At 34.2% G+C, this 60948-nt stretch overlaps 1 protein-coding gene and 1 non-coding gene across 3 annotated transcripts; one reads left to right on the top strand and one right to left on the bottom strand.

The window, feature by feature from the left end:
- Positions 1–16369: 16369 nt before the first annotated feature.
- LOC100265216 (uncharacterized) lies at positions 16370–36518 on the top strand. Of its 2 annotated transcripts, XM_019216867.2 has the most exons (7): positions 16370–16624; positions 17135–17611; positions 17694–17861; positions 26743–26859; positions 35058–35105; positions 35192–35607; positions 35697–36518. In XM_019216867.2, the coding sequence occupies exons 1-7, from the start codon at positions 16537–16539 to the stop codon at positions 36309–36311; spliced, it is 1929 nt and encodes a 642-aa protein (XP_019072412.1). In that variant the 5' UTR covers positions 16370–16536; the 3' UTR covers positions 36312–36518. The 2 variants fall into 2 exon arrangements, with proteins under 2 accessions (XP_019072412.1, XP_059591432.1); XM_059735449.1 differs by lacking the exon at positions 26743–26859.
- Positions 36519–46486: 9968 nt separating this feature from the next.
- LOC132253492 (small nucleolar RNA R71) lies at positions 46487–46593 on the bottom strand. The gene has a single exon (XR_009465341.1). It is a non-coding gene; the product is annotated as a small nucleolar RNA R71 (small nucleolar RNA).
- Positions 46594–60948: the final 14355 nt, after the last annotated feature.

Here is a 60948-nt window from a genome sequence, read left to right as displayed (position 1 = left end):
GGCAAAGCTCCTACAAGTACGTTGATCTATATTTAAGACCATAGGCCTCCCAAAAATTTACTTGTGAGGATCATTGGTGAACTTTGAAAACAAAGGATGAAATACAAAACTGAGTAGCCCTTGGGAAAGAAATCCTAAATTTTTATGATAAAGGGCTAAAGGTATAGTGGATGAATTCAAAATTCCTTTATTTTTGAATTTGAAATCTCAAATGGAGATGACACTTTTGAAGACCAGTAATGGGTGATTTCAATATTATGATCCTTTCGAATTCAAATTTTTTGTCTTGGAATTGCAATTTTAAATATATAGAAAGTGAATTTGAATTGAGATTGATTTTGAAATCACTAGTAAATGTTGAAATAGGTGTTTTGAACTCACAAAAAACAAGTTTGAAATACAATGAATTTTGAATTTCGAAATGAGCAATTTTGATGCTTTAAGATGGACTTCAACACCCATAGTGGGTTATTTCGAAATGACGTCAAATTTGAAATAAAAAAGATTGCTATTTCGAAATAGAAGTTGGAATCAACAGTGAGCCATTTTGAAATGAAGCTATTTTCGAAATCATTAGTGGAATTTTGAAACAGGTTTTTTACACTGTATTGAGGCTACATTTAGCAAATTTGAAATGGTGGGCTTTTCAAAATTGAAACTTTTGCTTTAGAATTGAGATTTTTTAAGTTCAGAAGGTGAATTCGAAATTTGCCCAATTTAGAAATGATTTTTTTTTTTTCATTTCGAAATGAGGTGTTTGAAATGTTTTTGTATATAGTGAGCCATTTGGAAATAGGATAGTGTTCGAATCCAATGGTTACATTTTAAAATGGGCATTTTTTTACCATTAATTAACGAATTCAAAATAAGGTTATTTTTGAATTCAATAGTTAAATTTCAAAATGACTTTTCTTAACCAAAGTTCCAATTCAAAATACTTAATTTCTATTTCGAGTTCACTCCGAAATCAACCAAACTCCTTTACAAAAGGCCATTTCCACTTCTAGACCACTTTATCTCCTCTTCCCCTTGTTTATTCTTCCCTTGTTCATTGTCCTAGCTTCCATTGAAGGTGATTTAAGGGTTCATTATGGGTTTGTCACATTCCAGGTACGCATTACACTCATACTCATTTCTTGTTTATTTTTCATGGATTTTCCTTGATCTTTATGGTTTCATTGTGTGGTGTTGCTCCATATAAAATGCAGTGTGACCAAACTCTCAATAACATTGTTTAGGGTTTCTATTGTTTCTGTTGGGTAGATAAAAAAAAATAATAAATATAATGAAAAAACAATTCTAGAGGGTGCTGCCCCCCGACCCCCACAAGCTTAGCGGGGAGCTCGACCCCCGAAAATTTGAACGTAACTCAACAAGATTGATTTTGATTACACAACGTTCATTTGTTTTGCTTGGAAATTCAAGGTGTTAGAATTTTTGGTTTATACTTGGAGAAAAATTTTGAAATTTTTTCTACATGATTCTTAGGGCTTGTTGAACATCTTAGAATACTTTGAGAGCAAAGTTCTTATTTTTCCATGAGTTTTGCATAATTGTTGCCTAATTTATGTTTTATATGCTCTAGAACATTTTAAACTCTCTAGTAGATTTTTCTATTTGTTCTACACATTCTCCTAAGCTAACCAATCACTTTGATTTCCTTGTCACATGATATTTGAACTTAGGTATTGTTTGGATTATATCTAAGGCTTCAAAGACTCATGTTTTCATCATTGTTGGACACCTTGAATGTTCTCCCGCATTTTAGGAATGGTCTACCACCGTTTCATATGAATCCATAAATTTCATGAGCATCCAATTTTTTTTTTTAGATTGTTTTCTTAACCCTTATGAGTTTTTGTATTTATTTCTATTTATTTATTTCCCTTTTTTAAGTTTAGTTTATTTTTTGACATTTATTTCAGATGGCTTAATATAAAAGGAAAGTTGTTATTCAAAGTGACAATGAGACTAAGCATTCTCCAAGGCAAAAACATGCCCGACCTCTTGTCCAAAGTCGAAGTGGTGGAATGATTATTGAGCCTACTGAGAGGCATGTCACTCGTCAAGCCAAGCATGTCAAAGCCAAGACAAAGGCTCATTTTGATCACTCAACCACTCTTAAGACCACCAAGCTTACTACCACTCCTCCACATCCATGGGCAGCTCCTCCTACTCTGAGCCCAACACGTCCTCCATCTCTAATAGTTTGTGATGATGCCCCTAGGGTGGACCTATCTTAACTGAAGTTTGATCAAGAGTTCTCTTATGAAATAAAGGCATTTAGTACTTACTAGCCCACTACATAGTCCATGCATCTCCTTGACCGATATTATTTTCTCTTATTGATGGATCCTCCGCCATATTTTTATGTCGCTAGTGTAAGAGAGTTCTTCTCTACTCTCGAGGATTGGAGAGGGAGATACCGAGAGCTCCATATTTCTATCAATAGATGAATTGATATTATTTCCACTGAGACCATTGTTGCAACCTTTGGTTTACCATCATCTGCTCCTCTTGAAGCCCAATTTTCACCTCAATCACAACCAGCTTTTTCGAGGATTGCACATATATTAGCACCTCGGGATACTTGTTATCGTTCAGCCATCACTCACCTTGAGATGCCATAGATCTTATGGTTTGTGGATCAGGTCATTAAGACCAACATTTTCCATTTGGACACTCTATAAAGTGTTCTGGTTTAGTCTTATAGGGGTTATATCACATGTACACAGGCAAGTGGTGGAGTCCACCTCAACTCATCATGGATACCATCTTTTATTTTTTTCAAAAGGTTAAGGAGAAACAATTATCTTTAGCTCAAAGTTATCTTATTCCTTTGCCTCAGTTGCTCTCATACTACTTGCTCCGTCATGGATGCCAGTTACCTAAGTCTGATCATCGCATGACTTCTCACACTTATGTTATCAATCAGTGGGTCAAACAATTCATTCAGGGTCATAGTTGATTACCTATGGCGCTAAGAGAAAGAGAGCTTTGCATGTTGTTCCACTTCCATCTACTATAGAGAGCCCGCTTCCACCTACTCCTACTTTTGACACGAGCTTACCAGTGCTTCCTATTCCTCTTCCACCACCTCTTTCATGTGTCTTAGAGCCTGCTATATATTCCTATTTCTACACTAGCATTACCAACCTTTGATCTTCTTAAACCTTCACTGCCTCAGGTTGTTGATGCTACCCTGAGTACCTTATCAATCATGGCTCGTCTAGACACACTTCAAAAGTTATTTGTGTCCATGGACTCTCGCATTGATGCTCGCTTAAGTAAGATGGAGACTTAGATGGATGACCTCACTTTTTGTGTACAATAGGTCACTTCTTTGATTATTCCATCTAGACAGAGGGGAGATTTTATTACACCAATTGATACCAACTTAGAGGTTGATGGCAACACTACAGAGGTGATTGATTCTGGCTCTAACACTAGAGCACCGACAGTAGCCCATGAGACCATGCCTATTTTACAAACATCAAGTGATGCCGCAACTAAGATTTTTACCTCAACTATTGATATTCCAGATTCTGCAGGATAGGTCGATGGTGAGATCTTCATTCATACTACTGACACTAGTGTGGACATCATTATTAAGGATGACCCCCCTATGGTACAGGTTGTTGGCGAGGCCGTTACACCTATCGTGGAGATCACTAATTAGCTACTACACCTATATTGGAGGATATTGACTAGGTAGCCACCCATGTGTTGGAGGGGATAGATGGAGTTGTTGATCCTATCATTGGTGCTTGATGTTCATTTCTATATATACCTTATTCGATATAATTGTATACACTATGGTATTTTTGGAGCATACTGATACTCTTATACTCTCTTTTAGATCACCATTTATATTTTTCTCTATGCATACTTTTGCCACTAATCTTGTTGCTTTTGTGCAAGACTAGTTTATATGAAGTCCTCATAACAAACTTCTCACTCGATGATCTTGAGATAACATCTCCATTTTTCCTTTCTTTTGACCCAATATCCTACACATTGGGGACAATGTGTAATTTAGGTTGAGGGGGGAAGGTCTATTAGCCCTAATTTTTTTTTCAAAAGTTTGCATGTTATCTTTGGTTAGTTAATGAGATTCTTGATTTGCCTTGGTAACTCATGGTTTATTTTGCATGAGAATGCTTTAAGTAGTATTATTTCTTTAGAATTTGAGAAAAAATACAGTTAGAGCAAGAATATTAGTTCACTTACCTTATCTTTATATACCTTTAAGTACAAAAATAATTAGGTTGAATCCTTGGAATACCTTCAAAATTTTATTTTATTTTATTTTTATGGTTATTTTCTATTTAAGACTCAAAGCACACACAAAGCACATATTCCTTTATGGTATCTTGATTAAGATAATTTCTTTAGATTAAAAGGAGTTGTTCTTAACTAATAAAAGGAGGAAATGAAAAAAAAAAAAACAAATTGATGAAAAGAAAATTGAAAATGATTGATTTAAGCTTGAGAAATTATTTGAGGGGGTAATGGCCTTGTGTCTTCAAGCCCTGGTGCCCGAAACCGACTGGTTAAGAGTCATCAGTATCTTGCTTGTAACATAAGTTAAACTCAGTTTTGAAAAATAAAAATAAATAAATGTTTAGGAAATTCGACCTTGTTCTATCTAGAGCTAGGGTAATACCTGAGGAGTAAGTAGCCTATAAAGGTTCCCAATACCTGGTACCATGGGTGAAAACTTAGGAGTTGCCGGTGGATCCCTATTAAGCCATATAGAAGGAGATTTCCTAAACTAAGAAAGAAAAATCAAAATAAATTTCCCCCCCTCTTTAACTTAAAGAATGATGAAGTTTGAGTTTAAGAAAAGTCTAAAGAAAAATACTGTGAGAGGAAACCAAAATTAAGCACATGAGGTTTAGGTGGAAAAAACTAATCAGGGGAAAATCAAGAGACACTAAGGGGAATGCTAAACGTGGATGCACATTTATGTATACGAAGATAAGGTGAGAAAACTAAAAAATTGCATATCTTGTTTCATTTTGCTCAATTCTAAGAAATTTGACTACTTGGGTATCTTGTGTGTGAAATATGTTATGTTGAGTCAATATGGTTTCATGAATCTCATTACATATTTTTAATTTTTTTCTTTACTCTTTTCATTTGCTAGGGACTAGCAAAGTTTAGTTGAGGGGGATGATTGGAGCCAAAATATGTGCTCTAATGACACATATTTGATATGATTTGTGCACCAAAGAACATTCAAATCACCCAACTTGACCTAAATTAATGCTAAGGACCTAGCCAGGAGTTTTATTTGTACTTTGGAGACTTATCTCAGGTTCAAGGGAAGAAAATGGTGCAAGTTGAATCACTTTAGATTTTGAAAGATCAAGAAAGGGTTAAATGAAGAAATAGGTGAGTCATGACTCATGGACCATGAGGAAAGGCAAGACGAGGATATCATGAGTTTGGAATATGAGAAATGATCATAATGGAGTAAGAAAGAAGGCAAGAAAACATAGGAATTGAGGCATGAAGCAAGATTCAGCTACATGGAAATCTAGAACTCAAAAATCTGATGGTAATATATACTCTGACTTTGAGGATAAATTTGGAGCATTTTCTGGAGCCCATTTTATGCATACAATATATTTTTTTGAAGCTTGGGAGGTCAGGAGTCCAACACTTCAAACAGTGTGCAAATTGAAGCTGAAATGAAGAAGTTATGGTTATTTGAAGACGACTACACAAATCTAAAGGGTCATTTCGAAATGATTTCGAAATTCAACTTATGAATTCAAAATCCACATCAAAATGACACCAATTTCAAATTCACCCACTGCCACTTTGATGTTTCACCTCCTCTACCTTGGAAATTGCATCTAAGACACTCCATCACCCCTAAATGGACCCCACACACTGCTAGAAATCACCATTTTATTAATTTTTAATCATTTTTAGGTAATTATTTTTGTAATAAGTGGCCAATGAGAGTGTGGCACATGTTAGGTAATTGATGATATTATCTAAACTCTCTTAGTTCTAGGTTTTAGGGACCTTGGATTTTTTTTTTTTTTTTCTAGAGAGTTTGACATTGAAGGTGGAAGAAGATGAGAACTTTGGTTTGTTTTCTTTTTCTTCTTTATTAAATATATTATTTTAGGTTCTTTTGATTCAAATTATGGATTTTTACCCTATTATGGATTGTGAATGTGACAATAACCCCATGAGAGGTTAAGAGCTAACTTGGGGCTTAAAGCATGAAAACCTAAGGGTTAGGAAACCTATAGGGACAATGGGTAAATTATTATATCAATGAGATTAATTATTGGTTGGGTGACAATTTATCATTTTTTTATCCTATCCTTGTGAGTTAGTTTAGGGAATGATATGGTAGGTTATTACCCGATACTAGTGATTTTTGGTAATTCTTGATCATTAGTTATCCTCGTTTTCTCTATCATTATTTGCCCCAAAACAAAACTATAAGGAGTAGGAAGGGTTAAAAGTCCAAATTTTAAACTAGTAATCAATCTCATTCATTTGATGGTTTTAGGAATTTTATTTTAAAAAGGAAAAATTAGGTTTCGGATGCAATTTTATGTTATAGAACTCAACTTGATCATGAGGAGCCAAGGATCCCAAAACCCTAAGATCATATTACTTAAAAGACCCTTGTTTTCTCTAATTTCTATACCCTAGGTTGGATTGTGGAAAGCCCCAAACTTGAATCAATCAAATTTAATATCAACATCCATTTTTGTTATTAATTTATTTTTCTTTTACTTAGTTTCACATTATTCTCATAGTGTTTTTCACTTTAGGATTTAAACGAAAGCAATTCATTTATTCTAGTATTGACTATTTCCATAAGCTAGTCCTTAAGAACAATACCCGGAGTACTACAAAAGCCATAGTGTGGTCTTGCATTTTTCACATGCGCTCCCACTCAATCGATGATATTCGCTTTTATTGGTAAAAAAGAAAAATTTGGAAAAGTTGGAGTCACCACTTATTTTATTTTATTTTAAAAGGAAAAATAAAATAAGAAAGAAAACCCTAAAGAAGTGACTATAGTTTTTGGAAAAATGTGTCTTTGAAAAACCCGAGTCTAGGTTCGGGGATCAGGTTACCTATTGGGAAGTTACCTCTAAGAGGTAGCACCCCTCTAAGCCTTAAAGAGGTCTTTACTAGCTAAGTTGAGAGAATTGGGACAATTAATTGGTTGATTGAGGGTGCCTAGGTAGACTAAGGTGATTTAAACAAATATCATGCTAAACAAAAGAACCAATCACAAATCATAAAGAAGATTTAGGGTGCATACCTGGACTGCTTTTTAAGCACTATCAAAAGACATTAAAGTTAGTTCAAATAGAATATCACCCAGCATGCGCTTTATCATAAATAATTGAACAATGAAACAATATATCAAGACACCCATGCACTACCAAACATAGGCACGGTTCACAGTGATAAGCATATTCACATAATTTAGAAGGTAGGTGATAGGGGGTGTACTTGGATAGCATAGATAACTTGTAACGTGCTTCCACAAGACATGAAGGATTAGATAATAAATAATAAAATAAAGATGTTTGGGAAATACTACCCAAGGCTATGAATTCAAAATTGGTTTTACCTAAATTCAAACCAATGTTCAAACAAGAATATAGAAAAAAAAAAGATCATTTTTATAATTTATAAAGGGTTTGCAAATGATATGGAAGTGTTGATTTCTAATAAGTTTGAATAGGTAAAATGATGGATTTCAAATATAAGAGACCAAAATGTAAAACAAACAAAAGATTGAAGGTATGTATCAAGTATATTTTACCTACTATTTTTTAAAAAGGTGGTTACCCTTTTTCTTAAGAGGTATGTCAATTTATAGGATATATAAGAGCATTTTTGGGTTACTACCTTTATAGTTAGGATCATTAAAAGATATTTGTTAGCACAAATGTCAAAAAAAAATTTAAAACTGTATGATAAGGAATAAGGCAAAAAATGATATAGATTGGAGGAGAAATTAGAAAATAGTCCCATATTGCATAGGATATTGTGGATCTAGAGGGTTAAAGGCATACCATTCCTATGATTTCTAGTACACCAATGCCTCATCGTAATGGAAGTTTATATATCATAGATTATGATGAAGCATTCAACAATGTTTATACTCACTTAAGGTAATGAGCTAGGAAAAGGTAGTTAGAATCTTTGTATTCTAACATAGTTTGGGTTCCTGTAGGACACCTAAAGAGATAAAACTCATAGGTGTAAGTTGGTCTATAAGAGAAACACAGGAGTAGATGGAAAGCTTGAGTTTTATATGGCTAAGACTATAGTTAAAGGTTATAGTTTGAAACTTTGTTTCAACTATGGAAAACCTTTTCAATAGTGATCATACTCAAATCTAGTAGATTACTCTTATCTATTGCAGTGTGTTTGATTTATGAGATATAGCAACCAAACATTTTCATAGCAATAGGCCTTGTGTGTACATGAAAGCATATGGGAGTGTAGTAATGCTCTAAGATCTTGTAGGTGGATGATAATCTACTCATTGGATATGATGTAAAGATATTGTCATCTGTCAAGATCTAGTTGTTTACTTAGTTCTAGAAAAAAATTTAGAGGAATGCGCAATATATTCTTAAGGTTAAGATCTTTTAGCATTGCAGGAATAGGAAAAATTATGCCATGTCATCTACATTAATCAGCATTTGTTCAAGTATATGATGTAAAACTCCAAGAAAGGTTTGTTACTCTTTGGATTTGGAGTTATCTTTCTTAGGATCAATGTCCTTGGACATTGATTCATGCCCAATTGGTGTCTCAGCTGATTCGTGTCCAGCTGGTGCTCCTTGATTGAGGGAGTAATCAACAAAATTTATAACCTATTACACCATTTACTAGGGTAGCAAAGACAAAGCTACTATAGCATAGTGGCTCTAGGATCGTTCACTGGGATGGGTTTTCACTTCACAAATGATATTAATTCAAAGTTGAATTGGTGCCTTTTCATTTCAAGGTTAGCTTTAAAAGAAAACATAAAGATGTTTGAATGAAAAAGGTTTGGTTTTAAACTAACCAAAAATAGTAACTGATTTTACTTACAAAGAAAAATGTTTTTTGGAGTTCAGATCACTAGGCTCAGGTTCCTCATACAAAAAAGAGAGTTTCGGTCACTTGTTTCTTTTCCTCGCATTAGAGAATTAACATATAGTTAATTCTCTAACCGGTGTTGTACAGATGCTTCCCATTAATGGGTTCAAACACTAAATCCCTCTCACTGATGCACCTTGCAATGGCTCATACCTCTCACCTAGCACTTGCCATTCAAGGTGATCTTTAACCTTGGATTACCCGTCAAAAGCTCGCAAGAGATAACTAATAGATGTCTCCTTGGAGTCCAAAAGCTTACCAAGTGTTGCCTATTCTAGAAAATCCTACCTTCAAGTCACCTCCCAAAGGCTCGCAAGGGGTAAACTAGTGCATCTCCATGGACAGAGATCACTTGCCTTCCCAAGTGTTGGCCCAGGTGATTTAAAGGCGTTTTAAGTTAACTAAAAATATAAAAACCATTAACGGGTCACACTTTCTCTTCATTAAAAACTAAAACAACAAAACTTCCAATTTATGCATGTGGAAACTTAGCCGGTTTTCCTTACTCCAAGAGACAAAAAGCTTAGCCTCTCATCCTCTGAGGAAAAATCCTCAGAGTTTGGTTGGCTAGAAAGAAAACTAACGAGAAAACAAGAATATATATGAAAAACAGAGCAAGTGCTCTGTTCGTTGATTCTATATATGATATATCTATATATTGATCGATATGATGCCCTGAGAACAAGCTCCCGAGAGCTATATATAAAGAAAATTACAAAACAAAATATCTCAAGTTATTCACCCCTTTTCCCAACTTAATAACTAAGGAATCCCATAATTGGTGGCTTACTAGGAGAGAATGGAAATTTATACAAAAATATCTGAAGAAAAGATCTAAAAGAGTCGGTGCACAAATATTGGGAAGCACTAAGGACCATTTCGTAGGTGAAAACGAGGTCTGCGAGATTTCACAGATGCACAAAAAGGGCTGCGAAATCACTTCGCAGCAAAAGGTTATTCTCGCAGGGCTGCGAAGTTGGCTTTCATCTTGAGGTGCTCAGCTTCCAACTTGCGGCATATATCGGGCAACTTCAGGAGGGAATCCACAACACTAAACAAAAAGGCTGCGAAATCATTTCGCAACAAAAGGGTGATTTCGCAGCGTTGTGCAAAATTCTTCCTTCAACTTGGAGTGATCTACTTGCAATGGCTGTAACTCCTTCGTTTCAACTCCGAATTGCTCACCGTTTAAAGCATTGGATTCTTGACTTCCTAAGATTTTAAATGGTATATAGAATGTAGAAAATGGACTTCGGGAAGTGCTCTAAAAGTGCGAAAGAAGACTGCAGCTATTGTCCTCTGTTTTCTTCACTCTGTTTTTCCTCTCTCCTTTGTTCTTTCCTTGCATACTTTGAACGACTTTGGCAAAGAGCTATGGAGCTCCAAATCTTGTTCTTCATGAATTTGAGCTTTCCATTGCTTTGTCGTGGATTCCAAATAACTCTCCTCAATCTTGGATTGCTTTGGTGATCAAAAAGCTATCAAAAGACCAAAACTTAACACAATTTGATTAGAATTGATTGCAAGGGTCCTTAACATGTTAATTGGGTTAAAAGGCAATAACTACTACTCAAAAGTGTTTAAAAGAGTTAATTACAAGCTATCAAATAGCACTTTTTGAGTAGTAATCAGACATTTGTGGAGAAAGATCACATTAAGGAGGTATCCAATGCCTCTACAATGGATAGCCTTAAGCATACAATGCTATGTGCTAAACCAGATATTTGCTTTGTTGTAGGAATAATGAGTGAATATTAGTTCATTTCTTGATTAGAGCTTTGAGCGAATTTCAAACATATACTCTAGTATCCTTAGAGAATGAAGAATGATATGTTTGTGAGTCCTTGTATCGAGAAATTGGACTTTCAGTCTAATGAGGACTCTCGCAAGTCTACCTTAGGGAATGTGTACACTCTAAGTGGTTTTTGTTATTTCTATAGCAACAAAGGAAGCCTTTTAGCTTATGAGTATTTCCATTGGCTATATCGTCTAAGATATTGTTATATGGGATTGTGGCATAGTCCAAATAACTAAAGTGCCACTATAAGAGATAATATATAGAAAACAAGTGATACCTTGTTGTGGGATAGTATAGAAAGGTGACGTGACTGTAGAGTATATTTTTTCTACAGTACCCTAGTCTACTTTTGGGGTAGTAGGAGCTTGTTAGGATTAAGACCCTAAAAGCAAGACATGATGTAATAAAGTTAAACTTAACTAAGCAAGACATGATGTAACAAAGTTAGACTTAACTAAGCAAGACATGATGTAACAAAGTTAGACTTAACTGTCTCCTTGTTATCCCTCTAGTGTATTAACATTGATTTGAGCATTCAACCCATGTTTCTTACATTGTACATGATTCAGGTGCATTAGGAGTTGCACAAAAGTACAAGTCATGGATTCCTTGTAAGTAGATAAGCTGTCCACAATTGGTTCATGGATTTAGGCAATCCAGTAGAGACTATAGTGCACTACCTCCTAATTAGAGAGATGATTGGTCTTAGCCGTTGGAATGGGTTTCCTATGAAGAGTACCAGTGTATGTGATGCACACTAGACAAAACCTACGGTGAATCATGACACAAGGCTATCAATTGTTATGATTCACCAAACTAGTATACTGTATAGACTCTCAACCTTAGAGGATATTGAGTCTATGCCAAAGTTAATAGAAGACTTTAAGCTATGAGTGAAACCCTAAAGTGGCCATGTATCCCTATGAATTGGGTCACTGTTGATGGAGGCTAATGACAATAGGTATTCTCAATAGAGGCACCATGATATCTCATGGGATTGAGACGATATGTCCCCTTGGGTGATCCAAAGGACATGTGATCATGGAATAATTCCTTTAGTGGAATTTGACATATGCTCATTAGAGGTAAAGTATGTCATTTAATCACGTAATAAGTATGATCTATAACTAAAGGATTTGAGGGGTAATCTTGATAGGTGACAACACCACCTTATTAGATTACTGATAACCCGACTCTTGGTAGCTTGGCATGTAAGGGTATCAACAAAATTTATACCTAAGGTCCTTACACTAAAGTAGCAAAGCTACTATAGCATAGTGGCTCTAGGATCGAACACTGGGAAGAGTTTTTACTTTAACTGGTGAAGTTCGGAGGATGGAGTGAACTTTTCTTAATAAAAATTAGGTTAAGATGAAAACATAAAAAGATGAAGGTGTGTAAACTAAACTAACATGAAAATAGGTTAAAAGATGGAAAAAGAAGTTTCTCAAAGCTTTGGATAGCCATGCTTAACTCACTGTGAAAAAATGGAGATTTTGGGACTTTTCACCTCGAGTTGGGAAAGCAACTAAGGTGATGCTTACTTCCCGAACCGGTATGAGTTTAACAACTGAGTTTTAGTCCTTGAAAACTTACAAAAAGGGTAGTTGAACCTCATAAATGCCCTTTTAATGATATAGGGCATCTCCTCGACTTGCAATACAATGGCTCGTAGGAGATAACTAATGAACGTCAGTGGATCTAACAATAAGAATCCATTGAGACCAAAAGATTATCAAGTATTGGCCATTCAAAGCAAGTCAGAGGGATTAAAAGCTTTACTTTGAATGAAAACATTTATGACGCTCAGCTACTTACATTCATGGCTTGGAAATCTCCATCCTGACACGGGAGCTTCACATGGCATCCATTACTTCAAGAAACTAAAAGGTTTAAGCCTCTCATCCTTGGGGATTTCATCCCCCAAGGATGTTTGGCTACTAAGAAAATGAGAAAGAAAAGAGAAAAGAAGCGTATGAACAAAAGTGCTCTTATAACTTATAAAGTTACAGGTTACAAGATTTGATGATCTGAGGCTCTTCACCTCTATTTAAAGACAATAACAAGCTAAATTACAAGAGCTATTACAAAAGCAACCTATTCATTGGTTGATTACAAGGGTAAAATAGGTATTTACAAAGCTAAAAATCAAGCAAAATATCTTGGAGAACCGGCAGTGGAATAACATCAACAACGTCTCAAAACAGGGGATTCAAAGGAATTTTGCAATGTGCCTAAATCCACCTTGCGAAATTTCGCAAGGTGTTTCTTCATGGTGCGAAGTGGCAAAATTTCGCACCATGAAGAAAATCTCCTTGTGAAATTTTCGCAATGTGAAATTCACCTTGCGAAATTGGTCATTTGACATGATACAGTTGCCTTCCAAAGGCCATATCTTCCTCATTTCAACTCCAAATCATACACGGTTTGAAGCGTTGGATTCTTGACTTTCTAAGATTTCAAATGGTATATAGCATGCAAAAAATGGACTTCGGGAAGTGCTTCAAAAGTGCGAAAGAAGACTGCAGCTGTTTTCTTCACTCTGTTTTCCTCTTCTCCATTGCTTGTGCTCGTGTTTCCACTTGAAATTCAAGCCTGTAATTGTCCAAAATCCTTGCTTAACTCACCCAAATAGCTCCTCCATCAATTGGCATGCTTGAATTGGTTCACAAGCTAATAAAAACATGTAAACTTGCCACAAAATGGTTAAAACCAATTACTAAGGACCTTAATGAATTAATTGGGTTAAATGAATATGATTACTACTTAAAGGTGCTTAAAACCATTATAATTAGATCTACAAAATAGTACTTTTTGGTAGTAATCAATTACGGACACAAGTTCATGGGGAGTTTGCATGCAATAGATAGTAGATCATAAACCCAAGTACTTGGTGTCTTATTGTAATGTACATAGGGTACTAAAGTGCAGCTGACTCTCTATAGTGGGATGTTGAATCAATTTCAAAATTTGATTCTAAGGGAGCCAGTACTCCTATGGATCCCAATGGTTCCTGCTCTAAGCTCATATTCCTTAAAGACACGATTTGTAAGGGTAGATGAGTTAAAATTAAAAGATTAAAATATTCAAAAGTTGGTGAAGGTACAAAGAATGTGAGGAAGGTACAAGAAATGTGAAGAGGGGATGAGTATTTTGTTTTTTTATTTCTTATACCCTCACATTTCATGCACCCTCTTCATATTCTTTATACCCTTCTCACATTTTTTGTATCCTTTAATTTTTTTGAAAATTTTAACTTTATGTTTTTTTTTCACTTCACTTGACAATAATATTGTGTAAAAAGACTAAATACACTTGAAATTGAAACAAATAATGTTAATATATATATATATATATATATATATATATATATATATATATATTAAAATATTACAAAATTGGTGGGGTACGAAAATTTTGTTGAAACTTAAGCAAATAATATTCGAAAAAAATTTAAAATATTCAAAAATTGGTGAAAATACAAAGAATGTGAGGAGAGTACAAGAATGTGAAGAGGGTACGAGAATTATTATTATTATTTATTTCTTGTACCCTTATATTTCTCATACCCTCTTCACATTTCTCGCACACTCCTCATATTTGTTGTACCCTCTAAATTTAATTTACTTGACAATAATATATTGTAAAAAGACTAATTACACTTGAAATTGAAGCAAATAATGTTCAAAAAATTTAAAAGATTAAAATATTAAAAATTTGTAGGGGTACGAAGAATGTGAGGAGGGTATGAGATTTTTATTTTTTATTTTAAATTTCTTGTATCCTCACATTTCTCGTACCCTCGTCACATTCATCATACTATTTTCATATTTTTTTGTACCCTCTAAAATTATTTAATTATTTAATTTTAAATTTTTCTTCACATCACTTTACAATAATATTGGGTAAAAATATTAATTACACTTGAAATTGATGCAAATAATGTTAAAAAAATTGAAAAATATTTTTTTTAAAATTTATAAATTATAATAGGTATGGAGAATGTGATGAGGGTACGAGAAAAGTGAGGCTCTTCACATTCTTCGTACCCTCTTCGCATTTTTGTACCCTTTAAATTTTTTGAAAATTTTAATTTTGATTTTTTTTTTTTTTTACTTCATTTGACAATGGTATTGTGTAAAAACACTAATTACACTTGAAATTGAAGTAAATACTATTTGAAAAAAAAATTAAAAGATTAAAATATTCAAATGGGTAAGGGTATGAAGAATGTGAGGAGGGTATGAAAAATATGACGATCCTCACATTCTTCATATCCTCGTATTTTTTGCAATCTCTAAATTTTTTGAAAATTTTATTTTATTTTTATATTTTTTCCCACTTTAAATGACAATAATATTGTGTAAAGATTATCATTGTTTTTGGAATGTGGAATTTATGGAAATAATCTCCAAAAAAATTCAAAGATTGAAATACTAAAAGGTTATCATACAATTATGAATTCATAGCCTTGTATCCTTTTCTACATTTTACAAAAAAAATGTCATTTTTGTAAAATTTTATCATTTTACAAAAATATTTTTTCCTAAATTTTCTTTATTTTACAACTTGATAAAAAAATTCCAAAAAGTTAATTATATAAAATATTTCAATAGATTTTATATAATTGGTTATTGCAAACGATCATAGCAATGTGTGGTGCACAGGATTAATTCCTTCCACTTTCATGCTACAGGCACCCACATTAATCCTTAAGCTACCCCATAGAATCTGGTCCCTTTCAAGAAGGACACGTACAGATTGATAGATCAATCACCCTTCTCGCATTCAAGTTAATGGTACTTTCTCTTTTGCTGTACTGCATTCACATCAGAAAGGATTAAATGTGAAAGATGTTATAATGTGAAAGACATTAATCCTTAACCTACATCGTCCGCTCCACTTTATTTTCATTTATTGTCATAATTTAGTAAATATATAAATGTATTATATCAAATACTAAAAAATAATAACCTTTTTATATCACATATAAATTTTAAAATATAATTCATTTTTTATATATAAAAAAATAAAAAATACATCCAAACAAAACTTAAAATAGAAATAATACATCACATGGTATATATTATACACATTATTGAAGAAAAAAAATATTAATTGCATCTCTTGTGAGAAATTTTTTATATTTGATATATGTTTACTATTGTTTATCATATTTGAATATTTCGTTATCTTATAAACAATAATAAAGTATGATAGAAATAAAAGTATATAAAACATCGTTTTTTCGCAATAAAAATTATCAAAACTTTTCAACGCTATCTACTCAACTAAATAAAGTTGACTTGGAAGACTCTATCATTGCACCTCTTATGCTTCAATGGTTCCTGGCCCATTTCCTGTATCTTTTGAAGACTCTGGGAAAAAGGGCTGCAGTTAAATATAATCTTCCATATAGTTGGCAATGACTATATGCACGATAAGGAATTTGTTGTAAAGGCTTCTTCTTCTTCACTACGTCTTAGAAATGACAACAGCGCAAACAGTCCTAAAAACAGTGACATCGACATTGCTGAGCATGGTGAGGAGTTTACTGCAATGACTTCTCTTCATTTCCATCTCGGTAATCGATGACAGCCCAAACAATGGTAATCGACATTGCTGATGAATATGCTCCAGTCTCTTCCCCTTCATCTTTGCAAAGGATTAGCAGCTCCGGTAAGATGCTAAAAACCATGTTCATGTCCATTTCCGTTTGAGGTCCTCCTGCAACTTTTGGGCATAATTAGTATACAAGTAGAAGTGTTTTACAACCTGCTGTTAAAAAAAAATGAAACTAAATTAAATTTTAATTCATGTAGTTTATTGGAGGTTCAAACTATTATTGAAAGATAGAAAGATGTTGATTAGAGGTAAACAAAGAAGTCTAAGAAAATAATTAGCAAAGAAAAGATATCAAGGAAAATGATTTTCCCGTATTTGGTTTTATCGAAAAAAAAATATTTAAGAAAATCAAATGTAATTAAAATTAGTTATAAATTTATTAAATTTTAAATTATTTAAATTTTTCTTTGTATTATTTGTCAAATTTTCTAAGAACCAAACATAACTTAAATGATTTATTTTTTAAAAAATAATTTTAGTATTAGGATTTTGTGAACGTTGAAGTAATATAGATATCAGGGAAATCTAGGCTGACCTATACATCTTTTGGTTTTGTGACTGCAGAATTCTATTACTTGGAACTGTACAAAGCTGTGCTCAATGGTGACTGGGAAAGTGCTCCAAAATTATTGAAGGATGATCCACGATCATTCTCTGCCCCGATCGGAACAGATGATTCCCGAATGCTTCACATAGCAGTTGAGTTAGGAGAGGCCAGAATGGGTTTCGTGGAGAAGTTGGTTGAGTTTATGCCAAGTGAGGCACTGGCTCTGCGGGATTCTGATGGCGCCACTGCCCTTTTCAACGCTGCAAGGGCTGGCAATATAAAAGCAGTCAAGTTGTTAGTGAACAAAAACCCAAGCTTGCCCAATATCTGCCAACGCGACAATTTTGCGCCTCTTCACAGCGCTGTTAGGTATGGTCATAAAGAGCTGACTTTATATTTATTAAGCGTCACCAGAGATGATGAACCTCCATATCCTTTCTCAAATTCGCCTGGATTCGAACTTCTGCGCAGAGCACTAATGGTGGGGTTTCATGGTGAGCTATATTTACCATCCCCTATCTATTTTCTTGATATGAATTACCGTCGGGTTCCCATGTACAATTTTATAATATGCAGATGTAGCACTGCATCTGGTTGAACGTTATCCTGACCTTGCCACATGCAATTTCGGTGATGCTAAAGATTCTGATGATGATAAAGCCCCTTTGACGGTATTGGCTAAAAGGCCTTGGGCTTTCCGAAGTGGAAGTCGCTTCAACTTATGGCAACTCATAATATATCACTGTTAGTTTCTTTACTCGCTTGCCCCTTTTAAATTGCTTTGTGTTTGCCATTGCATCTCCCTTGCTTTTGTTTATAAGTCAAGTTATTTTCTTTTATGCTAATCCTGTTTAATTAATTTTCTGTCTTTGGATAATAATTAATTTGGTTGGCTACCCACACCTCAATTGATATGATGGTGGGGTGGACAAAAGTCTCTAAGCAATTATGGTTTTATTTGGGAAGGCATTTTTAGTATGGATGGCGTGCTTATGGTGTGTAATTTAAGCTGGGCAATATCAATGGTTGCTTAAAGGTGTGCAGTTTTTAGTTGCGCTCCTTTGGATGCACCGTTTAAATTAATCTCTTAGGGTGTGGAGTTTCAGTCATGCTTTCAAAGTGTACAATTTGAGATACGCAATTTAAGTCATCATACAAGTTGGGTTAGCAAACCTCAAAAGTGCGCAATTCCTATATGTCCAACACTTTCCTGGTGCTAACAATTTACACCTACTCTGAAGCATGATAAAACCAATAGAGTATAGAGAAATTTATACTTAGAGTTCTTATGATGGTACTCCTACACACTAAATTGGCCAAAGCAATATAAACAAAAATAATAAAGAAAATAAAAAATGAAAGCTATTTACAAGTTTTTGGCTAGCTTCTAGCTAGCCAATGGCTCTTCACTTTTTCTTTACTTCCCACAGGTAGATTGGAAGCATCCATTTTGATAAATTTTTCTTCATGGTTTCCTAAAATTTTTGGGATGCCCTCCCCTCTAGTTAAGAGCCACTTTCAGTCAAGAAATTTTTTTCAGTAGAAGAGATATTGAGAAGCCCTCTGATGATGCCTTGAAGATCAACATTTTATCACTTAAGTGTTAGAAATGTTAGAAACGCTTCATAGAATCACTCTCAAACTCACTCTTAGTACCCTTCTTTTAAAATCATTTCCCTAATACATCATATCACTTTAAAGAAAATGTTTGAAATGTTGGATTTAACAACTAAAAATGAAAACTGAGAATAAAAAGAAAATCCAAAGAAAACAAATTAAGTAAAAAAAGAAAAAAATCCAACTAAAAGATAGGTGGGGAATGGGTGAAATATACTTGTTAAGCTTCTAAAACAACAAGCATATACACAAAAATACCTATAGAGTCATCAATGTTGAAAGTTCCCTAGTGACGACACTAATTTTTGGTTTGTCATTCTCTAATTCATTCCTTTTATCAAAACTTGGAAATATATTTAACAGTTAAGTTTTACAAAGAGAAATTAAACTAGATCATTCATTGAAACTCTCAACTCCTTAACCAAAAAATAAAAAAATAAAAAAATTAATAGTGGTATAGTTGTTAGGTTGCCTCCACAAGGAACTTTAAATTGTTAGCAACTAAGGTAATAGCTTTAGGAGTGTGAATGGCAGCTAAAAGATTAGAAAAATGATTTTATAAATAAAAAGGACATACACACACAAAGTTTAAAAGATAGAAAATTAAAGGAAAGAAAACCTCAAACCTAGAGATTCACTAGGATCACCACTTTCATATACAACTCACCAACAAGGCTTTGAACTTATGCTTTCAGATTTAGGCTCAAAGCAAGGATTTATACAAAAAAGGTTTCCTGCTTCAAATGAACAAGAACCACCTTAATAAGGTTCATCTCTCTCTAATTGCTCTTTATATATATATATATATATATCCTTACAACCAAATGATTTAGATAAGATTATTTTCATGGCAATAGGCCTATACTTAGTTGAAAGAATCATTAAAACAATGCCTAAGTATGCTTCCAAATTTGCTTGACGTACAATGCTCACAACCAATGCAACATAGACTTTTTCCCCATGGTTACTTGTTTTGGTCATTATAACTACTGATAGAGATCATATTGTTTGTAACTAATGCACAAATAAACCAATAGATAGCTAAACTAAGATATGGGAGACTTGAGCTCCTCTCACCCCTTAGAGTGTTAAAGGTTATCTAAGCATGTTAAAAATTAAGTAAAGAATTAAAAATGCAAATTTGTAAGTTGAAATTGAAAAACTGAAATGTAAGAATAATTAAAAAGACTAGAAAATTCATTAAACTAGAAATTAAGGAAAGTTTATAATGAAAAGAAAAGATTACAATGGAAACCTAAAAACTTAAATTACATTAAGTTACTCTTATTCCTACTTTTGTTCCTATAAGAAGAAAAACTTATCTACAATTTCACTTTCTATAATTTTCTTCCACTTGTATATTCACAATCCTCCATTTATATACAAAACAATGTCCCCCCTCCCTCCCCGGTCATTCCAACTACTCGGACACCACTCCTCTAGACTTGTCTCTTCTTATACTAAGGGTCACGTCCTTTGTCATTGCAATCAACCACCTTCATTCTTGATTAGTTAGCTTATGGTCAGTAGTTGCACCTTTTTCTCTATGTAATTTGGTTAGGGTACGTTTTGGTAGTACAATTGAAGACTTTGAGGTATGAACAACATACTACTTTGGTGGGTGAGCCAATCATTAGAAGAATTATTAAGTACTTAGCTATTGTAGAGGTAAGAATGGTTTGTAATTTAGATGACATCAAGGGGTTGCACTACTACACATCCTGTTGACTCAAGTGAGGGGGTGCACAACATCTTGGCTTAAAGCACTTAAGAGGTTTGCAGATCGAGTTGCTTGAATAGGGTATAAAATTTGGTCCAAAGCATTAGAGAGGTCTTGTGTGTTTGGTCTTTAAGGTATACATGGGAGGTGTACTATGTGGCTTTACAAAAAGAAAGAAGTGCATGATTGAGTCTTGCACACCTTTTGGGTGTGCAATTTGTATTTCCTCCTTACTTGGGCATTTTTGTCTCTATGAGTTCCTAACAAGGTTCTATTGCACTAAAAATGATGGGAAAAACCTGAATCTCTCTCTGTTTCCCTAGTCTGAATCAGGTTAGGAACATGCATAACTATCTTAGGTTTTTTCTAAATCCTATGCACAACAGAAAAATAACATTTTTATACTTTAAAAGGATTCAAAAAGTGCTAACAAAAACTATACATTAGATTTGGGTGTTCTCGAATCAAATCTACATGGTGAAGATGAAAATTGAAATCCCAGAAGTCTCGTAAACTCGAAGTCTTCCGCCCGATGACTCGAACCTTGATCTTGGCACACTTCCAATGAGGAGGAAAAGATGGTGAAGGCTATGACTTTCTATCTCTTTGGATGATGGAAGACAAAAGTTATGGAAACCCTAACCCATAGGGGGTATTTATAGGGTTTCTAAGTAGGCTTAAGTGACTTGAGCCCACATGGGTTGGGTAACTTAATCCAGCCCAAAATGGGTTCTAATTGATTAATCAATTAGCCTAATCTAGAGGCCTTGTTCATTTACTCCTATATAACCTTACATAATTACCAAAATACCCTTATGCACAAAAGTGAACCTAGAGTCAATCCAACCCTCATTACCCATTCCAACAAGGTATATAAGCTCATAGCAGGGACCATTGGGACCTATAGGAATACCATGGATCCCTCATAGTCCAATTTTAAAGTTGATTCAACATTGCACTACATAGAATCAACTAAACTCCGGTATCCTATGTAACTAACAACGAAGACACTAAGTGCTCGGGTCCGTGACCTACTGTCCATTATGTTTAGTCTCCCCATGAATTGGTGTTCGTAGTCTAACAAGGTGAAAGCCATTAGCTTTTCAAGACTACTTCTACCATCCTTGAGCTACAGATCTTCCTGTTGTATGTTCAATTAACATATCTTAGATCTCAAAGAGTCTATGTCAAATTCCACTTAAGGAACTACTATAGCCATAGTTTCCATGAACACACCTCCTTAGGATCATCCAATGGGACACACTGTCTCAATCCTAAGAGATATCATGGTGCCTTTATTAAGAATACCTATTGTTACCGACTTCCATCAACATTGACCTAATCCATAGGGAATATATGATCAACTTACGACCTCACCCATAAATCAAAGTCATTATTAACTTCAGCACAAACTCAATATTCTCTCAAGGTTGAGAGATAATACAATGAAACAACTCGGTGGAGTCATGACTACTTGATAGGGTTAAGTCATAACTCACCATAGGTCCTATCCAATGTGCAACCATACACACTAGTGCACTTATCATGGGAAACTCATCCCATGGCCAAGACTAACCATCCCTCCAATTAGGAGGTGGTGCACTACAACCTCTAATGGTTTGCCTAGGTTCATGAACCGACTGTGAACAAATAATCTATTTGCAAGAAACCCATGACTTAAATCTTCTGTGCAACTCCTAATGCACCTAAGTCATGTACAATGCAAAAGATGTAGGCAAGAATACTCATAAAGTACAATACATGGAATAAGGATAGATAAAAGTGAAACTAGAACATCAGTAAATAAATAATGAATTCCAAATTTATTACATCATGTCATGCTTTTAAGGATTCTATTCTAACAAAAAAAACACCTTAAAGCATGTAGAATGGTCATAGAATGCATCAAACATAATTTTCTAAGGTATTATACAAAAAACAAAACCTTAGGTTAATTTTTTAGTACCTCAAATACACTAAAGTGGGCCCTTTAAAGCCATTAAAGTATTAAGTTTGAGTTCTCATCACTTAGTTCTTACCTTGCACTTGGAAGTAACATTGAAGCTTCAATGTGGCGATCTAAGGGGCAAGCACCAGTTTTTCAATATTTATATATATCTCAGGTTTCCACATCTAAGAGGGTCTTTTAGACATAGTACATTGATTGCTCATTTTTTCCTCTTTTTTTGAGATAAGACTCCACTTACTACTGCTATTGAGACCTTGTAAGACCTCCTTATCCTAGGGTTTATCCAGAATGGGGGTTAACATCATGTAATGCTTTAGTGATTCATAGGCTTAGTTGCATTTTTTGGTTCTTTTAGTCCATTTTCCCTTCTTGCTAATGTCGAAGAAAGGGTGACACATAGTTGTTGTTCAATATATAAATCTATTTCAAGAACCAATCTTGTTAGTGATCTTTTGGACTTCTCTAGCCCTTTTGGTCATTGGTATCTCCAAAGTTGATTTTATTTGGCCTAGGTTAGCTTTCATTCCTTTGTATGTAACCAAGTACCTAAGGAACTTTCCACACCCTACATTAAAGTTGCACTTCACTTATTTAGCTTCATTTAATACTTTTGAAGAGTTTGAAATGTTCTTAGGAGGTCGATCAAGTAGTCATTCCTCTTCTTACTTGTTACTAACATGTTATTAATGTAAACTAGCATACTAACTTCTATTTGTTGTCAGAAGACCTAGATGACCAAATCTAGCATCTAAGAGCCTAGATACCTTTTTTTTCACAATCTAATGTCTTTAAGGAGCTAACCACTAGGGTTTATGTTGAGTTGATGACATGTAACTTGGGGATCAATGCCCACGATGTCTTGTAGTTTCCTAGTAAAGATGTGTTCTTTTCTAATAGCCATCTGAAACCTTTTTTTTTTTTTTTTGCATGGGCTAGAAGGAACCTCCTAGGTTTAGGGGCTCTAGAATAATGACTCCCTAGGTTCTCTAATTGCCTTCTCGGGTCACCTACTAATTTTTATTTGACTTTTGATTTATGAACTTCCTAAGGGTCCTAGTTGATGCACTTGATGACCGCTTTAAGGGCTATGGTGTAGCATACTCATGATGCCACCTAGTCTCGATATATTTCCCATATTCCTTGTAGTATTAGGAATTTAATGGTGTGATGGTATGTGAATAGTGTTCCTCTTAGGTTGTATATCCATGGTCATCCCATAATGGCATTATCGGGAAAAGGATATCCATAACAAAGAATTGTGTCATTATATGGCAACAACCAATTGGAACCATTAGAGCGACTTCCCTAGTTGAGCCACATAGGACTTTGTCTAGTCCCACAAACGACCCAAGACTTGACACTAGTTTTCCTTCGTCCATATTCACTTGTTCATATATGGGCTAATATATTTAGCAAGTTAACTAAACTTGTTAGGTCAACTAAAAATAGGTGCATGTTGTAGTCAATAATTCTTAAAGTAATAACCAATGGATCTTGAGCAGGGTTTGGACTCCTCTTAAGCCTTTATTAGAGAAGCATATGACATGTGGGCAAGTGGTAGTTGCTTCATGCAAGGATGTGAGGACTTTTGCTTCAATTGCCATATGCTTCTATAACTATCTTGATACCTTGCTTAGTTGCTCAAATCTAGTAGATAATCTTTAAGTGCATGTACTAAGAGGCATACTTCACCCTTAGGGTCTCGATATCAGGAGCAAACTCTAAGGTAAGTTGATAAAGACAAAACAAAGTTAGTCCTTGGAGGATGGAGGGGAAGATTTTGCATAAAAGTCGATTGTTTCCCTTCTCTAAGATTATCACATGCATAGAAATGCATAAGTAGTCTAGGGTGTCTTTAGTTTCATTGAAAGAAATTGAACTTAGGGAGAGAAAACTCTCATATGGCCTCATTCTCCTTCTAAAGGGACTTGGGCTCAATCACCTTATTCACCAAGATTATGCATTTTGTGGTAGCTCTGGTGGCAAGAATCCCTTAGAGCATTGGGGCCTTTGGCAAGGTGGTCTGTTTGGTTAGTTTAATTAAGGTTTATCCCACCTTTCTCTCCCAATTTAATCTAGATGTTGGTCTAGTTGCTTCGATAACTATTATTCATTAACTTGCATCTTATTGGTGCTTGCCAATGAGAGCTGTTGGTCAAAGTCACATTGGTATTTGTCTACCCTTACCCTAAAGGCAACATTTTCTTGAGTGAGTTAGTCGCTTCTTTTAATGAGCTCTTCCATCTATTGAAGGGTTTGCTCTCACTCATTGCTCCACTTCATTTCTATCATGATTGCCTTTCCCTACCAAAACTCTATTGCATAGTTTTCTATTGCCCAATTGTTGCTATAGATCTAAACAATGTCTTCAAGGCTTTTAATGCATTCCCATATGAAGAAGCTAACACTCTTCATAGATAATTGAAAATTTTTATTCCACCAATTTTTTGATACAAAAAATAGGTTTCTGCATTCAAAGAAATCTTTTTCAAAGGAGAGAGGGACTTTTTTTTCTTTGTTGTTTATGATTTCCTTTTATAGGTCTTCTTCCCTTGTAGGTTCAGGTTATTCTTATAAAGGAGCAAGCTTTATGTAGGTTTTTATGCAGGCTTTTCAACCTTATCATGCATGGAACCAAGTTTAGTTGACTTCATTTCTTCAACTTTAGGTCTTTGATTTGGATATACCTCAAGGAGTACTTAAATGAAGGTCCTTGCCTGGGGGTGGGGTGTTTTTTAGTAGCTTTACTGTGATTTTTTGGTGAGCTGAATTTTTGTATCTTAACCATAGATGACACCATTTTTCCAACTCTTAGTTCACTTTCTTACTTCAATGGATGGTTAGGACCTTACAATCATAAGGAACCTAAAGTGAGCACTCTAGGCTCCTTATGGTCGTAGAGCCTTCAAATGTCAAGTTAGTAAGAAGAATGTGGAAACTACCAAACAAATAAGCATCAACTCAAAGGTTAACTTTCTATGTTTTTGGAATAATAACATGGCATAGAGGATGTGGCCATTGTTAAACTTCTCCTTTTAGGGACCAATTAGGGTCTCCCCGCATGGAGGCATGGGTCTTAGTATGGGTGCATGAGTATGGTTTAATTCATCATTTAGTTCTCATTAATGTGCTTAGGTGAGAAATTGATCATTTAACACTTTTGTAAGCTTTATAGTTACTTATTCTTTGGCTAACATGTGGTCTTCTCCTGTGGAGCAACCACACACTCACTTTTTTATTCTATCAAATAAACATAGCTAGAGGATTTTATTTCTTATGATCTACTATACCTAAAACAAACATGTACCAAAGCAATAGTTTTAAGTCACCTATTTCACTTTCAACTAATTACTTTATTTACTCTTTTTATTTGACAATGGCTTTGGCATTCATAGAAAAAAAGAATGATATAAAACACTAATTTATAGCTTTCAAAGTTCTCTTAGTTTCCATAATAGTTTTTTTTTTTAAATTACAACTTTAGTAATATTAACCTAAAGAAATTCCTACAATGAAGGAACTATATAGAGAAAAACTCTTATAAAATAATACTCTTGGGACCAAGAAAAAATATGATCTTAGCAAGGTTATTGATTTATAGATAAATGGTTATTTATTAATTGATGAAGAGTATTATGTTGTTATTGTACATTATTTGTACATGTATAACTTATAAATTTGAAAATAGTACACATGGTAAAAAGTTAATAAATAGAAACCTAAGAGACTGAATAAAAAAAAATAGTTATTGATTGTAAAAGAAAAAAAGACTCCCCAACAAAGATGTGGCATCAAAACTTAATGTTGTAAAAGATAAAGCTATTTCAAATATGTGATAATTCTAAAAGAAGTGAATTTAGAAAAATAAAAGTTATAAAAAATTACTTAATACTATGTTATGAAGTTCTATTTGCTATACTATGATTTTTTGTTTATACTTCATCAATTATTAGTTTATATTTCTTAAGCCCTTAAAGACTTTTGAAAATATTTTTATCTTATGTATTTAGCGAGATTACTAATTTAGTACATTGGCTTGAGTTAAGACTAGAATATTTTGTTTTATAAGTAAGATTATTAATTTATCAAACATTCATTTATTGAGCTTTTACTATTTGGACCATTATTTTGTATTAGTATAGCTTACAAAGTTTCATTGAAAGGGGTTTAATGAGTATTGGGAAGAACATGACAAATTTTCTTTTTATTATATTCATTATAATAACTATTATATTATTATGTTTTTTCCTTTAAGTCTTTGAGTCAAATTAGACGAAGCATAATTTTCCTTCCTTTTTCTTGACATTTTTATTCTTAAGGTGTTCCTATGAAATTAAACCATTTTCTTAGTCAACCTAATAGAGGAGGCATGAAGAATCAAGTTGGTAGCTATGAACTATCCACACAAATGTGCTGTTGGACTCGATTGTTCAAAGGTAATCATTTTTAGTTTGTCAAATTCTACTAAATATAACAATACAACTCATAATTACTCAAAAACTTGAGTATATAGGTACACAAAATGAATTATATATATATATATATATATATTTGAAAAAAAACTAATTAAATTGCAAAGAGTGGAAACAACCAAGGCTGAAAATGAGAGATTTAGTATGTAAACTCATTAGGTTCAATTGAAAGATTTAGTTTGCAAACTTATTCAAAAATTAATTGTATTAAATACTTTTCCTAACTTTGAAAACCCTGATCCCTATTTTGGTTAAAATCTTTGAACTCCACAATCAAATTGGAAGATTATTAACCAAGGAGAATACAATAAGAATTAAGATATCTAATAAGCATATAGTAAATCTAAACCTAAATAGCAAGCTTTAAAAAATTATAATTGCTAAAAACTAAAGTAGAAGTATTTAACAACTGCCACAAACTAAATTGAAAATATGCAAAAGGCCTAGAATTGGAATTACAAAAAGACAAACAACTCTTACAGATTCTCACCAAATCTAAATATGAACCTTCTCCCACAAGAGGAATCTTAACTAAACTTTCCTCCCATGAGGAATCTTAACTGATAAGTATGTAACTTACTCTCAAGTTCTTAGTTGATGAAGTTCTACTAAGAGTATCTCATGAAATCGAAACTCCATTGTCTCCCACTCATGCATAGTAGGCAAAATAACATCATGCATTTCTCTCAACTATATCATTACCATCCATGTTTATATTGACCAATGGATTGTATAACTTTTGAACACATTGATAAGAAAGGTGTAAGAGAATTAAACTAAATTTCATCTTAACCAATGTAATTCATCCCTAAAAGGTGTCTCATTATATCTTAAACACATTTATTCACATTGAGTTAAACATGGTTAATCCCCCTAGAAAAATATTTCAAACTACACCATATATGTAACTTATGACTGAAAATCACAAGGGCATAAAAGTTATCCTATATAATTACCTATAAGATTAATACACAGGATGAGGAAGTAGCTAGGAATATATTCATTCATTCTTGTTTGATTACCAAGAAGATATAGTATGAATATACATGCCAACATGGAGATCTTCATTATGAGTGTACCTTAGATCTTCTATATCGTACAAATCTTAGTTTAATTGCATCAAGTAAAGAACTGAAGTTTTGCACATGCTTACTAAATCAAGCACTAAATTAACAAGATTTGGCAATTGGCTCCATTACAAATGTAGACAATAGGACTATCTATACTTGGTCGCTACTAACATGTAAGTCATATTGGATACAAAAAGGAGTACTACAAATATCAATGACCTAACACACTATCTAAGTGGTTTGGACTCATTATGTTTCAGTTGTGCAAAGTAATGAAAGTGCATGTCGATAAAGTAAAATAAATAATTAAATGGCACCATCAAACAAGATTGGACAATGAATAAATCATAGGTATAATGGTTAATTGAAATATACAATATGTAATCATAATCTACATGATCCAATTCTCTTAACTTAACTCCTATGTAATCATTATCTACATAATCCAATGCTCTCAACTTGGCCCTAATAAACATCTTTACGTATTAGCTTAGTCAATAGGGGAGGGGGGGAGGGATTTTTAACCATGAATCAAGTAGAAATATGTTCCTATGTAACCATGTCTCATATAAACTAATATTTAAGATTGATGTGTTTGGTTCAACTATGATACTTGGGGGGGTCTTTGACATAGGCTAAAGTTTCCATGCTATCACAATAAATAGTAGTATGCTCAAAAGAACAAGAAATATTGTGAAAAATATGCATGAACATCATAAACTAGTCACTTTCCTAAACGACAAGTAATGTACTCCCAACTCCATGCATGTTAGACAATGTTATACATGACTATTTTCTATTTCACCAATATATGCTAACATCATAGAGCATATATAAAATTATAACCATATGTGGATTTGGGGTCATTTATGATGCTACCTCAATTATCATTGTCATAGCTAATCAAGTCCAAATTCAATCCTCAATAGCAAATTATATAGCCTATGGTGACTTTGAGGTATGAAATCATCCGGTTCATTGCTTTTTTGTAAGCAAGGTTTAGATCTAATTGGAAGCTACTAACCTAATTATATAACAAATATTAGTTCATGTACACATCATTGGATACTTTAAGCTACTAACAATGCTAGCATATAGGAACCTTGAGTGATCTTTTCTTATTCATCTAAAGTCTTATGACACATGTTAAAGCTTAAGGTCTTATCTTTCTCTATATGAATGCCAATAGATTTTCAATTTTACATCTAGAATTTTTTCAAGAATATTCATTGTGTATGATTTGTAAAACAAACCAAAAAGTCTTCTTGATTGATTGATTAGGATCATAACTTTGAACACATAGTTTGCTTTAAGCATGTTGTTCATTTTAAAAGTTGACGACCACCACACTTTAGAGACAACCATCTCATTATCATCCCTAACCAACATTTCATTCGTATACAAAAAATAGAATATAGAATCTACCTTTACACCATTTAACAAACATGCAATAGTGTTCTTAGACCATCATAAACCCATTAGTGTAATATACCATTGTTTAGATGATTATTGTAAGTTATAAATGGACCTTTGTAGTTGTTAACTTTGCCTTTCTATTTAGTTTCCATAAAACAAGTCAGTTGATCTATATAGATCTTCTTATTTAGTTCTCCATTGAGAAAAACAATTTGAATGTTTATTTGATATAATTTTAAATCCAAAGATGTGATAATGGGTTGAATAAGGAGAGTTGAGGCAAACCTCACTTCTCATGAGAAGTTCTTTTTCATTTTTATTTTTATACTCTACACTCTCATTTTGGTTTTATTAAGATATTAAGATAGAAGATTGAATGGATGAAAAGTACTAAGCCTGAAACCCTTTAAGGAGTTTTTATAGGCTTACCTCTTAGCTTGAGTGACTTGAGCTCATCTTACGTTTGGGTTACTTAATCTAACTCATTGAGTCCTAATTAACTAATTTGTTCTATTGAGTTCCAATTAATTAATTATCCGAATCTAAAAAGGCTATATATATGTACTAGTGCAACCTTCCGTATTTATCAAAATGCTCTTATACACACATATAAATAAAGAATCCAACTATTCCTCAAATATTTTTTTACCAAGGAATATGAGTTTGAGTGGAAACCACTAGGACCCGTAGGGAAGTGTTGGCTCCCCTAAAATCAAATTTTAAAGTTGACTCAAAATCTAACTATAAAGAGTCAACTACACTTTAGTATCCTTATGATATTAGATCGAGATAGAAAACTTCAGTCTGCGACCTACTAACAATTGCATGCAAGCTCCCCATGAATTGGTATTCATAATTTAACAAGATGAATGTTATCAACCTCTCAAGACTACCTCTACAATCCTTGAGTCTTAGATCCTCCTATTATGTGATCAATTGACATACTATATCTCTCTAAGAGCATACATCAAATTCCACTTAAGGAATTATTATGGCCACAATTTTCATGATCACATGTCCTTAGGATCACCTAAGGGGACATAATGTCTCAAACCCCTAAGATATCATGGTGCTTATCTTGAGAATACCTATTATCACATGCCTCAATCGTAGTGACCCAATCTATAGAGAATATATGACCACTTTAGGGTCTCACTCATGGGTTAAATCCATTGAAGACCTTAGCACTAGATCAATATTCTCTCAAGGTTGGGAGCTTATACAACATAGCAGCTTGGTGAAGTCAAGACTACCTAATGACCAATGTTTGACTCACCGTAAATCCTATTTAATGTGTAAACTATTAGAATTGAGTCCTAAAAAGAGTGACATGATGTAACAAATAGAGATTTATTTATAAATTTATTATTTATATTTTTTACTTTCTCTTTATTATCTCATTGACATGAATTGATTAATTAAATGACCCTATATGGTTAACCAATCAATTAGGACCCATTTTAGACAAGATTAAGTGACCCAAGCCTTAGAGGGCTCAAGTCATTTAAGCCTAGTAGGGCAACGCTATAAATACCCTCTAAGGGTTGGGGTTCCAATCACTTTTTGAGAGACAATCGTCTTCTACATCTAGAGAGAGAGCCTAGGATTCCTCTTTTCCAAAGCCCACATTTTGGAGTGCCAAGATCATGGATCAAGTCATCAAGCAAAAGATTTTTGGTGTATGAGACCTCTAGACTCTTTAGGCTTTCATCTTCATTTAGTAGAATTGATTTGAGAACCATTCAAATCAAAGGTAAGGTTTGTTAGCCCAAGGGTTTTCCTAATCGCGTTTTGATGATAACAAACCATGGTTAAGTTGTTAATTGGTTTGATATAAAGAATTTAGGTATTAGTTTGGAAATTAATCAAAGGACCCAATGGATGCAAGATCAAGACAATTAGAAGACCCTTTAATAATAGGAAACATATGTAAGATGAATGCATGGTGCACTTAGGATTTCATATATTTTCATGCTCTTTAAAAACTCAGTTTAGGCATTAAAGTTACATTTCCGTCAAAACCCTAGTTTTAGCAAATAAACCTTAGGCAAATTGTTTCAAAAGTGGCATATTAATTTACCTAAATACCTTGCCTAAGTGTTATAAGAGAAAAGAATAAAAAAAAAAAAAAAAAAAAGAGGTTTTTAGGCCAAAAATGGTGAACTGGTCAAGGCACTGGTCAATCGGCTCAACTGGTTAGGGCACCGGGCAATCGATTACACCTTCTTGATCAAGGTCCGATTGAGAAATGCAAAAAATATTCTCTCTTCTTGTAGCTTTGCATTCTTGGTCGAGGGATATGCCTTCTCGGTCGAGATCTGATCGAGGTTTGGTCAAGGATCGGTCAAGGCATAATGGTCGCCTACCATGCATTTATTGTCTAATGGCTAGTAAACCGGTTGACCCTCAACTCAACTGATCAATACTACTTTTTGGCATTTTCGGCTCCCGAGGCTAGAAACCTATAAATTGAGAACTCCACTTCATTTATGAGGTAGAGAACACCTGCATTTATTTGTCTACCTACTTGTTCTTGCCTCAAAAGCTCTCATTGTTTCCTTAGTGCATTAAATCTCCATTTGCATATTCCTTAGTGCACCTTTGTGATTCTTCCTAACATTTAAGTTGTATTTGAGCCCTTGTTGAGCTAGGTTGAGAGATTCGAACTTATTATTTGAGTGTTAAAAGCTTCAAGTGAGTTAAGACTTGAAGGGGTTGTGTAATAGACTATTGAAGTTGGAATCCAAGTATAAAGGTGATTAAAAGCTTGGTTGAAGCTTCAAGTATAGTGGAACCTTCACTTAGTTAGGAGGTTGAGGAGAGTGGACGTAGGCAAACAAGTGTTGAACCACTATAAAATCTGAGTTTACTCTTTCTAACCTTATCTCTTTATATTTGTGTTTCCTTTGCTTGAATTTGTTGTGTTTGAAAAATATTTTTTAAAACCCAATTCACCCCCCTCCCCTCTTGGGTGTTTTCTCTATTAAGATTAGCCTTTTATTTTCTCAAAGTTTTTAATAACTTTTCTCTAGATTATAGAATGTTAAAATTTTGATTTTTGCTTCTATTACATAGGATTTAGAGCCCTAGGGTATTTTGCATGCACATATACAATCTAGGGTTATAGGAATGGAGAGATCTAGGTTTCCCAACATAACTAAACACACTAGTACACTCACCATGGGAAACCCATCCTAATGACTAGGGCAAGTCATTCCTCAAATGGATTATTGAAGTCCATGAACCAATTGTGAATGAGTTATTAACTTGCAAGGAATCTATGACTTAGATTTTCCATGTAACTCCTAATTCACTCAAGTCATGTACATGCAAGTGATGTAGGTTTGAATCCTTAACATACATAATTCATAAATAGGATAGTAAATAGAAAATTGAAATCATAATGTAAGTATTAATGAACTCCATTTCTGGTTACATCATATCACGCTTTTAAAGAATCTATCCTAACATCATGATCTTATGATGCAAACATGAAAGCTTCACCTTAATGCCCATAATTACAATGATCAGATAGCTCCAAGTTTTTCGCCACACACATCTAAATCCAGTGACTTAATATGTAATGGTAAAATCACACTTAGTGGCATAATCTAGTAGGTGGCAAGTCACTACTCAAAGTTACTATCTTGTCGAGTCACTCATATCCTTAGCAAGATCTTTAACATCTATAACAACTCACTCCCAATCAAGTAGATATTGTTTACTCTGAACTCAAAGGGACCTTAGAGATTTAAAACACGTTTTCATGGCTAAGAAGAGCTCTTACATATATAATTCTAAGAACTTTTTTCCCTATTCAATGTAGGATATCATAATCACCCCCATGAAGACATAAAGTCCTCATTTGTGTCCCATAGGATTACAGGACCAAACAAACTAACTCTCATACCATGGTTGAGGATACACTTTGATACCATTTGTAACAACTCACTCCCAACCATGTAAATATATATTATCGACTTTGGGCTCAAAGAGCCCTCATAACATTAAAATGTGTCTAAATAGTTAAGAGAAGCTCATATATATATATATATATATATATATAATGTCAAGAACTTTTTCCCTTATTCGATATGAGATATCATAGTATTTTCCTTTGGTTTAATTGCCTCAAATAAACTGAGACTCATGTTCAATGCTCCTTTACTCAAAATATCATCCTATAAGAAATTATATTCATATTACTTAATTTCAATTATACTCCCATTGAGTTGTTCACTAAGCATCACACAACCTTTGATTTATTAGAATATCTAATGAAAGTGCACTTGTTTTCTTTATAGCACAATATCTATGAGAATTTACATGAACTAAACCTGCTAATCCTTAGGATTACAAGTGAGTTATGTTTGGCTTCTTAACTATATGGATTTGAAGTAATTGATGTTGAGGGCATTCTATTCAAGATTTAAGTTGCAATCAAAATAGTAACCCTCCTTTCCCACCCCGAAAGATGTTAGATAGTTGGCTTGTGCCTTTTTGAGTGAACCATATCCAAAAGTTTATGGTTACTTTTTTCAGTTCATTGTTCTTTGGATTTCCTTTTCATCATAGTGATTTTTAAAACTCTTCAATGGATACTCATGTCCATGATTTATCCTTAATGTTGTAATAGTTTTTTCTTTTCAATTTTTTTACAATATTCATATAACATCTAAATCAAAGCAATTCTTTGGACTTCTAGATATAACCATCCGTAAATGTGATGAAGTAGTAGGCACCATGCTTGGGTCTCATGTTCATTAGTCCTTGTACTTTTGAATGCATGGGATACAAAGGACAAGATACCTTTCTGGCTTGCTTAAGAGACTTCCTAATTAATTTTCCTTCCAAATAGTGTTCACAAGGGGGTAGGCAAATTTATGAGAGTTAGCTTAATAAATTTTGATGATTTTTCCCTTAAACTTATTTTATAAAAAAATTTGATATTATTATATAGTAATACGTTCTACAAATATTATAAAATATTAATGGAGTTTAATTCAGCTTAGATTGTTGAAGCATTGGTCTGAACTCAGCCCAAAATTGAGCTCAACCAAAATTAACTTTTGGTCGAGAAACTCGACCAAATCCTAACTTGAGTACTAAAAATGGTTTCTCAACTTCACTGAGATTCGAGTTAAGTCAAACCAATTTGCCAAATTGCACTCAGTAGAGAAATGCTAATTTGTTGAATTCGAGGTCCTCACAATTTTAATTTGTCCTCAGAAAATTGTCTTCATTTTTTATCCTTTTAAGTTAGAGTAATGGATTTGAAATCAGCTCTACAATCAAATTCCAATGGATAATACTCTACTACTCAGAGATTTATGCAGGATACACAATTTTCATTGCTCTGATAGATTTTGTGAATATCTTGTCACCTGATGCTCCTGGTTAATTAATAAGAAGTCGAGTAATTGAGCTTGTACCAAGTTTCATTAGGCTTCTTCATTCTAGCCTTTAAATTCAAGTGTGACGGTTTAAGGGAAATATATGAAACCTATTGAATCCCCAAAAAACTTTACACCAGCCAATATGAGTTGGCAACTTCTCACGATCACTTTAATTTAGATTAGTGTTTAATTGGTACTTGATTCAAGGTTGCTTTTTTGTTTTTTCTCCTGTTAGTCCTGCTTTTGCATCTGAACTGCTTCAATTTTACGTTGCACACAGCTTGCCAAAAGGCGAATGCAATATTCTGGGAACTGATTGGATGGTTAGGTAAGGGACACAACAAAACTACCACTAAAGCATGCAAAAGTCTTGAATTCAATGTTATGTTGTCCTTAATATAATTTTAATTGCAGTACCACCCATCAAGCATATCCAAGAAACAAAAACAATGCATACTCTGACTCTTCAATTGCTTAACCACCTATGTACTGAAGTTTTGAAAGTATCAAGAGCGAAGAAAATATTTAGACAATCATTCATTAATGGGGCAAAATATGGGATTCCCGAGATTCTGGAAGAGATTATAAAGTCATATCCTTATGCACTCGAGTATCTGGATGAGGATGTATTCAAATTGGCAGTATTAAATCGTTATGAAAAGATTTTCAACCTCATCTGCGAAACCGGTATGCATAGACAACTTATAATACGAACCGAAGATGATTCAAATAACATCTTGCATTTGGCTGGAAAATTGGCCCCTCCGCACCGGCTCAGTCTCGTTTCTGGTGCAGCTCTACAAATGCAACGCGAGTTACATTGGTTTAAGGTAATAATTTTTGTTTTGAAGGGGAATTAATTTTCTTATACATATCCACTCTTTTTCTGTATCTTAGAAACATTTTGATTTTTACACAGGAAATTGAAAAATATGCCCCGAGAGCCTTCAGTGAATCTGAGAACAATAACGAAGATAAACCGAAAACGGTATTTATAAAGGAACATGAAAAGTTGATAAAAGAAGGGGAGAAATGGATGAAAGGCACAGCAAAATGTTACGCATTAGCAGCAGCGCTTATTGCTACTGTAGTGTTTGCAGCAGCAATTACCATCCCGGGTGGCAACCATGATGATACTGGCATACCAAATTTCTCCAAAGAAAAGGCCTTCAAAGTTTTTGCAGCTTCGGATGCTCTTTCCCTCTTCCTATCCATTGCTTCGGTGCTGATATGCCTATCCATTCTCACGGCACGATATGCAGAAGATGATTTTCTTTTTGCCCTTCCCAGGAGGTTGATATTTGGCCTTGTTACTCTATTCCTCTCCGTAACATTCATGATGATAGCCTACAGTAGCGCAATCTATCTTCTCTTTGGTGAAAAGAAGGCATGGATTCTTACTACCTTGGCTGCATTAGCCTGTTTGCCGGTGACCTTGTACGGAATTTTGCAGTTTCCCCTCCTTGTGGAATTGATTTATTCCACATACGGCCCAGGCATTTTTGGCAAACATAGTAATAGTCTGATCCGATAGATCGACAATCATGGTGAGAGTATTCGACACAATTACGTACTTTGGGATTTGCATCAAATTCATGACTGAATGTATTGCCTTCACTCTCTCTCTGTGCTCCTGCGGACATTTTCTCCTAGATATTTCATTGTAATTCTAACTTCTGTCAACTATGATGAACAGGCTTAAAGCAAACTTTTTAAACTTGGCAAAATTGACTTTTTGGTACATGGCTAGATTGGTCAAGATGATAGTGATTCCTAGAAGGAAAAGAAAGGTACTAATTGCAAAATCTAAATCTAGTCTACGGCTAAGGTGACTTATCAGGAAGGCCACCGGCCAAGAACACCCCTCTTGGTCGGACTTTTACTTGCATTTTATTAGTGGGTTAGGGGAAATTCGGTTCTCAAATAATCAAACATTTCATCAAAATTGTATACATTACAAATAAGCCAACAAAATACATGGTGGAATGAATAAATATACGCAAATATGAACATCTAAATTGATAATCAGGCAAGAAGTTATAGACAATGAACGAATAGATGATTAGGCAATCTAGGCAGATATTTATAAAGAGAGAATTTTATAGATGGATTTTAAAATGAAAGTCAAAATGTGGATTGATGAACAAAAATAATGTATTATCCTTTTTGTTTTAAAATACTTTTGCATATAAAATTGAGAAAATGAATTATTTCACCTATTTAAGGAGTTATTTTGTTTGTCATTACCACCAAAATTATTCTAATAAATTAAATATCTAATTTGTATAAAAAAAAATACAAAATTGTTATTATTCTTTATAAATAAATTTTTCATGGGCTTTATTTTCGATGTTTTTTTTTAAAAAATGGTCACCTAGCTCAAAGTGATGATAAGCTCCCTCAAGGGTCACCAAGTCTCAAAGTCTTATCAAATTCACAAGTTATAGTTTGATAATTTGATCATTCCATAATTCCAATTACATCATTTTGTCTTTTCCTCCTACTCCCATATAACTTTACTTTTCTACTTTTCTTTTCTACCTTTTGTGCTTTATTTACTATATGTTAAGACTAACTATGTTATTTATTAAAAAAATTATAATTATATATTTATTATTATCATTATTATTAACATACTATTAATATTATTATTTATGATATTAGTTTTATATCATTAATATTCCATATGTATCATTATTCATATTTTTATTATTATAATGTCATTGATTATAAACCAATCTTAGAATATAATTTTTCTTTCATCTAATTCTTAAAACTTATAGGTTTATTATAAAAATCATGCACAATAATGGTTCATTAAATGTATAATGCTAGTACACCGATATTATGTATTAATATAAAAGCCAATGTATACGTACCACAAAAATATAATGATCTTACAATATGAATACTTTAAATGTCTTATACATTACTGCATAACCTAACTTTATTTTAAAATTTTCCTTTTAAACAAGCATTGATGAATGGTTGTCACATATTTTATATATTTTTTAATATTTCATCTACTATAAATTAACCTTATAAGACATTTTTTTTTATAAGGTGTACGAGTTTCATTATAAGAATTATTGCTTATAAGAATGCATCTAGTATATGATGCTAATTCATTGGGATGCCTTAATAATATAGAAATCAATATAGTAGAATAAAGACAATGCTTCTAACACTATTAAGTTTGTTCCAAAATGTATGTGTCATAGTTATGCATTGAAATTACAATATAAGTACACTAAAAGTACAATAACACATGCTTTAATTTTGTTTTTTCATAATTATCAATACTAATTTTTTATTGTAATATTTTCTTAATAATCATATTGTAAAAAACAATTCATAATTTATGAAAGTTTATATAAGAAAACTTTGTCTTCAATACATGAATGAAACAATATTTGTAAAATTATTTTATTATTATTCTTATTGTATAAGTTATACATAATATTTAAAAAATTTTGAAATAATAATTATAATAATAATAACAATAATAATAACTAATGAAACAATAATTTGTAAATTAATTATTATATTATTTATATATATGTGTTATTATTATTATTATTTTTTGATAGGTTATATTATGTTTATAAAATAACAATAACAATAATAATAATAATAATAATAACTAGAAGAAAAAAAAAATAGAGAAAAGAAAAAAATAAGTGTTGTAAAACGAGGATAAATGCAATGCAAATAAAAACAAAGAACAACTATATACTATTTTAATAATAATATATAATGGGGAGGAAAGAACTAGAAAAGAGAATTAATTGAGTTGAAAGAATGAAAGACATAAAGAATAAGAGAGAGGATTTCTTTCTTTCCTTGGGATGCATCTTATAGGGGATTGGAAACTGTTTTATAAGCTTTCCAAATGGCTTCCATTAATGAATATTAATGGAAGTCATAAATAATATTAATGAACATTTAATATAATAAATGTGGTGGTATTCATTACTTCATTTATAACACTTTTCCTTGGATGTCCACCACATTAGAAGAATATGTCTCATTAAAACCTTGCTAGTAAAAAACATTATAGGAAAAACCTAGCGAAGGAAAAAGAGTACAATATTCTAATAATTCTTTAAGTTGCTCTTGATATGTTAGGACTGTCTCATTAAAAACCTTGCTAGTAAAACCTAACGGGATAAAACCTAGACGAAGGGAAAAAAAGTATAGTACACTAACACCCTTTTACAAGTGTACTCACCCTCATGTCGATATCCTTGAGTTGATTCATTCCAATCTTGTGTATTAACTTCTTGAATGTTGAGGTTGGCAATGACTTTGTGAATAAATCTACTAGATTATCACTTGAGCGTATTTGTTACACATCAATTTCACCACTCTTTTGATGTTCATGTGTATAAAAGAAATTTGATGAAATGTGTTTAATTCTATCTCTTTTAATATGACCCCCTGTTATTTGTGCAATGCATGCAACATTATTTTCAAATAATATTGTCGGGTCACTTTTGATAGATAAGAGTCCACATGGTTCCTGAATATATTGGATTATAGATCTTAGTCATATACATTCACAACTTGCTTCATGAATTACAAGAATTTCTGAATGATTTGATAATGTGGCCATCATTACTTGTTTGACAAATCTCCATGAAATAGCAGTATCATTGCAATTAAACATATACCCTGTTTGTGACCTACCTTTATGTGGATATGAAAAGTATCTTGCATCTGTATATCCAAGCAATTTTTACTTGATTCCCTTGAGTAAAATAGACCCACATTAATAGTTCTGCAAAGATAGCACAATATATGTTTGATACCATTTCAATGTCTTCGAGTTGGAGTGGAACTGTATCTTGCTAATAAATTGACAAAAAAATGAATGTTTAGACATGTACAATTGGCAAGATATATAAGTGCACCAATACCACTAATATATGGTACTTTAGGACCAAGTAATTCTTCACATTTTTTGCAAGGCCGAAATGGGTCCTTTTTCACATCAAATGATTAGACAACTATTGGAGAAGTTAAAGGATGCGCTTTATGTCAAAGGACAGCTTTACTGTCCACACTTCTTTCCTTATTTTAACCCACACTTCTTTCCTTATTTTAGCCTACAATTGTTTCCTTATTTCTCCATTTATTATTCTGTACAGTTAGTATATATTATTTGACAGATTATAGTTTACATGTATAGGACTAGAATCATGAGGGAATTTATTTGCTTTTATTTGCTTTCCATGTATAGCATCCTTGTAAAGTCTATATATAATATACAAAACTCAAGGCCAAGGTATTCGGCCATTCACACAATATTTTGACATGGTATCAGAGCTTGTGTTCTGAACCTAGAGTTTACACGCTTTCTAGTTTTTTTTTCTTTGGGTTTTCTCGGATTTAGCCCTAGGGGCTCTCGGACTCTAGCCTAGCTTTTCGGTTCTTTTTTTTTTTTTTTTTTCTGGTGGTTGTGACAACACATCTGTGATGTGATCTTGGAGTTTTCTTTGGGTTTCTTTGATTCTAGGCTCTTGGAGATCTTTGATTATTTGGAGGTTTGTTATCAGATTTAGGCTCTTTGACGATGTTTTTTTTGTTTCTTAGGCTATTTCTGTTTTTGTAATGTCTGGAGAATATTCTATTGTTCGTTTCAATGGCAAAAACTATCTTAGTAGGGAGTTTTAGTTTAAGATGTCTGTGAAAAGTAAGAAGCAAGACAGAGTCTCTAAGTCATATACGGAATTTGAGTATTGGGCGATGTCTCTTGCTTGTTCTGAAATCATTTGGCTTCGAGGTTTGCTTGCGGAGTTAGATTTTTCTGAGACCGATCCTATACCTCTACATGCCGATAATACAAGTGCTATTCAGATCACGACCAATCCTGTCTATCATGAGCGCACAAAACATATTGAAGTGGACTGTCACTCTATCCGTGAAGCCTTTGAAGCTCATGTTATCACTCTTCCACATATTTCCACTGACTTACAAATTGTTGATATCTTCACCAAGGCTCTCCCTCATCATCGACATTGCTTGCTAAGTAGCAAATTGATGCTTGTTGATCAACCTGCATCAATTTGAGGGGGGCTGTCAAAGGACAGCTTTGCTGTCCACACTTCTTTCCTTATTTTAACCCACACTTCTTTCCTTATTTTAGCCTACAATTGTTTCCTTATTTCTCCATTTATTATTCTGTACAGTTAGCATATATTATTTGACAGATTATAGTTTACATGTATAGGACTAGAATCATGAGGGAATTTATTTTCTTTTATTTGCTTTCCATGTATAGCATCCTTGTAAAGTCTATATATAATATACAAAACTCAAGGCCAAGGTATTCGGCCATTCACACAATATTTTGACATTTTATCCATATAAAAAAACTTCAAAATTTTCTTAATGTATGTTGATTGATGTACTAAAACTCCATTTGGAAAATGCTCGATTTGCATACCAATAGAAAATTTTGTTTTTCCAAGATCCTTCATCTCAAATTCCTTTTTTAAGTATATTTTTTTTTTGTTTTTATGAGTTCTTTAGGAGTTCCAATAAGATTTAAATCATTAACATATACTGTAATAATTGCAAATTCGGTTTCTGATTTCTTAATGAAAATGCATGGACATATAGGGTTATTCACATACCCTTCTTTTAGTAAGTATTTACTAAGGTGATTGTACAACATGCGTTCGACTTACTTTAATCCATACAAGGATCATTGTAACTTGATTGAGTACATGTTACAAGTCTTTGTATTATTTGTTTCAGGCAATTTAAATTCTCCAGGGATTTTCTTATATATATATCATTATCTATGGATCTATATAAATATGTTGTAATAACGTCCATGAGACGCATATCTAGTCCTTATGAGACTACCAAACTAATTAAGAAACGAAATGTGATTGCGTCCATGATGGGAGAGTATGTTTTCTCATAGTCAATTCCTGGTCTCTAAAAGAAACCTTGTGCTACTAATCGCGCTTTATATCTTATGATTTCATTACTCTCATTGTGTTTTCATACAAATACCCATTTTTACCTAACATGCTTTACTTCTTCAAGTGTTTAGAGTATAAGTCCAAAAACTTCTCGTTTTGTTAATAAGTTTAACTTTTCTTGCATAGTTTCTTTCCTTTTTGGCCAATCATTTCTATGTCGGCATTCTTCCATATTTTGTGGTTTGGAATCTTCATCATTTCTTATGATACATGGGCCACTTGAAAAGTGAAAAATATTGTTAATTGTAATATTATTTAAATCCCATTTTACTCCCATGTGTACATAACTTACTAAAATCTCACAATTTTTTGGTATCTGTGCCTCTTCAGGGGCTTTTTGTTCAATATGTGCCTTTTCAAGAGCTTTTTGTTCAATATGTGCCTCTTCAGGTGCTTTTTGCATTATTTGTGCCTCTTTTGGGGCTATAGATTTATCAATTTTAGACTGATCAGTCATTTTAATGACCTCTTCTAAAGTACAAAGTTTTTCTTATGTTCTCCTCTTCTAGGGAGTTATATCCTTTGAGCCAACAGGTTTACCATGCTTCAAGCGTATCTTAGATTCATTTGTTAACTGTTCTACAATGACATCAATCCGTGTTGGAGTATTTGTAGCCGAGATATGTTACTTTGTTACTTTCTTTGTATTAATGAATGCATTTGGTAATTGGTTTGCAAGATTTTGCAAATAAATGATCCTTTTAACTTCTAGTTCATATTGATTTGTACAAGAATCAAAATGGGACATAGTAGATGCATTCCAAGTAATTTCTCACCATTCTTTAGGAATTGACTTTTCTCTCCCTAATGATAGGAAAACACTCTCATTAAAATGACAATCTGCAAAACAAACTATAAAAACATCGACTGTCAAAGGTTCAAGATATTTGTGAAACCAAGGTTTGGTTAATCTATATTTTGATGATAACAAAACAAGGTTTGGCACTAATGATTATATTTCAAATGTGATTAGGTAAGAATATTTCCAAAGTGTCAATCAAAAAGACAAAATCAAGACAAAGAGTAATCAATAAGAAGTAAAAGACCTAAAAAAGAAGTGTTTTTCAAGACCTAAACTTTCTAGGATCTCTTTGTAAGGTTGTTGATGCACTAGATCTTTTATGCATTACATTATTAATTTATTCATCAAAATCATCCAAAATTAATTTTTTTATTAAATCCTTTAAAATTTAATAATTTCATGTTTTCAACTAAAACCTTATGTCAAATGTTTTTCAAACTTGTTTAAAATGTTTGAAGTTGAAGATGATGATTGTTGAGCTAAAAACGACTCAACCTGTTGAACCAGATGAGGAACTAGTTGACTTGTTTAGCTCAACCGGTCGACGGGTGCAAAAACGTTTTCTCTCTTCCAGAACGCTTGTTCAACTAATCGAGGTCTGGTCAAGATCCAACGGTTACCTACCAAGCATTAAATGCTAATGGCTAGTCAACCGGTTGACCCCTAGCTCGACTGGTCAAACCTTCAATGGCTAGTTTGGTCGTTTTCCTCTATAGAAAGGTTTCAATCTTCATTTTTTCAAGAGCTTAAACCCTTCTTTAATATATTTGAGCCTTGAGAGAGTGTTTTTGAGTGCACCATTGTTCTAAAACTTGCATATCATTAGTGCACCTTTCAATCTTATCTTCATTTGTAAATATTTGAGAAGAAAAGTCTAAATGTGTGATATCATTTAGGAATTCTCAAGTGTAGGGTATCACTTGAGGGGTTGTTCAAGAGTGGGGTATCTCTTAAGGATTGTAAAGGGTGTTTGGAGCCAAAAGTCCAAGAGGGCGTATTGGAACTATAATCCAATTGTATTGCTTGAAGGCTTGATTTGGAAGCCTTGAAATAGTGGAACCTCAAGCTTGGGATTGAAGATAGAGGGGAGTGGATGGAAGTTGGGTTATGCTGAACCACTATAAATATCCAATGTTTGCATTCTCTGTTTCCTACTCTTGTACTTTATATGCAATTGTCTTTATATTGTTTTATTATATATTTGCATATAATTATCTCTTGTATTTATATAATTTAAATTTGCAAAAAGAGACCATCACTCTATTCAACCCCCCCCCCCCCCCCCTCTCTCTAGGGTGATTACCTTAGGTTGGATTAGCCTAATTTTTCTTACAATATCTTATGATAGATGGAGAATTAAAACCTAAATAAATCCCAAGTCTTCATTTGGGACCCATTTTAGTGCAATGTGTAGGTGCAATTGGTACATATACTACATAACCAAATATTCATTAGTGAGATATTTGGTTGTTTTCAAGTACGAGCTGTAAAGGGAATGGTAAGTTGTAGGTCGAATATGATCTAAAGCTGCAGCAAGCATAATAGCATGTCCCTAGGTAGAAGTAGGTAATTTGGTTTTCTTTAGTAATGGTCGAGTGATTACTACTCAAAAAGTGATATTTCATAGCTTTTAATTAACTCTTTTAAACACTTTTGAGTAGTAGTTATCACCTTTTAATTCAATTGGCATGTTAAGGACCCTTGCAATCAATTCTAATAAAAAATGTGTTAAGTTTTGGTGTTTTGATAGTTTTTTGATCACCAAAGCAATATGAGACTGAGGAGAGTTCTTTGGAATCCATGCAAGGAGTATACCGAGACAGGGCGTCCGGATACACCATCAGAGGGCATCTGGACAACATATCCGGGTAGGAATTGCACCCGGTTGCCGCCATTTTATACCCGACTGCCGCCATTTACACCCGGATGCGCGCTGCCATTTTGCACCCGGTTGCCGCCATTTGCACCCGGATGCGCACCGCCATTTACACCCGGCTGCCGCACACTTTCCACCCGGATGTTCACGTCCGGAGTTCTGACGCCGGATGGGAGAGTAGCCATTCTGTACAGTGCTGTTGTGTTCTCCTGAAGCTTCCTGATATTTTCCACCAATATTTTGGGATATTTTGAGATATTTTGCTTTAGATATTTGTTATCTAAATCCCCAAAATCTCCTTGTAGCCCGCCAATTATAGGATTCCTTAGCTATTAAGTTTGGAAAAAGGATAAATAACCTTTTATATATTATTTTTGTAATTTTTCCTTATATATATCTCTTGGGAGCCTGTTCTCAGGGGACAGAGAGGAGAGACGACAAAACTTTTGTACAGTTTTGCAAGGAAGTCAAATACAGAGCCTTTGCTCTACTTTACCTTCTCATTTTTAATTATATTTTCTTGGAAGCCAAACAACCTCTGAGGATGTTTTCCCAAAGGATGAGAGGCTAAACCTTTGGTTTCTTGGAGTGAAGGAATCTAGGTGAAAAGTCCAGATGCAAAAGTGGAAAACCCTCGTGCTTTAAATACAGGTAGTTGGAGTTCATAAATGGCTTTTAAATCTAAAGTTTTGCTTTAAATCCCTTAGAATCACTTTGAATGGCCAATACATGGTAAGCTTTTAGGTCTCTGCGGACACTTATTGCTAGATCCACATAAGACTATTAGTTATCATGTACGAGCCATTGGAAAGTGGCTCAAGGTGAAGACCCATAGTGTCTAAAGCCATTAATGGAACTTGACTACCATTTCTATTGACTTTTTATGGATTAAATCTTCATTGTTAAACCTATACCAGTTTGGGAAACAACCATCCTTTATGTTGTTGTCCCCAATGCGAGGAGAAAAATCCAGAATTTCCCACTTTGCATTCTGAACTTAATCCTAGCAACCTTTAGCTCCGGGAGACTTTCTTTCTTCCATTTTTACCTAGTTCTATGTTAGTTTAGTTTCAAACACCACTTTCAAAAGAAATTTTATTTTCTTTTAAACTTTAAGTTTTTGACAAAGGAAATCATCAGATTCAATTTCTAATCTTGAGTCTATGACTGGTAGAGTGAAAACCCATCCCAGAGTTCGACCCTAGAGCTGCTATACTATAGTAGCTTTGCTACGCTAGTATGAGGTCATAGGATTTATAAATATTTTTTGATTAAAAGACCCGACTGGGCATGAATCAAAATGGCGCCGTTGCCGGGAATGGTGCCACGATACAGTGATACAACTTTTTACAGGCTACTTGGGATTTCCATCACAAGTTTGGTGAATTCCTTTTTCACTAACTTCATTTCCTTTATTTTAATTGTAGGATTCCTTTTGTTAAGTTTACTTTCATTTTTTTTTCTAACCTTAACTTTTTTCTAGTTTTCTTTTGTTTTTGTTGTCTTTGTTTTGTTTTCAGGGAAGTTGTAACTTGTGAATGCCCTATTGGATTCGGGACCAAGAAGGAAGACTAATAAGGATAGAGAATCGTCAAGACACAGAGTTGGATATCTATGTAAACATCATGGACCCTCCACAAGAGGATCAGAATTCTCAACACGAACCAGGGGATAATCCAAATGCATATCTATCCATGAGGGATAGAATGCACCCACCAAGGATGAGTGCACCCTTATGCATCGTACCTCCTCTTGAGCAGCTGATTATAAGGCCCCATATTGTGCCCCTTCTACCAAATTTCCATGGAATGGAGAGTGAGAACCCATATGCCCACATCAAGGAGTTTGAGGAGGTGTGCAATACTTTTAGAGAGGGAGGAGCTTCAATAGACTTGATGAGACTCAAGCTATTCCCTTTTACTTTGAAGGACAAGGCAAAAATATGGCTTAACTCTTTAAGGCCAAGGAGCATAAAGAATTGGGTTGATCTTCAGGCCGAATTTTTGAAGAAAATTTTCCCCACCCATAGGACCAATGGGTTGAAGAGACAAATCTCAAAATTTTCTGCAAAAGAAAATGAGAAGTTCTATGAATGTTGGGAAAGGTATATGGAGGCCATCAATGCTTGTCCTCATCATGGCTTTGATACATGGCTCTTGGTGAGCTATTTTTATGATGGGATGTCTTCCTCCATGAAGCAAATTCTTGAAACCATGTGTGGGGGAGAGTTTATGAGTAAGAATCCGGAAGAAGCCATGGACTTTTTAAGTTATGTATTTGAGGTGTCAAGAGGATGGGATGAGCCCAACTCAAGAGAAATGGGAAGGATGAAAGCTCCTGTAAATCCAAAGGGTGGAATGTACATGTTAAGTGAAGACATGGACATGAAAGCTAAGGTGGCAACAGTGGCAAGGAGGTTGGAAGAACTTGAGTTGAAAAAAATGCATGAAGTCCAAGCCATTTCCGAGACACAAGCCCATGCCATGCCATGCACCATTTGCCAATCATGTGATCATGTGGTAGATAAGTGCCCAACCATCCTAGCTGTGAGGGAGATGTTAGGTGATCAAGCCAATGTTGTGGGGCAATTTAGGCCCAACAACAATGCACCTTATGGAAACACCTATAATTCAAGCTGGATAAACCATCCAAATTTTTCTTAGAAACCAAGGCCACCTCCATACCAACCACAAGCCCAAACCCAGGCACCTGAACAAACCTCTTCAATGGAGCAAGCCATTGTGAACCTAAGTAAAGTCACGGGTGACTTTGTGGGTGAACAAAAGGCAATCAACTCCCAATTGCACCAAAAGATTGAAAATGTTGAGAGTTCTCAAATTAAGAGAATGGATGGAATGCAAAATGATCTCTCTCAGAAGATAGATAATATTCAATACTCCATCTCTAGGCTTACCAACCTCAACACAGTGAATGAGAAAGGAAAGTTTCCCTCTCAACCAAGCCAAAATCCAAAGGGTGTTTATGAAGTTGAAACCCAAGATGGGGAGTCTTCAAAGTTGAGGGAGGTCAAAGTTGTGATCACCTTGAGGAGTGGGAAGGAGGTTGATCAACCCTTGCCTAAGGTGAGGCAAGATGAAGAACTCATGTCAAGGAGAACCTTGGTTAAAGAGAGCAATAACCAAGAAGAGAAGAGTGGGAAGAAAAATGCATCTGATCCAAGCATTGAAGAAAAGCCAAGGATAGTGATTAAAGAGGATATGATGAAGAAACACATGCCTCCCCCTTTTCCTCAAGCTTTACATGGAAAGAAGGGAATCAAGAATTCATCAGAAATTCTTGAAGTTTTGAGATAAGTGAAGGTGAATATACCCTTACTTGATATGATCAAGCAAGTCCCCACATATGCAAAATTTTTAAAGGACTTGTGCACGGTCAAGAGAGGGTTAAATGTGACAAAGAAGGCATTCCTCACTGAGCAAGTAAGTGCCATCATTCAGTGTAAGTCTCCAGTTAAGTACAAAGATCCGGGATGTCCCACCATTTCAGTCAACATTGGAGGGACACAAGTGGAGAAGGCTTTACTAGACTTGGGGGCAAGTGTGAATTTGCTCCCATACTTTGTGTATAAGCAACATGGACTTGGAGAATTGAAGCCCACAACCATCACTCTCTCCTTAGCTGATAGGTCAGTCAAAATTCCAAGGGGGGTGATAGAGGATGTTCTAGTTCAAGTGGACAAATTCTACTATCCCATGGATTTTGTGGTGCTTGATACTGATCCCGCTGTTATGGAAGCAAATTATGTGCCAATCATCCTTGGGAGACCTTTCCTAGCTACCTCCAATGCCATCATCAATTGTAGGAATGGGGTGATGCAGCTCACATTTGGAAACATGACCTTGGAACAAAACATATTCCACCTATGCAAGAGGCATCTTCACCCCGAAGAGGATGAAGGATTGGAGGAGGTGTGCTTGATCAACACTTTGGTTGAAGAGCATTGTGACAAGAATTTAGAAGAGAACTTGAATGAAAGCCTAGGAGTGCTTGAAGAAGGGTTACCTGAACCCTCTGATGTGTTAGCTGATTACTACTCAAAAAGTGCTATTTCATAGTTTATAATTAACTCTTTTAAACACTTTTGAGTAGTAGTTATTGCCTTTTAACCCAATTAACATATTAAGGACCTTTGCAATCAATTCTAATCAAATTGTGTTAAGTTTTGGTGTTTTGATAGCTTCTTGATCACCAAAGCAATCCGAGATTGAGGAGAGTTATGTGGAATCTTTGGAAAATCAATTTGAAGCTCAAATTCATGAAGAACCAAAGCTTTGAAGTCCTTTTCCATAAGCAAATCCGGAATGCAAGGAGGAGAAGCAAAGAGAAATCTGCCATGAAGCATTCTTGATGACATTCATGTCAGACACTTTTGGAGCACTTCCTGAAGTCCAATTTATGCATTCTATATTTCTTTTCGAAGCTCAGGAAGTCAACAATCCAATGCTTCAAACGGTACGCAATTTGGAGTTGAAATGAAGGAGTTACAGCCATTGCAAGCCGATTACTCCAAGCTGAAGGAAGAATTTTGCACAGCGCTGCGAAATCACCCTTTTGTTGCGAGATGATTTCGCAGCCTTTTTGTACAGTGCTGTGAATTCCCCCCTGAAGTTTCCCATCACGATGGAAGCCGAATACCACAAGCTGAAAGACCACTTCGCAGCGTTGCGAAATCAGCCGTTTGCTGCGAAGTAATTTCACAGCCCTTTGTGTGCATCTGCGAAATCTCGCAGACCTCGGTTGCACCTGCGAAATGGTCCCTAGTGCTTCCCGATATTTACGACCGACACTTCGAGATATTTTTCATCAGATTTTTGTTGTCTAAATCCCAAAATTCTCCTTGTAAGCCACCAATTATAAGTTTCCTTAGCTTTTAAGTTAGGAAAAAGACTAAATATCCATGTAATAATTAGTATTGTAATTTTTCATATAAATAGCTTTGGAGAGCCTGTAATGAACGAGGAACCCTTTTGTAAAATTTTGAAAGCAAGTAAAATTCAGGACCTTTGTTTTGCCTTATCTTCTCACTTTGTATTTTTCATTTTCTCTAGGTTATGCACTCTCTGAAGAAGTTTCCCCAGAGAATGTGTAACTAAACCTTTAGTTCCTTGGAACTAAGGTTGCCGGGAAAGGTTCCAAGTGCAAGAATGCAAAGCTTTGTGGTTTCAGCCATGAATGAAGAGGAAGTGAAATCCTTTAGTGATTTCTATGTTTTTAGTTAACTTAAAACACCTTAGAGTCACCTGGGCCAACACTTGGTAAGGCAAGTGATCTCCAACCATGAAGATGCACTAGTTTACCCCTTGCGAGCCTCTGGGGAGGTGACTTGAAGGTAGGATTTTCTGGAATTGCCAACACTTGGTAAGCTTTTGGACTCCAAGGAGACATCCATTAGTTATCTCTTGCGAGCTTGAGAAGGGAAGTCCAAGGTTAAAGATCATCTTGAATGATTAAGGCATAGTGAGAGGCTTGAACCATTGCAAGTTGCATCAGCGAGAGAATTAAAGCTGAAATCTAATTAAAGGATGTATCTGTACAACACCGGTTAGAGAATTGACTATATGTTGATTCTCTAACGCGAGGAAATGAACCAACTGACCGAAGCTATGTCTTTTGTATGAGGAACCTCCCCAGTGAACCTGACCCTCCAAGGAATGTTTTTCTTCCTAAGTAATTTCCATCACTTGCTTTGTAGTCATTTTAAATCTAAATCTTTACCTATCAAAGTTTTTGTTTTATTTCTTGAGCTAACCTTGAAATGAAAAAGTACTAATTCACTTTGAATTGGTATCATTTGTAATTTGGAAACCCTTCCCAGTGAACGATCCTAGAGCCACTATGCTATAGTAGCTTTTTCTTTGCTATCCTAGTATATGGTGTAATAGGTTATAAATTTTGTTGATTACTTCCTCAATCAAGGAGCACCAGCTGGACACGAATCAACTGAGACACCAATTGGGCATGAATCATTAGCCATCATGTCTCCTTGGAGGAGAAGGGAAGAGATCTTACCCTTGTTCAATGAGGAGGACTCTCCAAAGCTAGTTTTGAAGCCGCTTCCTGTTGATTTGAAGTATGCATATTTGGAGAAAGATGAGAAATGTCCAGTGGTGGTTTCTTCAACTCTCACAAGTGATCAAGAGGATAGTCTTTTGGGAGTCCTCAGAAAATGCAAAAAGGCCATTGGATGGCAAATTTCTGATCTGAAAGGGATTAGCCCTTTGGTATGCACCCACCATATCTACATGGAGGAAGATGCAAAACCAGTGAGGCAGCCCCAAAGGTGGTTGAATCTTCACATGCAAGAGGTGGTAAGGGGTGAAGTTCTGAAGCTACTTCAAGCAGGAATCATATATCCTATTTCAGATAGCTTGTGGGTGAGCCCAACCCAAGTAGTCCCAAAGAAATCTGGAATTACTGTGATCCCGAATGAGAAAGGGGAGGAAGTCTCTACACGTCTTACCTCAGGATGGAGGGTGTGTATAGACTATAGGAGGTTGAATTCAGTAACTAGGAAGGACCATTTCCCATTGCCTTTCATGGACCAAGTCCTTGAGAGAGTCTCAAGGCATCCTTTCTACTATTTTTTGGATGGTTACTCGGGGTACTTCCAAATAGAGATTGATTTGGAAGATCAAGAAAAGATAACCTTCACTTGCCCCTTTGGTACTTTTGCCTATAGGAGGATGCCCTTTGGTCTATGTAATGCACCTGCAACTTTCCAAAGATGTATGCTAAGCATCTTCAGTGATATGGTGGAGCGCATCATGGAAGTCTTCATGGATGACATCACTGTATATGGAGGTTCTTATAAGGAGTGTTTGTTGCATTTAGAAGCTGTTCTCCAAAGATGTATTGAGAAAGACCTAGTGCTAAATTGGGAGAAGTACCATTTTATGGTACAACAAGGAATTGTCTTAGGACATATAATCTCCAAGAATGGTATTGAGGTGGATAAGGCAAAGGTGGAGCTAATTGTTAAGTTGCCACCTCCCACAAATGTTAAAGGAATTAGGCAATTCCTAGGACATGTCGGGTTCTATAGGAGGTTCATTAAGGATTTCTCAAAAATCTCAAAACCTCTTTGTGAACTCTTGGTAAAGGATGCCAAGTTTGTGTGGGATGAGAAATGTCAGAAGAGTTTTGAGGAACTGAAGCAATTCCTCACAACTGCACCAATAGTGAGAGCCCCAAATTGGAAATTACCTTTTGAGGTAATGTGTGATGCAAGTGATCTTACTATGAGGGCTGCTTTGGGGCAAAGAGAATATGGAAAGCCCTATGTGATTTATTATGCAAACAAAACTTTGAATGAGGCTTAAAGGAACTACACAACTACTGAGAAGGAGTTGTTGGCAATAGTTTTTGCCTTGGATAAGTTTCGTGCCTATTTGGTAGGGTCCTTTATAGTGGTGTTCACTGACCATTCTGCGTTTAAGTACTTGCTAACCAAGCAAGATGTCAAGGCAAGATTGATAAGATGGATCATTTTGCTTCAAGAATTCAATCTCCAAATCCGGGATAAAAAGGGAGTAGAAAATGTGGTAGCTGACCACTTGTCAAGACTTGTGATAGCACATGACTCACATGGTCTACCTATCAATGATGACTTCCCTGAGGAGTCTCTCATGTCAATAGAGGTAGATCCATGGTATTCTCACATTGCAAATTACTTGGTTACTGGAGAAGTCCCAAGTGAGTGGAGTGCCCAAGACAAGAAGCATTTCTTTGCTAAGATCCATGCCTATTATTGGGAGGAGCCTTTTCTCTTTAAATATTGTGCGGATCAAATCATAAGGAAATGTGTTCCTGAACAAGAGCAATCAGAAATTCTATCCCATTGTCATGATAGTGCATGTGGAGGTCCTTTTGCTTCCTAGAAAACAGCCATGAGAGTGGTCCAATCAGGTTTTTGGTGGCCCTCTCTTTTCAAGGATGCCCACTCTATGTGGAAGGGATGTGATCGGTGTCAAAGGCTTGGGAAGCTAACATGCCAAAATATGATGCCCTTGAACCCCATCTTGATAGTGGATGTCTTTGATGTTTGGGGGATAGACTTCATGGGACCATTTCCAATGTCATTTGGACACTCCTACATTTTGGTGGGAGTAGATTATGTCTCTAAGTGGGTAGAAGCAATCCCATGTAGGACCAATGATCATAAGGTGGTTCTCAAATTTCTCAAGGAGAACATCTTTTCAAGGTTTGGAGTGCCTAAGGCCATTATCAGTGATGGAAGAACCCACTTTTACAACAAGCGTTTTGAGACTCTTCTAGTCAAATATGGGGTCAAGCACAAGGTAGCTACACCTTGTCACCCTCAAACAAGTGGCCAAGTTGAGTTAGCCAACCGGGAAATCAAGAATATACTGATGAAGGTGGTGAATGTGAATAGGAAGGATTGGTCTATTAATCTCCTGGATTCGTTATGGGCTTATAGGACCGCTTATAAGACCATTCTTGGAATGTCTCCTTATCGTCTTGTTTATGGCAACGCGTGCCATCTCCTAGTGGAGGTTGAATATAAAGCATGGTGGGCAATCAAGAAGCTCAACATGGATTTGACAAGAGCCGGGTTAAAGAGATGTTTGGATTTGAACGAATTGGAGGAAATGAGGAATGATGCTTACCTCAATTCAAAAATTGCAAAAGAGAGGTTAAAGAAATGGCATGATCAGTTGGTAAATCAGAAGAATTTTACCAAGGGACAAAAAGTCTGCTTTATGACTCTAAACTTCATCTTTTTCCGGGAAAATTGAAATCAAGGTGAACGGGTCCTTTCATAATTCATGACGCGCAATCAAATGGAGTAGTGGAACTACTCAACTTCAAGAGCACTTGAACTTTCAAAGTGAATGGGCATCGTCTCAAGCCCTATATGGAATCATTTTCCCGAGACAAGGAGGAATTCATCCTCCTTGATCCACCTCTAACATGAAAACACTCAGTTCATGGTTGAACTTAGTCTCTTCAAAGACTAAAAAGTTCATCCTCTTTTTGTTTCCTTTTGCGTTGATTTTAGTTTAATCTAGTGTTTTTTTTTTCTTGTGTATATGCATGTTTTGATTTTTATTTTTGACTTGCTTGCTTCTTTCCAGACTCTGACTACTACTCAGACGGCCATTATGGACCGGATGGACCACCTCCAACTTCGGCAGGACCAGCAAACTCTCATTCTCCGTGAGATTCAGCAGCACCTCGGTCTTTTACCACCAGCTCCACCTGTTTCTCCTGTGTCCTCAGAGCCTTTTGCTCCAGCTGATGACTTTGATCCAACTGATGATGCCACACCTGTAGCGGTACCTTCCACAGTTGCAGCTGAGGACCCCTCCTATCCACCAGAGGAGCCTACTACTTGATCATACGATCACTCCTCTCCCTTTATTAGTTTCTCCTGTCCATTCAGACTCCATGTTACTCAGGAGGTACCACTTCCTCCCTATTTTTTAATCGCTTTGTCACATTGAGGACAATGTTCAGCTTGGTTGGGGGGAGAGTTGAGGAAGGAAGTTTTTGTTATTAATGCTAAGTTATTTTGGTAATTTAGTTGCTTTTTGCTTAATTTTAAAATTTTTTAGTTTTTATTCTACTCTCCATGGTTATTAAGGAAAAATTTTCAAAATGAAATGGGAGAAATTGAATTTTTGTCTTTTCATTTGACTTAGAGTTTGTATTATGTTTATTAAAGTTGATGAATTGTTGAAATTTCTATTGAATTCAAACTTATGTCTTCCACTTTAAGCTATTCACACACTGTGCACAATAGGTTCCGAGTATAAGATGAAAAACTATTTCCCTCTTAACTTAAGAAATTTTAGACTTGGTACCTTTGACCTCATTTAATAGTGTTGGGACACCTTATAAAAGGCCAATAAGCCTTTGAAAAAGAAGAAAAGAAAAATGTTTGGTTGCCTTGAAACCCGAGCAAGGTCTGAGGGGTATATGGTGAAAATCTTTAAAACCTGGTGCCCTAAGCCTTAATTGGTTGGGAGTCACCGACCTCAATGCTCGTTACAAGGGTGAATAGGTGGAGTTTAACATACTGTAGGTGCTTGGGTATTGAAATTCATTCTCAAAAGTCCGGGGCAAAATCCGAGGAGTTAGTGGTTGAAAGATCCTTAAAACTTGATGCCCTAAACCTTAATTGGTTGGGAGTCATCAATGGACCCCCGTTACATGGACAATTTAGAAAAAAATACCTTTAGCCTTGTACTCCTACCATGAATTTTTTTTTTTTGTTAGAAAAGAGGTGCGTTCTTAGCCTATTGGAGGTTGATTAGTTTGCTAAGCTTTGAAAGAGAACTAGGTTGGGGGGAGAGATTAGTTCAACATACTATATTCGGAAACTAATAAATAACACTTAGATTTTTATGGAAGAGTAAGGTTTGACCATTTGGGAGTGGAAACTCTTTTAAAGCTTAAATTTGCATAATGCCTTCTCTTTAAGAATTGTGATTAGATAAGTTATTTGACAACTCTTGTTGAATTTTGAGTTCTATTTCTTTAATGTTCCATGTGAGAGTTAGATCATCATGCCACTTGAAAATTGTTTTTTTTATCAAGCATGATGTTGTAAATTATAGTACTGTTTATTTTTATTTTTATTTTTATTTTTCTCTCATTTATTGCTAAGGGACTAGCAATATGTCGGTTGGGGGGAGTGATTACTACTCAAAAAGTGATATTTCATAGCTTTTAATTAACTATTTTAAACACTTTTGAGTAGTAGTTATCACTTTTTAACTCAATTGGCATGTTAAGGACCCTTGCAATCAATTCTAATAAAAAATGTGTTAAGTTTTGGTGTTTTGATAGTTTTTTTTATCACCAAAGCAATATGAGACTGAGGAGAGTTCTTTGGAATCCATGCAAGGAGTATACCCGGACAAGGCGTCCGGATACACCATTGGAGGGCATCCGGACAACATATCCGGGTAGGAATTGCACCCGGCTACCGCCATTTTATACCCGGCTGTCGCCATTTACACCCGGATGTGCGCTGCCATTTTGCACCCGGCTGCCGCCATTTGCACCCGGATGCGCGCTGTCATTTTGCACCCGGCTGCCGCCATTTACACCCGGCTGCCGCGCACTTTCCACCCGAATGTTCACGTTTTGGAATTCTGACGCCGGATGGGAGAGCAGCCATTCTGCACAGTGCTGTTATGTTCTCTTGAAGCTTCCTGATATTTTCCATCGATATTTTGGGATATTTTGAGATATTTTGCTTTAGATATTTGTTATCTAAATCCCCAAAATCTCCTTGTAGCCCGCCAATTATAGGATTCCTTAGCTATTAAGTTTGGCAAAAGGATAAATAACCTTTTATATATTATTTTTGTAATTTTTCCTTATATATATCTCTTGGGAGCCTGTTCTCAGGGGACAGAGAGGAGAGACAACAAAACTTTTGTACAGTTTTGCAAGGAAGTAAAATACAGAGCCTTTGCTCTACTTTACCTTCTCATTTTTAATTATATTTTCTTGGAAGCCAAACAATCTCTGAGGATGTTTTCCCAGAGGATGAGAGGCTAAACCTTTGGTTTGTTGGAGTGAAGGAAGCTAGGTGAAAAGTCCAGATGCAAAAGTGGAAAACCCTCGTGCTTTAAATATAGGTAGTTGGAGTTCATAAATGGCTTTTAAATCTAAAGTTTTGCTTTAAATCCCTTAGAATCACTTTGAATGGCTAATACATGGTAAGCTTTTAGGTCTCTGTGGATACTTATTGCTAGATCCACATAAGACTATTAGTTATCATGTACGAGCCATTGGAAAGTGGCTCAAGGTGAAGACCCATAGTGTCTAAAGCCATTAATGGAACTTGACTACCATTTCTATTGACTTTTTATGGATTAAATCTTCATTGTTAAACCTATACCGGTTTGGGAAACAACCATCCTTTATGTTGTTGTCCCCAATGTGAGGAACAAAATCCGGAATTTCCCACTTTGCATTCTGAACTTGATCCTAGCAATCTTTAGCTCCGGGAGACTTTCTTTCTTCCATTTTTACCTAGTTCTATGTTAGTTTAGTTTCAAACACTACTTTCAAAAAAAATTTTATTTTCTTTTAAACTTTAAGTTTTTGACAAAGGAAATCATCAGATTCAATTTCTAATCTTGAGTCTATCACTGGTAGAGTGAAAACCCATCCTAGAGTTCGACCCTAGAGCTGCTATACTATAGTAGCTTTGCTACGCTAGTATGAGGTCATAGGATTTATAAATATTTTTTGATTAAAAGACCCGACTGGGCATGAATCATCGAGTTATTAATTGGAGACGTGTGATGAAGGATTTTGCTAAACCATTTTGGGTATGAGTATGAGCAATAAGATAGTCAATATTTATCCCTACCAATAGATAGTAGTCAATGAATGTTTGAGAAGTAAATTCGCCAACATTATCAAGACATATTATCTTAATAGGATAACATTGGAATTGTGCTCATAATTTGATCATTTGTGATAGGAGTCTAGCAAAGGCAACATTACATGTAAAAAGGAGACAAACATGTGCCACCTGGGAGAAGCATATATTAAGATCATAAAATAAAGAATTGGTTCACATGGTGGATGGATAGGCCCACTTATGTTCCTATGTATTCTTTCTAAAAAGACTAGTGACTCAAATATGACTTTAGTAAAAGATGGTTTGACTATCAATTTACCTTGTGAACAAGCAGCACATGAGTATTCATTATGCAAAAGACTCTTCAGGTTCTTTAGTGGATGCCCATGTGAGTGTTTGATTATTTGATGCATCATTGAAAACCCTAGGTGACCTAGTCTCTCATGCCAAAAGACAAACTTTTGGGTTTTTGAACTTCTGGTTCATGACAAAATATGATTCAATAGGCTTTATAGTTGTATGATACAACCTAGAGGAGAAAGCCGAGAGTTTTTCAATTATAAGCTTCTGGCCAAATATAATGGAAGTAATGTAAAGATAATTACATTATCTTCATTCATAGTTTCAATATGATATACATTTCTGCGGATATATTTAAAAGTGAGCAAATTTCTTATGGATTTTCTAGAATATAAAGCATCATTTATATGAAATCTAGTTCCATTTGGTAGCATTATGTTTCCTATTCCAGAGTCTTCAACTAAGTTTGTAATACTAATTATGGTACATACATTAGCTTTTATCAATGTTAATTCAAGGAAATATCTTTTATCTCGAAGAATTGTGTATGTGGTTTCACAATCTACGAGACATACATCATCCTCAGTCATCTTGAGACCAAATAACGTGTGGATTTTAGATACAACTAATATTAAAAAAACAAGGCATAATATTATAAATAACAATATAAAAGAAAATGTAATAATCAGATATAAATATAAGACATAATAATATATTATTTGATATATAAAGTAACACCAATCAATGTTAGCATTCTTATCATTTATTAAATAATATGTTTTTTCACTAAGACCTCCAAAGAAATCAATGTCATAGTAGGTTAGGTCCAATCCATCACCATAGGTAAAGTTCATCTCTATCTTTTTTCCTTTTGCTTTTATTGATGCTTGGTAAAGGTCGATCAAATTTTTGAGTATACAATAGGTATGCAATCAATGACCATTTAGACCACATTTATAACAATTATTCTCATGGTTCTTTAGAGGTTTATCTTGCAAACATTTCCCATTTTCTTGTTTTGCCTCAATATTATTTCACTTCTGGAGGTGTAATGAAGCTTTCCTTTTATGAGGATTTGAGGAATTATTACCATAATAACCATTATATTAGGGATTCCTTTTACGACCACGACCATTTCCTTGTCCTCGTCCATGTCCACGAGTTTGGGATGATATTGCATTCACTTCAAGGAATGGTTAAGATCCAATTGGATGAGACTAGTGATTTCTCATCAAAAGCTCATTATTTTGTTCGGTAACAAGATGACATGATATTAATTCAGAGTATTTTTTAAATCTACGCTCTTGGTATTACTGTTGTAAGATCACATTCGAGGCATGAAATATAATAAAGTTTTTTCTTCTTTTGTGATTTTTTCTCCACACAACTTTAATTGAGAGTTGATTTTGAAAAGTGTAGAGTTATGTTATATTCACTAATAGTTTTAAAATCCTACAACCTCAAGTGCATCCAATCATATCGAGCTTTTGGGAGAATCACAACTTTCTGGTGGTCATATCTTTCCTTCAAATTACTCCATAGAGTAAAAACGTCATTTACTATAAGATACTCATTTTTAAAACCTTTATAGAGATGATGACGAAGGAAAATCAACGTTTTTTAGTAGTCCTACAAGGATGCTTGATTTCTTTCTTTAATCGTAGCTCCAAGATTCATTGCATCAAGATGTATTTTAGCATCAAGGATCCAAGATAGATAGTTCTTTCCCGAAATGTCAAGTGCCACAAATTCAAGTTTTGTGAGACTTGACATTATTAATTAACTTTAGATATATGACAAAACAATATTAATAGAATTAGTTATAAATTAATAGCATTGGTATGACTTTTGATTACAATCAAAATCAAATAATTTGCTTATAACTTTTAATAATATATAACACAAATTAAATGAATTTAACAATTGCAATATAAATATGTAAAATTTTATTCTATATAAATAACTTCAAGTTTAAGATACGAGAATTACTTTCAAAGCAATTCGTGCTAATAACGTGTTGTAAAAGAAGGATAAATGCAACGCAAATAAAAGTAGAGAACAACTATATATTATTTTGATAATAATATATAATGGAAAGGAAGGAATCATAAAAGAGAATTAAGAGAGTTGAAAGAATGAAAGATATGGAGAATAAAAAATAAAAATAAAATAAGAGAGAAAGAAAATTTCTTTCTTTGCTTATGATGAATTTTACAGGGGATAGGAAACATTTTTATAGGCTTTTAATGAAAATTTAATATAATAAATGTGGTGACATTCATTACTTAATTTACAACAATAAGAATATATTTAACTTAAAAGTAAAAAAAAAATGACGACATGCCTAGACATTTTATACTCTTTAACTTTTAATATTTATCCAAATGATGAACTAAGTGGCTTATCACCCATGGTTCACCCTTCTCGATGATTTTTCCCTTCATTTTTAATCCTTAGTTATAGTTATATACACATCTTACATGCATTCTCCTTTGTTTTTATTCTTTCACCATTATTTAGACTTGCATATTGCATTCATACTTCACTTTGGTTTAAGAGGGTTTAGTGTTAGAAGTGACATATCTACTCATATCCTTGTCATGCTTGTTATGTGGACTACTAATTAAGATAAAATAAAAAAATAAAAATAGAACACAAACACATGGAGAGCCAAAGAAAGGGGATATACTTGTTGGAAGACACGTGGCTGTTGTGGGAACTGATGGCTGCATGAGTGTGCATGGAAAGATTCCATGGTGCTATCAATTAAATTAGGTTTTTTTATTTTTAATTTTAATTTTATTATATGAATGGACATGACAAAAATTGTGATTTAGAAAAGAAAGATAAATTTTATAATGAATAAAATGATTTAATAATAATTTTTTATCTTTAAATATGAAACAAAAAAATTATTAAAATTCTAAACAAATTTGTTAAAATAATCTCATAGATGAATTAAAATAAATTTTTTAATAATAAATGGTTTTAATTTAAAAGAAGTTACATTTTATTATAAAAAATTTATCAATAGAAATCTTCATTTTTTAAAAAAGAAAATGATAGTAATGGAAGAAAAAATTATAAAAATTATAAATCATTGTGTTTGATCTTAGTGATTAATTAAGTCCTTGTTGCTAAATGAATAAAGTGGTTTGAATAAATGATTTTAAATTTTAAGGGGTTTATAATTATGTTATTGAAAACAATTAAAAAATGGGACCCATAATTTTTTATATTTTTAATCATTATTATTATTATTTAATCAAATACGTCCTAAGATGTTGGCCTATATGTGTAGATTAAGGCTTGTATTTTAGAGTTTTAATTAATCTTTAATATTTTTGTTCTCTTTGGACATACTCTTTAATTTCCATTATCCTTGCTTAGTATGTAAATATTTTCAATTTCCTTAATTATCAGGTATAGATGATTATATTATATTTATGAGGGAATTATGTAAATATGCACTATTTACAAAATATAAATAAATAAAAAAAACCCACAAAAGTCATTTTCATGGGGAGTACATTTTTGGGAAAATAATTCTTATTTAATGTATTAGAATATATTATTTTTATGAAAATAAGTGTAATTATCTTACATTCTATAATTTCACTATTTCCTTTTCTGTTAGTCATTTTCTTTCTCTCCAAGTTGTTTTATTTCTACACGTTGTTTTATTTCTCCACATTATTTTCTTTCTCCAACTTATTACCAACTATATGCATTAGTGCCTTGTGTTGTTCTAGAAAAGTTGTTTTATTTTTTATATAAAAAATACTTACTTTATTTTCAAAATATAATAAATAATTAAGTATTCATATTTGA

The sequence above is a fragment of the Vitis vinifera genome, chromosome 19 (assembly GCF_030704535.1).
Source record: "Vitis vinifera cultivar Pinot Noir 40024 chromosome 19, ASM3070453v1".
NCBI lineage: Eukaryota > Viridiplantae > Streptophyta > Magnoliopsida > Vitales > Vitaceae > Vitis > Vitis vinifera.
Note: the sequence above shows the minus strand (reverse complement) of the source record. Positions and strands in the feature narration are given on the sequence as shown.

Excerpts from the sequence above, each read along its gene's own strand:
- LOC100265216 (XM_019216867.2), top strand. The coding sequence starts at position 16,537 with ATGACAGCCCAAACAATGGTAATCGACATTGCTGATGAATATGCTCCA. Across the intron at positions 16,625-17,134 it reads GCAAAGGATTAGCAGCTCCG|AATTCTATTACTTGGAACTG; the intron begins GTAAGATGCTAA and ends TTGTGACTGCAG. Across the intron at positions 17,862-26,742 it reads GCAACTCATAATATATCACT|GTGTTCCTATGAAATTAAAC; the intron begins GTTAGTTTCTTT and ends TTTATTCTTAAG.